General features: G+C 51.1%; 1 protein-coding gene across 2 annotated transcripts; it reads left to right on the top strand.

Moving 5' to 3' along the window:
- Window positions 1–39535: 39535 nt before the first annotated feature.
- On the top strand, window positions 39536–70657 carry SLC6A17 (solute carrier family 6 member 17; the record flags this gene model as incomplete). Of its 2 annotated transcripts, none has more annotated exons than XM_082662179.1 (11): window positions 39536–39809; window positions 43191–43348; window positions 44992–45118; window positions 45863–46044; window positions 47745–47855; window positions 64059–64300; window positions 64603–64795; window positions 67070–67253; window positions 67809–67968; window positions 69638–69800; window positions 70289–70657. In XM_082662179.1, the coding sequence occupies 11 exons, from the start codon at window positions 39536–39538 to the stop codon at window positions 70655–70657; spliced, it is 2163 nt and encodes a 720-aa protein (XP_082518305.1). The 2 variants fall into 2 exon arrangements, with proteins under 2 accessions (XP_082518305.1, XP_082518304.1); XM_082662178.1 differs by having other exon boundaries at window positions 67061–67253.
- Window positions 70658–70981: the final 324 nt, after the last annotated feature.

Below are 70981 nucleotides of genomic sequence, written 5' to 3'. Positions count from 1 at the left end.
AATGACCCATTTTTTTCAACAGGAAGAAAAAAATAAAAGAGAGAGAGAAAGAGGAAGGGAAATGTATAGATTAAAGGAAACTTAGATGTGTCAACTAATTGCAGTGTATAGAGTTATTTGGATCCTGATTTGAACAAACTGTTAAAAAACAAAAGGCAAGACGATGGGGAAGTATGAGACATTGACTGAATATTTGACGATATTAAGGAATTAGTGTTAACTTCTAAAATGTGAGATAATATTATCGTAGTTATGTTTTTAAAAGTCACCTTTTAGAGAAGTGCTGAAGTACTTCTGGGTGAAATGTTCTATTAGATTTGCTTCAGAACAATCCAGTGAATTGGGACAGAGGAAGTTCCTGAAGTGACAATGATAGGGGGATGACTGTAGAAACTGGGTGCATGAGGGTTGATCATGCAACTCTATTTTTGTGTTGGTTTGAAATTTTTCACAATGAAAGTTTATTTTAGAGGTTTATCTCAGCAGCTGCCACGTTGCTGAAGCCTTGCCTTCCACAGACACCTTATTGTGGAGACCTCAGAGTGATAGCAGTAGCTGTTTCACCAGGAAACCGTCCACCGCTAAAATCCTGTCTTCTGATGCTAACCAGCTCTCTGTTGTCTGGAAATGCAACTCGTTCAGAAACCAGTCCCAGATTCTCATATCCTCGAGGGTTTCTTGCTTGGAATCTCTTCCAATACCAGTCTGGGAGAACAGATTCCACTCTGGCTGATTTAAGCAGAAAGGAATTTATAAGAGGACATTAGGTAGTTTATAGAACCTTGGAGAGGGCCAAGGCATCACAGAGCCAGGAGAATTCCCCCGAGCATCCCACGGGGCTGCTCTGGTGGAGACACAGCTCTGCTGCCCTCTACCCAGGGAGCAGGCTCTGGAAACCTCCCACAGCTCACCCAGGAGGCTTCACCTTCCCTGGCCCAGCTGCTGTCTGCTGCTTCTTTCTACTTCCACGCCTCCCCTCCCCAACCCGTCCAAGTCTCATGTACGAATTTTCTTAGTGGAACTCGGTCACATGTGGGCCCTAGCTGCAAAGAAGTCTGGGAAATGTAGTTCTATGCTTTCCAGCATCTTTAGCACAGGAAAGCAAACTCTCTGTCTCTCTGCCTCAGTCTCAAAGGGAATTTCTTGCTTGGTCTCCTAGCTTCCAGCACAATGACCTAACCTTGGCACCGGGCTGTCCTTCGTTTGGGGCTGCCAAGGCTGAGGTTATTACACCCAGGCGCTGGCGAGGCACATGTTCTGCCCCATGCCCTTAACGTGGAACATCTACAGAATTCAGAGTTTACAAAGAGCTCTCACATACTTCTTCTCTTTTTGTCCTCTCATCAAGCTTGGACGGTTGGGATCACCATCCTCATTTTATAATGGAGATAATGGAGGAGATTGACACTCAAAGAGGATAAGTCAGGGAGCTGGTAGATAGTAGAACCAGCATCTGAATCCTTTACTCCCCTTCCCTACTCCCCACCCACCTGGGTGGGATAATTTATTGCAATTTTAGTTTGTGACTTGATTTTTTTTTTTAGGACTTAATTGTCCTTCCTCCATCCCAAGATCACAGGCAGGCTTTTGTGCCACCTTGCCTTATACCGATTTTAGGGAGAAATAGCACAGAGCAGTGTTAGAGCGCAGGCCCTGGAGTCAGAATGCTGGGAGGCGCTTGTGAGCTGGGCTGACCTTGGACATGTGACTTCAGCCCTCTGTCTGTTTTCCTTGTATGTAAAAGTGGTTAATAATGATAGCACCTTATTAACAGGATTAAATGAAGGAACAGAAGTGAAGTGATTAGTATACAATAAATGTTCAGTAAGTTTTGTCATTGTTACTGCTGTTTTGGGGTGGTAAGGCCAAAAACACCAGTTAGTTGTCAGGCACCTAGAAGACCACTCTTACCATCTCCTGGATTTTGTTTTGTAAAAATATAGGTTCATTGAGGAGATTACGCCGGATTGTCTTGTATGGGGAGATGGTGGGAGGGAAGTGTGGAAGATAACAGGCTAAAGGGCAAGGGATGGGGGCTCCAAGGATGTTGGGAGGGGCCACGGTTCATTGTCATGCTCCAGGGAGGTGGCAGGCGCTGAGGACAACGGCAGGAGGGTGGCCTGAGAAGGTTGACTCTCAGCAGAGACCAAATGAGGATTGGTCATGAGCGTAGCTGGTGGGTAGTGGGCACAGAGGCCAGTGGACCCTTTCCTGAAGCTGCTGTGATGTGGGAAACCCCAGAGCCTTTGCTGCCCTCTGATGGATAGTGGAGAGGAAGCTCCAATAACAGCACCTTGAATTCCCCTCTGGACAGGTAGGATAGAATCTTGGAACAGATTCAATTTAATTGGGGGAAAGCAATGGTACCTTTTTAGCACCATATGCAGGAGAGTAAAATCCCCTACTCGTGACACCTTATCTTGTTATCATCCAGAATGGACCCCAGCAAAACCAAAACGTAGGCAAAGGTTGTCTTGCAAACCTGGGTCTCTATTCCTTTGTCCTTCTCTAAAATGCATCCAGTAACCAAAGCTTTTCTCTCCTCCCTCCCCTTATCAGACTCACTCTCCGGTGAGGATGTGAATGAAACAGGTCAACAGAGGCTCAAGTCCCAACTCTGTCACTTAGCAGCTGTGTGTGAGGCTGGGTAAGTCACCAGTAAAATAAAATAATTCAGTTCCCTTCAGAGAGCTGTCAGGAGGATCATGTGAGACAATGGAATTGAAATGTGCTTTGTAAACCGTGACTGTATGTTGACGAGAAGTGTAACTACCGTGTCTTTATGCAGATTTAAGCCCATGGGGTATGTGATGGCTTCCTGGTAGCCTGGCCTGGCTAGAATTCCCATGTGCTAGTCTCTCATGGAGTTGGAGAACAGAAAGGAAGCAGCAGCTATTTTGTAGCATACACTCCCCATCTCCCAGTTATTCAATCAAACACTAACCCAGGTGCTGCTGCAAAGGGATTTTGCACAGGTGATTAAAGTCCCTAATCAGTTGACTTTAAATTATGGAGATTATCCCAGCGGGACCTGGCTCACTCTGTTGGAAGCCTTTTCAGAGAAGGCTTGGGTCTTCCCTGAGAGGGACTCAGGCCTGTGGCCAACAGCTTCAGCTGGTGCCTGTGGGTTTCAGCCCGCCCATGATCATCCCTTCCTGCCTGCTTGCCTGCCCCACAGACCTTGGACCTGCTTAGCCGGCCCCACACTCATGAAAGCCAATTCCATGTAATAAACTCATATACATCTCCTACTGGGTCTGATTCATTGGTTGGTACAGGGTGCTCCTGCCGGCACACAGCATGGCAGGAGGCATCAGTGAACGCGTCGGGAGGAGTGTTTGGTGGAAGAGGCCCCCGTGGAAGCTCTGCAGTGGTACCAGGGTGTCATGAAGGTGTGGTAGTGGCAGTTCTGCCTCTGCCTGCACTGCAGCATTTTTGGTGCTCCTGCCAGCCCCCGACCCAGTGGTACACACAGGGTCACATCACGACCTTTAAACAGTGGGTGAGACAAACATTGTTATTCTCACCTTTCAGATAAAGAGTCATAATTGGAGACTCAGAGAACTCAAGTGACTTAACCAATAAGGGGCAGAAGTGAGATCTGGCTGGTCCCCAGGGGCCCTCCCAGCCCCCTCCCAGGAGCACTACCCATTGTCTTGCTAGCTGCCTTTGCAACTGTTCAGCATCTATGTGTCAAGTGCCTCTTCCGGGCCAGGCCCCAGGGCTGGAGATGGAGACCTAATAGTGAACCATCAGGTTCTTCCCCTGCCCTCAGGGAGCTCCTAGTCCAGGCATCTCTCTGGGGCCTACGGCTGGTTGAGGGCTGATGCTGGGCCTTCAGAAAGCTGTGGTTTGGACTTGGCTTTCCTGCCTGGACCTGGTTGTCCTGAGCAGTACCCAGGCTCATAGCCTGCAGGAGAAGCCATTGCAGAGGTAGGTGCTCTGGGCCTGCAGACAGAGTGGAGAGCTCTCAGGGCACGAGCAGAAACCCTGGTGGCAGTCTCCCAGGGTCCCCTGGGCCTTGTTGGAGGCACTGATAAGGGCACTGGAAAACGCCATCCAGAGGGAGATGCGGAAGGAGGTGCGCAGGAGCGTGAGGGACTGCCTTTCATCTCCCTCCCACACACCGCCTCCCAGGGCCTAAGCCCTGCTATCCATCCAGCCTGAAAGAGCCCTCCACTGATGTGGGGAAACTGAGGCAGGTAGGTCCGCACCATCAGCCAGAGTGACAGCTCTCTGACTATGTGTCCTAGCACCTTGGGAAATGAAAGCTGACAAGAGAATATCCCCCGATCTGGGTGTTTTAGTCACGTAGTTATCTTGTGAGTATAACTTTTTAGTCGGTTTATCTATTCTGGTTGTCTACACAAATCAGAGACGGGCTCCCTTCTACTTCCTATGGTATGTGTAGACCAGCCTCTTCCTCATGGATTCAGTAAATATCATTTGAGGGTCTGCTATGTGCCCCAACATTCTCCACCCCGACCCTGCAAGGACTATGGCTGACTGAGGTACTTGCTGAGGGCGAAGGGAACAAGGACCATCCAGTGGAGGAAGGGAATTATCAATACTCTGCCAGTTGTAGAAACTAGGACAGGATTTCCTTATCAGTATGTTTATATGTATATTTCTATTGAGCAAATATTTTACTGTTTTTTCCTCTCTCATTCTCACCATCTAACATAACATAACATAAAACAGTAGGTAACTTTATGTCTCAGAATTTAAGTTACAGAATATTAAAGGGAGGAGTGTGAATCAACTAGGAGAAGAATGAGAATCAAACAGATAAAAGTTCCTGCTCTGATCGAGTCTCCATTCTAGTGGGGGAGAGAAATAATAAACAAACAAATAAAATATATAGATATCAGTTGATGATAAATGATAAGAAGAAAGCAGGGAACAGGTAGAGGGAACATGACTGTGTGTATGTGTGCGTGTGTGTGGTTTCAGATAGGCTGATCAGGGAAGGCCTCCCTAGAGGTGACACTTGAGCCATGGGACAGAGCAGGTGCAAACGTCCTGAGGTGGGTGTTGGAGGAGACCTGCTGTGGCTGGAACAGGAAGAAGGAGGCAGAGCACAGCATGAGACAGGGTAAGAGATAACAGTGACCCGATCACACAGGGCTTTTGGGTTTTGCTAAGGACTTTGGTTTTTACCCCAAGTGAGGTGAGGAACAAGGGCAGGACTTTGAGCTGAGGGATATGCTCTGACTTAGGTTTTCATGCAAATGTCTCTGCTTCCCACCCAGTCCCACCCAGGATTGTCAGAGCCCTGAGGTCCAGGGGTTTGTGGACCGGCAACCAGAGAAGGGGAGTCTGACGACACCTCCAACTCCCAGCCTAGGGCTCCAGCCCTTGGTTGTCTTTTTAGGGTCTTTGTGAGGATAACATACAAATGAACCCTGTTTGATTAGATTCTGTGAACGTGAGCCAAGCCCTCCTGGCTGGATTGAGCCGAACCCTGAAGGTTGCAGAGAGGACCAAGGCACCTCTTTGCCCTGGAGGAGCCCTGCAGGAGGAGACAGACATATGTGTGACACACTAAGACGCAGCGCGAGGAGGCCCATCTGTGGAGAAGCTCAGAGGAGAGCGCGGTTTGTCCTGGAGGGTCGGGCTGCTGGGGGCAGGGAATGAGGTGGGGGCATTCAGAGAGTAGGCACCACCAGAGCTGGGTGCTAAAAAGAGAGGTCGAAGGGGCAGACCAGAAGAGGGAACAAGACACAGGGATAGGAAAGTATGTAGAAGCTAAGAATCTGAATCTCCAACTCAGGGGTGAGATGAATCCAATTTTCTTTATTTTCTTACAACAACTCAAATTCTCTTTTGACTCTGTTGCCACGACGTGGTGAAAATGTAACCTCGGTTGCTTTGGTGGGGAACCCCTGTCACTTTCCCTGGGACTACTTTAATTCTTGGGGACTTATGGAGAGCCAAGATGGGTAGGGGCAGGGATGTCTGCCTTTGGCATCGCTGGCCCTGAGGGCCCGTTGCTAGTTGTCCCAGAAAGCCCCAATCCCATGACCAGCCCTCAAGGCCTGGGGCACCTCTGCTCCTTTCACACCAGTCTGAGGGGGATGCCTGGGCATCTGAGGGCAGCGGGACGTCTGGTCTCTGAGAGCCTCATACTGCAGAGGATTCTGGGCCCTCCCTGACATGAACTGCCTGTGGGGTGGACACCAGGCCACCCAACACAGCTCTGGACCTCAGTTTCTCCTATTCAAAGGGGCAACTCTTATGTACTTGTGAGGGCGGGTGGGTGGAGAAAATGAGGTGGGAAGACAGGCTCCCTGGGCAGGCTGCATGTCACAGCTTAGTGCCATCATGGACCTTGACCTCCACACCAAGGCACTGGCCCTGGCTCTCTGGAGCCTCTGGGTGTGGTCTGGGAGGTTGTGTCACCCACCACACCGCAGCTTAGCCAGAGATGCCCGGGGCAGGGGTGGGTGTGGGGGAGGCGGCCAGGACCACCCCTAGATTCCCTTGGTGGCCCTCGGTTCTCAGGGCATTGGCTGCTCTCAGGAATGTGGGCAGTTGCAGGTGCCCTGGCCCCTGAATCAGACACTGGGAATCCCTGAGACCTCTCGACAGGCAGTCTAGAGGCTAGCAACCCCTGCTGTTTGGAGCCTCTAAAGAGCTGGGATTCATGTCCCTTCCCCACCACCCATGTCTCTGGCTGGGGAGAGTGGCTCATTTTTTCCCTGTGCTGCGTGACTTTCCAAACTATATTTTCAGCCTCGGTTTGACGTCAGTCTCTCGCTCGGTCCCTAGGGATCGGCTTTGTGCATTTCCAGGCTGTCCGGGCCGGAGCCTCTCCATCCTCCTGGGCCTCTCGTGCTGCCCCTGCAGTCCCTATTGCCATCTTTGGCCGCTCTCCCTGGGCAACAGGAGGTGGGGCTCCCTGGGCCCCGTGGGAGGCCCATGGATGTGGAAGCAGGGAGGGGAGTTGATGGTCAGCTGGAGAGGAGGCCAGTTGGACTGGTCTCCGATGTAGTGGGCTGTCCTGTGTGGCATGTGAGTGTGTGTGTCGGGGGTGGAGGGCCAGAGGCAGGAGGAGGGAGCTAGGCTGGTGGAGATGTGAGGCTGCACGTTTGTTTCTAGGCTGCTTATCTGCAGACACTCCCTGGAACAGGCTCTGCCCCAAGGCCTAAAAAGAGGGGAGAAAAGATGAGAAAATGGGAGGGCGGAGTGGGGGAGAGAGAGGAAGATGGAGGAGGAGGGAAAGGGTGAGGGAGTAGCGGCAGAGGCAGAAGAATGGAATAATAGCACAATCACAGATTACATTGCATGGCTCATGGCTTTCCCATTTATTTAACCTGATTTAATCTTCAAAACAACTTTGCTGTAGATATTTTTCTCTTTCTACAGATGGAGAAAACCATTGCAGAGACTGTTTTGGTTCACAGTGCCTAAAACTCAGCCCAGCTCTGCCCTCAGTTTTCGTTTCGGAGTTGAAGGGGCACAGTCTGCTCTGAGAGCTGAGCGCGTAGGCACTGCCTGAACCCGCATCAAACAGTGGCCCCCAAATACTGGTCACGACTTGTGATCTGGGGTGTCTCCATCCCCACCCCATCTCTGAACCTAGACCAGGGGTCTATCTGTGCTAGGCACCCCAGACACAGTCAAGAGACTTCTGTTCCAGTTTTTGCCCTGACACCTATCTTCTGTGTGACTCCAGCGTAGTTACTTAACCTCTCTGGGCCTCAATTGCCTCATGGTCTTGTACCTGATAAGTTGAGCATGTCCTGGACTAGGTGCCTCTTCTCTCCAGTCCCTCACACCTGGGGCCCAGATGCCCTTCAGCTCATTGTCCCCAGTGACCTGTGGTTAATGTGGCCCTCAGCTACCCCAAACCAGAACCATCGAGTCCTCCTTCACTCCATGTGCAGTTCACCACTGCGCCCCGCTGACTGTGCCTCCTAAACACCTCGAGGATTGCTGTGCTCCCTGCCTGGTGTTTGGTAGATGCTGAAGAGATGCTAGTTCTTTTTCTTCTGAGCTCCTCTTCCTGCTTTGAAAATACCAAGTGATCTGAAAATATGTCACTGTGGTACAGCCTCCCTTCTCACTTCTCTGCCAGTCACAGTGTTCCAACCCCTACCCGAGGGGCTGGGGCTTCAAGACAGCTTCTGACTGTCATCCAATTCCCACTACAGGGCCTGGGTTTGGGCTCTCATGGCCGCCAGGGGTGGCAGTATGTCACGGTGGTTAAGCACGTGGGCCTTGGACTCTAACCTCAAGTCTGCCACTAACTAGCTGTGTGACCTAGACAAGTGACCTAACCTCTCTGTGCTGCCGTCTCCTCACCTGTAAAATGGAAATGATACTAGATACCACACCTTGTTATGAGAATTAAATGAATTTATATACACAAAATACTTAGAACAGTGCCTGGCAAAAACAAGTATTCAACAAATATTAACTTTTGTAATTATTGCCTGGAATATAATCACCTCCTCAATGGTCTGTGCTTCCAATTTTATCCCCTACAATACATTCTGCACTCAGTGGCCAGAGAGCTTTCTCTGTCACTCCATGCAGGGTTGCCAGATAAAATACAAGATGCCCAGTTTAAATTTAAATAGATGTTTGGTATTTGCTAAATCTGGCAACTCTTCTCCCGTGCTTAAAATTTTCCCCTGGTTCTCCATTACCTTTAAAATAAAATCTAAGCTTTTTAGCATGACATTCAAGTGTGATTCAGACCTCTGCCCTCTCCATTTAATCTCTCACCTCCTTATTTCTTACCATCCCCAGCCCCCTCCTCTTATGCTCCAGCCATCTCCATCTGCCTTCTTGGAATCCCAGAGAATGACTCTTAGCATTTTGGAGCTAGGATGGACCATTTGTCACATGTTTAGATGAGGAAATTACGGTCCAGAGAGATTAAAGACCTGCCCAAAGCCACGCAGCGATTGAGTGAAACTCACATCCCCTATGTTCTTGATGGGACCTCAAACCTTGGTTCTGCACCACCGAAAGCCAGGCTCAGGCCAGAGAAAGATCCTCTTGGAACAACAAACATACTAGGTTTAAAATTCCTGGCCTCAGAGGACCAGCCGTGTGCTTCTCTTAGGGTCTGAGAGTGAGGGAAAGCTGGATCTGCTGGCCTGGAGCAGTTCCCAGGGGCCAGCCTCCGCAAACTGTGATGCGTGAGAGGTTCTGGGGAGTTCTGGGGGGCAGAGAGCTGACCTGGAGGTGTTCCAGGCTCAGGTAAGGAGCTCCTCAGGGTATAGGGAAGTGCTTCTGAGACTCAGGGCTAGGGAAGCAAGGCCCAGTTTGCAGCTCTGTACTTGGTGTTTCCCCAAGTCCAGGCAGCTGAGAGTGAGGCTGGGGATTATAAAATAGGCAGAATAATCCTGGCTGTGAATAATCCTGCCCAGAAGACTTGTGGTGGCCTCAGGGCAAACAGAGTGCAGGCCATTAAAATGGGAATGGGGGACCTTTCCCACCGGGCTCCTGGGGCAGGTCTCAGCACTCTACAGTCACCCCCAGCATCAAACTTGAAGTCGACCAGCTTCCCAACCAGGTCCCTGGGAGGCTCTGGCTCTGTTTTAGCCATTCAATGCAAACATCTCTGCTCAGTGCTGAGAACTTGGTCTCCGTAATTGACTTGTATGATGTCCAAAGACTGTGCATATAACAAGCTCAAAGTGAAGCATCATCTTTAGCCAAAAGATTTATCATGGAACCTGTGACAGCTTCCCATTTGTCTGGAGCAGAAGTAGGAGCGACTCTCCTTGCCAGGAATCATCCTTTGTCTTCAGAGCAGATTCCTCCCAGGTTGGAGTCGTCCTGGGCCCAGGCTGAGACCTGTGGCCGACTTCCTGGCCAAGGTCCCAGAGTCCTGGTGTCTCCATCTCAAGAATCTCAGCCACAGGCAGCAGGGATGAGGGAGAAAGTGGAGCCCTGGGTTTAGGAGCCCCGAGTTCTAGAACTGACTGTCTTAGCAGCTGGATGTGACCTTGGGCAAGTCACCTGATACCTCAGGCTTTTACTGTTCTATCTGTAACATGGAATCTGTGATTCCTGTTTAACTATCTTACAGCAGTAATGGAAGAAGAATCACCAATCACCTACTTCGCAGGGAAGCAGTGTGGCCGGTCCTCAGTGTGGGCAGAGTCTCCCCGAGGAACATCCTGTGGGTGACAGCAGGGAGGAGTGACACTTAGATGGGGCTTTGAAGGGCAGAAAGGCTTCTGATGAGGGGAACCAAGGGGGAGGGCCTTCTAGGCCGAAGAGATGATGCTGGAGGAAAGACTCGGGAGAATGCTGGGGCCCGTGAGCACGGAAGCTGGAACCCACGAGGAGATGCTTCCATTCATCCGCCCACTGTAGTAGAGGTGACTGCCTTTTAGAATCGCTTTCTATGTGCCGGACACTTTGTAATCACTCTAACTTTCACAACTTTCTTCAAAGTAGATAACATTATCCCTTTCACAGATAAGGAGCTGAGGCCCAGAGAGTCTAAGTAAGCTCCCCAAGGGAGTCACAAGTGAGTGACAGAGCCAGGACTCAGATTCAGGTCTGTCTCCCCAGGGTGCTGTGACACCCCGCCATGCTAGCTACCAACCAGCGCTGAATGAATGCGTGCCTCCCTTCCACACCCACTGCTGGGAGCCAGGGGCGGATTTTCTGGAAACAGGTTGGGCGCTGGTTCTGCACTCCAGCAGCTGGCGGCCTTGGTATAGGAAACACACACAGCCTGTGTGCTTGGCTGGCGGTGAAGCACAGAGGAAGTGTGGCCTGCGTGGCACGGCCTCCTGGCTCAGAGTACCTGCTCTCCACGCCCCCCGCCGTGAGCTCGGGCACGGGCTGGTATGGTCAGTCCACTGTTAGGCCGGCTAAGAGCCGGTGGGGCGGGGACGGGCGGGGCACTCTGTCCTCAGCTCCACGGAGACTGCACAGGTGATGAGAGTTAGGGAGACAGAGGCTCGCCCTGAGCCACTTTGGCTGCTCCTGGCCTCCAGCCCGGTGGATTTTAACCTCTGTGGAGCCTGCTGGACACCCGTCCAAGGCCAGGTGGTGACAGAGCCCATGGCTGATGCTGACAGAGGCAGCCCTGTGATGACGTTTGTTTTTCTCTTCTGCACGAGTTTCTTTGTCTTCTCTGAATCCACCTCCCCCTGGACCCTCCACTGCTGGCAGCTTGAGCCCACAGGATTGAACCACGTGAATCAGGTCTGCGGTCGGCAGTGCCCTATCCCAAGATGTGGCTAGTGTTTCCTCCTCAGCCCACCTCAGTCAGAGCTCTATCCCCCTCCCCAGGTCCTATCCCAGCACCCAGTATCCCCTGAGAATGCTCCTTCCCATCTGCCTGCCTGGCTGTGTTCTCCCTTCTCATCCTCCAGGAAGCCTTCCCTGACTTCTGTGGCCCAACCCTACTTCCAGACCCAAATGTCCCCAGAGCGCAGCTAATGGTTCACAAGATTCTCTTCTGTTCACTTATCCATATGTACGTAAAGCAGGGCAGCTCTGCAAGGGCAGGAAGAGTCCTTTCCTGCCTTTTCATCTCATCCTCAGCACCAATCAAAGGAGGGCAAAGGACCTGGTGATACTTAAGGGATTCAGCTGGATGGGGGCAGATCTAGGACATTCTGATCAAAAAAAAGATTTCCATAGATTACCATGGATGACATCTGGCTTTGCTTGACACTGCAGGACTTCTCATGATATATTAGCCACTCTCTCCACATGTATCAGGCAAGGGGCCAGGGCCGAGTCTCGGCACAGAATAATTAAGCTCTGTTCTCCTTCCTTGGAGGACCTTTGACTCCAGCCAGGTGGGATAACCTGGGAGCCAAGGTACCGAAATCCCCACTCACCAGAGTCACACTTATATCTCAGTGGCCCCTCGCAGTCCCCAGTTCAGAGTGGGGCCCCAGTGAGGCGGGGGGGGGGGAGTCTGCTAAGGACACGCATGCTGATTCTTGCCCTGGTTTTCAACTGACTCGCCGCGTGACCTTGGACAAGTCCCTCGACCTTTCCGGGCCTGGTTACCTTCATCTGACAACAAGGGGATTGTAACAGTCCTCGAGGGTTGTTAAGGTGCTTTATGGCTCTGAACTTTTGCTTCTCTGACTCAGAGGCAAAGATGTCGATTGCTTCTCAAATAAAAATATTCCTCTCCTGACAGCCAGCTTGGGAGATCAATAATTCTGTCAGAGCATCCTTGCAGTAAGGCTGGAACTCTGCAGTTTTCCCCAAGACTAGACACTTTATCTTTATTCATTGTTCATCCCTTTTCTCCCTCTCCTTAGCCCTCCCTCCAGCCCCCTTCATCACCCCACCCCCAACCCAGGATGCAGCAACCTGCCTTGAATGAAGAGTGGCTGGTCACATGGCCTGGTCACCATGGAGACGGATCCCCGCAGACGAGGTAGGCATCAAAGTCACATGAGAACCCCAGAAAACTGGCTGAGGTATTTATAGAAGCAGGCTGGTGCTTTTACGGAAATGGGTCTATATTTGACTCCGGTACTGAAAACTTCATGCTGGCTCTGGGGCGAGGCAGGTTTTGCACCAGATTTTCCCTCCCCAGGTCGGGTGAGGCAGATAGCCCCCTGCCTTCCTATTGTCTCCTGGAACGTTCCCCTCCCCACCTCACGCCCAGCTGATGCTGCTCCTACTAGAGCAGAGCCCCGCTCCCTCCTGTTTACATTGAACAAGGCTTCTTCCCAGGCTGGGAGTTTGGGGCTCCAGGATGCTGGGCATGTGGGCAGATTGGGACACCCTCTTTCACTACTCCCCCACCCCAAGTACAAACCAGAAGAACGTCCTTGCTGCTCTTCGTAAATGTTTGAAGATATTGCTCAAAGGCTTTGCCGCTTCTTTCTTCCTTCAAAGTTTGGAGACAGCTGCCAAAGGGAGCAGGGCTTCAGCCACCCAGCCCTTCGTGGGTGTTACAGCCGTGTTCCAGAAAAGCAAGTTCATGCTAGCGGGAACCGTTATTTATTGAGCCCTCACCTTATACTTGTTATCTCATATACGCCCGCCTCACACGCCCTAGAACATAGATACTGCCGTTATCCCCATTTCACAGAGGCGGACGAGGAAGCTCCAAGTCAGGATGAGAACCCCAACCTATCTGATTCCACAGTCCCCAACCTCTCCTCCGTGCCCTGCTGTGGAGAAGGCAGAGCAAGCCTGAGCGAAGGGATAGGAGGGGAGGAAGGGGCCAAGGAGAGCGCGGCAGACAGTTGCAGTCTAGGGGAGCAAGGAGAAATTCATTTTGCTATTTTAATGAGCAGGTAATACATGCCCACAGTCAAGAAAAATTTAAAAACTCAGTAAATTCAATGCCAAATTTCTGTTCCCAGGGCCCTCCAGCCCCCAGTTTCCTTCTGCAGAGGAAGTCACCATGGCCAGATTCAGATGTCCCTTTCTAGAGGTATCATATGCACTATAGAAGCAGATACGGATATACTGAAGCGACATGGTACGGACATAAGGTATAAAATTCAAAAGGTGAAAAATAAATCTTTCTCCCATGCCTGCCCACAGCCAGGCTCACCCTAGAGGCATGCACTGTTATCAGTATCTTATGTTTCATTCCAGAAATATTTTATCCTCTACAAGTATGTGCAGCATACACAAATGGTCACACCCTCTCCACGCTATCCTGCATCTTTTTATCATTTAACAACACATTTTGCAGATGTTTCCAAATCAGAACATGGAGCAGACTTGTTCATTTTAATGGCTGCAAAAAGTTTGATTGTGTGATGGTACCATAAATTATGTAAACAGTTTCTTGTTGATAGACAGCTAAATAGTTTCCATTTTTTAAATTACAAATACTGCTGAAGGAGAATCTTTAGATGAATGTCTTTAAACGAACACATATGCAAAATGAGTGTGTACTTCCATAATTTTGACAGATGTGGCCTAATGGGCAATGGGATGCACCCTTGTAATTTTGAAAAATATAGCCTAATTATCTTCCACAGAGATTGTACAATTTAACTCTTCTCCCACTAGCAACATGTGTGTTATCAACCTTCCTTTACTAAAAAAAAAATTTGCAAACATACTAGGTAAAATATGGTATCTCATTTTTCAGTGTGCATTTCTTCTACTATGAATGAAACTAAACATCTTTTTATATATGTAGGAGCCACTTGTATTTTATTTTCCATGAACTTTCTATTCACATCATTTTCTCTTTTTCTTACTGATTTTTAGGCACTCTTTATATATTAAAAAAATACCTCCTCCACTTTTTAAACAGCCACTCCACAGATATCCCTCAACACCCACTATATGGCAGGACCGTTCTAGGCTCTGTTCTAGGGACTACAGAGTTCATCTGTCTAGTTGGGAGCAGACAACAAGTAAATAAACATGAATGTGAATTGAGTGCCAGATGTGAGAAGTGATATGGAGAACAATAAAGCAGAAGGAGGCAAAGGGAGTACCAGTCATTATATCAGACTTAGAAAGGTCTTCCCCACTCCACATCGTGACAGTTTTTTTTCCCCATGTTTTCTTTTAGTACTTTTAGGTTTCATTAAAAAAAAATTAGACTTTTCAAAGGACAAACTTCTGACTTTGATGATCCTGTTGTATGTTTACTTTCCTAGTTCATCAGTTTCTACCTTGTCTCTATCATTTACTTTCTTCGGGTCTATTTTCATAAGTTCTTGAGATGATTGGTTGATTCACTGTTTTTCACTCTTTCTTCTTTTCTAATATACCTATTTAAGGCTGTAAATACCCCTCTAAGTACTGCTTTTGATGCCACCTATGGATTATTTTTTTCTTTCGTTTATTATCTCAATACATCTACAATGTATGTGGGTATAAGGAGTAAGGCAGGGATTCAAATTTACTTTTTTGCAGATGGCCAAACCAATACCGTCTATTAAAAATCCATCTTCCCCCTACTCATTTGAAATGTAATCTTTATTATATTTTAAATGACTGAATATGGGTTTATTTCTGGACTATGTTCTGCTTCATGTATTTCTTATAACTAGGACTACATTAATTTAAACACGTAGCTTTATACTGTTTTACCACCTGGTAAATTCCCACACCACACCCATTCTCTCCCTTAATTTCCCTGGATATTTTTGCTGGTTTCTGTTTTTCAAATGAAGCTTAGTATCAGCTTGCTTAGTTAAAAAGAAAAATAAAACTCCTTTGTTATTTTCATGGAGGTCATTTTAAAACATAGATTAATTTAGAGAGAATTAACATGTTCATTATGTTTTGTCTTCCAATCTAAGAACATGTTTCTTTTCTTATGGTCAAATGTCCTTTTGGAGCTCTCAGTAGCATTCAGGAGCTTTCTACACACCGTTTAAAGTTTATTTCTAAGTAGTTTTCTTTTTTTTGTTGCTATTGCAAATGAAGCACTTCTTACATTTTCTTACTGGTTGTTGTAGATCTGAAGGCTATAGATATCTTACATGTTAATTTTGCAAACAATCACTTACTGAATTATATTGTTTAAGATTTTTAGTTCTGAGTTATTTTTTAAATGAAGTTTTCAGCTTTTAAGGAAAGAAAGCACATTATATTTTAAAACTTCCAGGGTAAATGGCTATTTAATCATTCAATGAGTTAATAGGTGTAAGATGCTTAGAGTAGCACTGGGCACATCTTAAGAGCTAATAGCAACAGTGGGAATATGCCTTGAGTTTACACAGGGTTTTATCTCATTTAATCCTTACAAAATCCCATGAGGTTAGAGAACACATTATTTCTATTTTCCAGATAAAGAATCTGAAGGTCAGGAGCTTCCCTGGTGGCGCAGTGGTTGAGAGTCCGCCTGCTGATGCGGGGGACGCGGGTTCGTGCCCCGGTCCGGGAAGATCCCACATGCCGTGGAGCGGCTGGGCCCGTGAGCCATGGCCGCTGGGCCTGTGCTTCCGGAGCCTGTGCTCCGCAACGGGAGAGGCCACGGCAGTGAGAGGCCCGCGTACCGCAAAAAAAAAAAAAAAAAAAAAATCTGAAGGTCAGAGATATTAAGCAATTTGTCAAACGTCACCTGGCAAGGCAGTGTTGGATTGGCACCTGAGTTTATCTGACGGTATGCATAACACTGTCTCAGAGAAAGAGAACAAGGCAAGTCCTTCTGTCACGTGAAGGGTCCTTTAGAATCGCTCATCCCACAGGTGCGTTTTGATTTGTGTTTTGGATGTTTACGAAGGGGTGTGTTTAGTTGGGGCACCCACCGTGCTTGATAAGGGCCCTATGGAGTCAGAGGCCCCGGGGCCAGCATTCTAGGCCACTGAGTCCCCACAAGCAGGAGGTCGGGCTGCCTTTGGAGCTGGGCAGTGGGACCTGGTCTGCCTTTGCGTGGTACCTCTTGTTCCTGTGAAGAGCTGTCCATTCCTCTCCTCCAGCACTGCACATGACCACCTTGCGATGCTGATGCCGGGGGTGGGGGTGGGGGACGTGAGGAACAAGTGGCTCACAGGCTCAGCTGAGTCACACGTGGGGAAAATGAGGTGGAGGTGCAGGAAGAATCTGGAGGTCCCCTCGGTCCTCCTGGGCCTCTGACCTCTCACTGCCTCTCTCTCTCCCCTCATATTTCCCCAACCCTGCTCACCTCTGGGGTTCTCTCAGGCCCGGAAGTGAGGCTTCCACTTTACAGCCTGGGGAGTTAAGGTCAAGAATGAAGAGACTCTCAGAGCTGCTGTGACGTGGGACCTGGGAATAGAAATTGCAATCTCCTTTCAGGGAGCAGTGATGCTTATGAAGGGCTCTGGGGTTGCCACCTCCCATTTAAGTCTAGACAGGAAGTCATCCCCATAATGTCACTATCATGCTCTAAAACTTTCAGTGGCTCCCTATTACCTTCTGAAATAAGTAGAGGCTTTTTTATCCTGGCATGTCAGGCCTCCACATTAGCAAATCCGACTTGCCTTCTGGCTTTATTTCTCACTTGTCCCCTAAGCCCACAGCTTCTAAATGGCCTGGCTGGATCCAGACCTAGGTCTGTGAGGCTGGAGACATGGTAAATTCCTTCACAAACTGAGGAGGAATGGTTGCTCTCTATTCCTTTAGAGTGGTCCTCTAGCTCCAGAGAGGAAGCTAGATAGACTGGTTATACCCATCCTTTCATCTGAAAATGATGATTCCATTAGTGCAGCTCAAACTTAACATCAGCTGCTCTAGCAGCATTTCACACGGCTGCTTCATTTTTATAGCTTAAAATAAAATAAAACTCCAGTTATTTTCATATAAACTCTGATGGAACTGAGAAGGATGGATTTTGAGAAGAAACATGAAACAGAAATGTAAAAGGGAATGAAATCATCTGTGCTGTTTCTACAAAGATTCTTACATGAATCATATATATATATTGCACATGCCCAAGCAGAGACAGAGAGGGTTGGGGGGGAGAAGAGATAGAGTCCTGTTCCCTTTTCCAAACAACATAATACTCAGAGCAAAAACTGAACTCAACACAAACCCCTAGGTGCTAACAAAGTCCCTTTTTCACTGCTTCAGGAAACATTTGCTTCCTCTTACGGACATAAGATAAATTTCATAGTTGTCTTCTCCCATCTGGGGCTGCTTCGGGGCTTTTGTTAGGCTCTGGCCTAGGCAGAGGAAAGTTGTTTAGCTCCTAACACCTTCCAAGTTGTCCTTGACTGGCTGTATAAAACCTGCCTCTGAATTCAGCCACGAGCTACTGAGTTTAGTACAGTGCCCGACACGGACTAGCTCTCCCCACATACGATGTTGGATTTGAAGACCAGATCACTGCCTGTAGACAGGAGCAGGTGTGCTCAGAGCTATATGAAGGGCTGACGTCCTCCAAGGTTGGCACCAGGTGAGGCAGGAGAGGAGGGACAGCTGCCTGCATGTCCTGACTTTGCCCAGGGAAATCCCTTCCCCGTTGAGGTTCTCGCTGCTCCCTCAACACATGACTCGTTTGGACAGGTGACCTCCTGGATGGCCTGGTTTGCAAGGCAGAGCTCCAGGTGCTATTGCATCTGCATGGGACCCCAGGACAAAGAGATCTGGCCTGAAGCCCCCCTTCCAAGCCCCTGGCCCAGCTCCTCACTGTGTATCTTCACACCATCATCACCATCATCATCATCAACACAGCAGCAGGTACATGTACTGAGTCCTCCTATGGTCCAGGCTGCTCTTAGAAACGTGTTACTTGGGGAAAAAAATCTCATTTAACACTCAATATCCCATGAAGGGGTACTATTATTCTCCCTATTTCACAGATGAGGAGGCTCGGCCCTGAGAGTTCCCAAGCTAGTCATAATGGGGTGAACTATGAATGCTGACACCTCAACTGCAGGGACCAAGTTTTCAGGCTCAAATGTCTTTCTTCTGTGATAGACGTTGTCATCTCACCTCTTGACTCCTCCTCTCTGTCTTCTTTCTTGACCCTTCTTGCTTCTCCTGCCCCTCAGAAGTGAGCACTGCCCTGCATCCCCCAAATTCTATCTTCTTGACCGTCTTCTATGTACTTCCTCTGCCACCTTTTCCTCCGCTTAACGACCCTTTTTATGCTTATGACTCCCCAGTCTGCATCTCTACCCTCTTTCCTGGACTTTATGCCCATATTTCTAACCACACTTTATTTTTTCAGCAAATTTTTATGGAGTGTCTGCTCTGTGTTGAAGACGGTCTCTGCCCCATGAAGCTTACACCCCAGCCAAGGAGACCGTCACTCAGCCCCCAGTCACACCACTAAGTCCTCAGTTACAATCATGATGAGGGCCACAAAGGAGAAGCCATGTCTACCTGGGAAGTGGACTGAATTCTTCTCCAGGTCGGGGGAGTGGATGGGGAAGGGGGAAGAGGAGTGGGACGTAGCAGCTTGGGGCAGAGAGGGCACAGGGACTGAAGGCTGAGTCAGGAAGGAGTGGGTGAGTAAGCATGAGAGCTGAGAAGGTCGTGGAGGTAGTGGGCTGCAGGGAAGGCTGAGGGGAGAGGGGTGTGAAATGAGGCTGGAGATGATAAGGGGCCTTGAAGGACATGTTAAAGATGTGGGCAAAAGTCTGCAAGCTGGAGGAGGGTGTGAGCATATCTGTGCTTCTAAAAGATCACGCTCGCTGCTGCATGGAGAAAAGGTGACGGGACTCCTGTCTGAGTCAGGGGGCGATTGTGAGAGTTCACGCGGGTGGTGACTTTGCCTGGACTAGGGTTGTGGCAGCAGAATTAAACAGAACTGGCCAGATTCTAGAGGTACTTAGGAGATAAAATCTCCAGGATTTAGTGATAGATTTTGTGAGGGAGTAAGAAAGGGTTAGGGTTAGAAAGAGCAGGGTGGGTGTTAGAGGACCGTGGAGAGGGTTGGAGTGACCTTCATCAGAGTAGGGAAGTAAGTCGACCAGGGAGTCATAGGAAGGTGATCAGGCAGCAGGAGCAGCCCACCTGAGGTTGGAAACCATGAAGTCAGAGGGGGACCCATGTACCCCCATAGTGTGTTTTCTCTAGAGAACTTAGTCTAGAGAAACCAAGTATTGAGTTCACTCAAGGTTGGGGTTTTACTGGGTAGACGTGATACAAAGGCAGAGAGGCAAGGACACCTGCTTATGTCTTGATATCCCCGGATGCTTCATTCTCAATATGCCTCAAATCCATTATCTCATTACTTTCTTCCCCAATGCTCCCCAAATCTGCTCCTCTTTCTAGATTCCTTACCTTGGTTAACAACAATACAATTACCCAATAATATCAGTAATAACAGTAATTTATTAAGCAGGTGATATCAGATGTGATACCAGATGTTTTAAAAGAATCATCTCCTCTGATCACCATAATAACTTTACGGAGTATGTGTTACCCATTTTACAGATGTGGAAACTGAGGCTCAGAGAGGTTACATAACTTCCTCAAGGTTTCTAGTAAATGGCAGTCAGGATGAAAAGTTAGGTCTGTATGAGTCCAAAGTCCTTCCCCTTTCTCCTCACTGCACCACCTTCAAGTTCCCCCCTTATAACCACCTATCTTGGATTCTTTCCTTTTCCTCCCTCCTACACAGGGTCAGTCATCACGTTCCGTTTAGTTTACGTCTGTCAAGCCTCCTGTATCACTTGCTACTGCCTGCCATGCCCCTCCACCCCGGCTCTGCATCGCTGGCTGGATCCACCAGAGTGGAAGCTCCACAAGGGCAGGGATCATTATCTGTCTTGTTTTCTGCCGTATCCTCAGGGCCTAAAACAGTGTAGGCAAACACTAGGCTAACACTAAGTAGTGGTTGAGTCAAGAGATAAATGTCTATCAGAAGATAATTCTCCATGAGTGACTCAAGTTTCTGCAAGTCTCATGGGTAGAGGCATTGATGGCTTTTCGTTCCAGACTATCTTTTTGAGGAGGTTTGCATGGCAAACAGCCTTGAAAGACAGAGATAGTGTCTCCCCCATGGGAGGCCAGGTATATTTGCCGTCCAGTATAATAAAGATAATGTCTCCCTCAGGATCAAAGTTTGGCAGGTTTGCTTGCATTATAAAAAGACTGGGGTTTCCTAAGCTTGGAGCTCCTCAGCATGTGCAGTATCACCTGGGCCCAGCCGCACATCCCTCCCATGGGACTTGGGGGTTAGAGAAACTGATTTGAATGCTAAGCTCATGCTACCTGCTGTGCTATGAGAACGAAAGTCCTTTGTCTCTGGCCCAGGAGTCCTTTGTCTCTGGACCCGGAGTGAGATGCAAGGGTAAAATCTCAGAGCCTTCAGAATTCATGACAATGGTCCTACTGCCTTTCAGTAGAGCAACTGATAAGGCCTCCACCTCCCATCCCTCCCAGACACCTGCCTCTAATGCCAAGGTCCCCTTAGTGTCCTCTAGAGCCGAGATAATTCATCCAGACTCCCCACACAGCCCTCCCAGGCCCTGAGGGATGGCTCCTACCTCCCTAACTGCACCTCCGCTCAGCCCACCCCTGCTCCAGCTCAGGCAGTCATCCCAACTGCACACCTTCTCCACGCTCTTGCACCTTTGCCCTTATCATGCTGTTCCCTCCACAAGGGTCATCCTTCACCCTTTCCACTGAAATCCTGTCCACCCTTTGCGGTCAGGATCCTGTCTCACCTCCTCCATAAGGCCTGCCCAGAGCTCAGTCACTCTCCAAGCTTCACTCACTTTACTCATCTTGTAGGGTCCTCCCATCCTTCTGTCTTGAATTGTGGCCTCCTGGGTAAACCCCACTCTGCCTCTCCCCGAGGTTCCATGCCTTCATCTCCCAGAGCGGTGATCTTCACAACTCCTGCAGCCCCTGGCATACAGTAGGAGCTCAATAGATGAGCGATGTATGGAGGAGTTGAACGGCACAGGAAAGGGTCTTGCAGAATGGTAGGAGGGAAGGACAGTGGAGTGGAAAAGTGTGGAGAAGAGAGTGAACAAATGCATTGAGGTGGAAGTGGCTAGGGCAGGGGAATAACCACTTTGTCGGGCGTTGAGTTCATACCAGGAGGCCGAAAGAGATGCGCCTGGAAAGATGAAGGAAGTGAGGCCCAGGGCTCAGAGGGCTTCGGCCATGGGGCTCCCATTCCTCTTTGAGGTTAGAACCTGGTAATGCTCCAGAATCTGGGTCCCTTGGTCAGGGGCCTCCAGAGGCTGCTCCCGGGGCAGCCCCCTGCCTCTCCTGCCCACCCCCTCTGTCTGGGTCGTCCATCAGAGCCTTGCTCACGGCCCCAGAGCCTCACATTGACGCGGGCCCGTGCGTGAGTCAAGCCTGCGTCACGGCGCCCCGCCGCCAGGGTGGCCTTTCGCAAAACGAGGGAACAGTGCGCGCTGCGCTCCGCCCCGCTCCGTTCCGCTCCGCAGAGCCGGCGCGGCCAGGGCGCAGGGAGGGTGGCCCTCGGCGCCGGTGCCTGCAGCCTCACGCGCTATCTCCGCCGCGGGACCTGGGTTCCCGGACCGCTCCCCCGAGGGCCGAGCGCGCCGCGGGCGGGAGACGGGCAGGGACAAGCGGCGAGGAGAGGGAGAGAGGAGCGAGCAGAGTCTCGTGCGCCGGCGCGCGGCCCCGGGTCCCCCCCCAGCCCTGGCCGGGGCCCGTCGCCGCCACAGTCGGACTGCCCGTCGTGGGAGGGGCCGTGCGCCCGCCACCCGTCGGGAACCGCAGCTGCTCGGTCGGAGTGCAGCGGCCGAGACCGCGCGACGGCCACGCGGGACAGGTGAGTCGCCGGCCGCGCCCCGTCTGGCTTTATGGGACCAGCCACCGCAACTTCAGCTATTCCGGCCCCGCCCCAGCCAGGGAGGCCTAAGGACCGAGGTGAGAGGCGGCGTTGCCGGGGTATCGACCCAGCTTTGCGAGGGCCCCGGGCTCCTCCCGCCACTCCAGCCGCCGTTGCCTGGCGACGGAGCCCCGGGGCCAGCGCTTCTCGGGCGCTCCGGGGGTGCCCTGCGCTGCGCTCACGGTTGGACACCGGACTCCAGCTTCCGGGGCTAAGAGGGCCCAAGAACTCCGGAGGTAATCGGGCAGAGTTGCAGAGGCAAGCGCCCGCGGAGGACCGGGGAGGAGGCCCGGCCAGAATCGCCGCCTGGAGCTGCGCGCCCAGGGCGCAGTTCCCTCGGGGAAGCTCCTGCGCTGCAGGAGACCCCAGCCCCATCCGCTCGGCTTCAGGCCCGTGACCTTGACAGTAACATTGGCGAGAGAAGCAGAGCGCTCACGCGCGAGATGAATATTTAATTCTCAGTCTTGGAACTGGTCCTCGCTGAATTCGGAGCTAGCGGGGAGCCCATCCTCCCTCGAGGAAAGCGCATCTGGGAACCGAATGGCGGATATGGGGGGCGTGCGCGGGGTGCAGGTCTGGAGGGGGCACCGCCTCGGGAGAGAGGCCTCTGCCACGTTTATACCTGTGCGCACCGTGCTCTCTAGCGATGCTAGTGTGTCTAGTGCACAGTGCTCTGGGGAGGGCCGCTCCTGCAGGGGCGCGGTCTCCTGCTCTATCCTTTTAAAGCTCAAACAGCCCTGTCAGGGCTGCAAGTGTTCAGAAATCCCGAGGCCACTCACCTTACAGGACCCAGTCGCTGTGACGCGGAGTTAAAAAAAAAATTGTTCCCACTCCTCTTTCATTCATTGAGAAAAAATTTAAGGGACCCTTTGGATTAGGAAATTTCTAACCAGAGCTGCCTTTGGGGCAATTCCGCTGTGAGTATGAGGCAGGTGGGGTGGGGTTGGGGAGAGAAGTCAGGGGTGTAGAGAAGGAAGATTCTTTTGAGGGCACTGCCCCTGCCTGTTAACAGGAACTTTCAGGAACTAAGAAAATCCTGTAATGGCTCGCCCCAAAATTCAACCAAAACTTTAGTTATGCTGTGCTGGACCTGCCGACTGATGTCTGAAGAACAAGGCCAGAGTGTGTGGAGGTTAACAGAGGGCTTCTTCCGTCTCATGCTCTGCTTGCATTATCCCATGGTCTGGTGAGGTGGACCCATCACCTGGGCAGGAAGAGCTTTGAGGTCACACCTGCTTGTCCTTGGCCATGGCCCATCCATGGGACCATGAGAAGCTCAGCTCCTCTGCTGGCTTTTTGTCTAATAGAGCAGCTGTGGCTAAGTAGGTGGTGAATTTCAGGAAATCTCTGCATCTCAGCCTGGAGGGTGACTCAGTGTAGAAGGCAAATTGTGCCCACCAGCTCTGATTGGAGTGAGTGTGTTTGGCCTGAGTCACACACAGTCATGTGTCAGCTGTTTGTGAGTTGAATGGAGTTTACCAGGACTTGTGAGTGGCAATGACCCAAGCTCTCAGTGTTTTGGAGTCACTGACCAAAGGTGAGCAAGTCTCCAGAATGAGCTAAGCAGAGCTCAGGCTGCCTGGCTGCTGGGCGAGGGTCCTGGAGCTCTGACCCATGGGGAAAGTGAGCAGGGCCGGGTTGGGGGGATGTTGGAGGAGAGGCTTGGCGGGGGGGGCCCTGTGATTTCAGTGAGAACTTGGCCCAGTGCTCTGCCATGTGCCAGCGTGGGGTGACCTTGGGCAAGTCCCTTTACTTCCTGAGCCTTGGTTTCCTCAACTGTGAAGCAGGGATGCCAGTGGTACCTTCTCTTTTTTTTCTTTTTTTTGCGGTACGTGGGCCTCTCACTGTTGTGGCCTCTCCCGTTGTGGAGCACAGGCCCCGTACGCGCAGGCTCAGCGGCCATGGCTCACGGGCCCAGCCGCTCCGCGGCACGTGGGATCTTCCCGGACCGGGGCACGAACCCGTGTCCCCTGCATCGGCAGGCGGACTCTCAACCACTGCGCCACCAGGGAAGCCCCGCAGTGGTACCTTTTCTGCAGGCTTATTTTTGAGACCAGTGCTAGACATGTAGCAGATGCTCGTTAAATGTTAGTTCCCCACCCCTTTCCTTATGGGCCTTAATCAGAAGTGATTCTTTCTCTTCCTGTCCTTGTTTCTTGGTGTGAGAGGGGGCGTGGAGACAAATGAAAGTGGCAGGGCTTTCCATGGGGTTAAGAAGGACGCATAACTCAGCTTCAAACTGACCTATTCGAACCCTCAGGTCTCCCCTGGGAGACCCTGAATGGGGAAGCCTGAGTAAGAGCAGTGCTGTGGTGGGTGGAGTGGAAGGTGGGGGGTGAGGGGCTGTGCTGGGTCTGCTGGGTGCCGTTGGTTGCCTGCAGTTGCTTGAGGGTGAGACTCTAGCACAGGCTTTGACTCCTGAGATTGTTCATGGCTGTGGCCTACACCCAAGTTGCAGCACTCGCTAAACTTCACGGGTCCCTGCTCTTTGATCAGGTCTTGCCATCCCCCTCCGCACCTGTCCTGTCCATAATGGAGTTGGGAGCTGCAGAAGAACAGTCCAGGGGAGGCTAGGCTGGCCTTCCTGGAGAGGAAAGGAGTATATCTCCTGCCTTTCCTGAAAGATCCTGGGCCACTGGCTCCCTCCTGTAATATGTCTAGACCTGGTGTTGAGCTAAGGTGTGTGCACCTTAAGAGCAAAGGAAATATGGGGATCCCCAGGGCAGCAAGAAAGAAGCCATGCTGACCCAGGGGACTCCAGTCTGCTTCTGGAAATGTGCGTGTGTTTGTGTGTGTGTGGGTGATACGGGAACCCTGGAATCACTGCCCTCCCGATTGGATCTGGGAGCAAATTCCAAGAATGATAAATACAGAGATGGGAGGATTCCTAAGAAGCAAGTTCCTTCTGCCTGTGCAGCATCCCTTCCCTGTGCTCCTTCCTGTCCAGGTTTGCTGCAGCAGGACAATTCATCATAAATCCCTTCAAAACTGCTAAGATATGCAGCAGAACAGTTTAAAAGGAAGATGGATTTCGTGTTTTTCTTTTTCTGAAAACCAGGTCTGAGTTATTGCTTGCTCTCAGGCTGGGCTGCAAGAAGTCCTCACAACAAAATATCCGGGGCACCAGAATGGAAAAACTCTGTTAGCCCGTACAAAGTCCTTTTATAGCAGCGCTCTCCTGACTGCTGTCCCAGGCTTCCAGAGGTCAGAAGCACAGAACTGCAGGTAGATCTGTGTTAGTGCTCTGCCCCGAACGCAGGTGGGATGGTGATCTGTGGGGAAATGCCTACTTGGCCTGCTTTTAGGAGGGCCAGGTGCTGGGTTCCAGCAGCTCACTCGGTGCTTGGCACACAGTCATAACATCCAGGTTTTTATTGAGGCGTGTGCTAAGTGCTTTATTCATACACTGTCTCGTTTAACCTTCGCTACAGTCCCAGGAGGCATATTACTGCTCTCAGCAGTTTACAGATGTGGGACTTGAGGTTCAGAGAGGTTAACTAATTTGCTCAAGGTCACACAGTAGTGAATGGCAACCTGAGAATTTGAACTCAGGTCTGTCAGATTCCAGACTTCATGCTCTTGATGTCTATGTGATGTGTCTCTGTAATAAATTCTTAATAAATGTTGCTGACAACCTAGGCATTTACCCAGATGAGCTTGTCTAAACCTGTGAGTTTGGTTCTTTAAGCTGGTGCCCTGAGAAGGGGGTATGAGCCTCTACTAATGGGAAATTGGTAGAGAATGAACATATCTCGGTTTCTGAGTTTGGGGGAATACAGTATGTGCTTCCAGGTAGATTGGAATCCAGAGAACATCCCAGACTCCATCTTGTCCTGTCCTGTGCATCTTTCTCTTTCTGACCTCTGCCACCCCTGACCTCATTCCCTTAAAGTTTGTCCAAGTCTGGGGTTGGTTCTGGGAGCAGTGAGGGTAGAGTCAGAGCAGATTGGAGGTTGCCCTGAGGATTTCTGTGTCTGCAGAATCAAGGACAGCCAGTCGCTGGTGGGAGCTCTGATGTGTCAGGTTTCTCTGCTGGACAGGGTGTGCTAGGGACCTGCAGCAGTTTCTGGTGAGGTCCCAGACCCCAGAGCAAAACTGCTAACACTCCAAGGTTATTTACAGTAGCTGCGGCATGGGCTGCCCAGAGGGATGTTGCTTGCTACCTGGTCCTGTCCTGTGGAGCCCACTCTCTTTATCCTTGGGGCTCCACCACTTGCATCCGTGGCTGTTCTGGGGAACTTGGCATCCTCCTGGCTCTCCATCTCTTCTCTCTCTCTGAGAAATCACCTGGAGGAATAGGCCCATACTGTCCTAGCCTGCCTGGCACCTTCAAACCACCTTTGATCACCGTGGGGAAGTTTCTGAAAGTGAGGGTGGATAGTTAGAATGTAAGCATCTCCTCCGCCCCCAGCAGACAAAGAGGTCTTCCCAGGAACCCTTGCTCCACAGGCAGCCATTTTGAGGAGATACAGCCTTGGGGTAATTCTCTCCCCCCATCTCCCATCCCCCATGAATAATTTTAAAAATTAAAACATGGTTCATCTCTGGATAAATCCAGTTATTTAAGAAAAATATAATTAGATATTCACTGTGTACAGAAAACTCACATGTGAGAACATAAACTCAGATACAGGATGGATTACTGTACCAAATTATTCTCACATTTAAAGCCAGGTATATATTGTTAGAGAATAATTTTGGGTCAGGTGAGGCCTGGGCAGCCTGAGTCCCCAACTTGGGAGTTGAGACCGAAAGGGCTTTTGTTCCGAGGCCTCCTGTGGAGTGAGGGTGGGGCGAGCAGGGCCAGAGGAAGTAACACTCCAGCTCCCAGGCCCGGGGGTCATCGCATCAGCTGCATTTGACCCACTGAGCTGCCACTCTGTCTTCCAGGACCTGATCACAGTTCATTTGAAGATAACAAGTTGCCTCGCGAGGTGTTCCATCATTTCTAATTTAATTACTGGTTTAATTAGAACTTCCATTGGATTCTTTGCACCACTGCTTTGCCACCTATTATTTCACTTGCAGATAGAATCTGTTGGTCCCCACCCCAAATTCCTGCTGGTTGCATTTTCTTTTTAATTATAAGACTTCTGGGCTCTGTGGTTTTAAATCCAGCTCCAGGTCAGGAGTGCTGTTTGAGAAAGCTACCATTCAGGAGATGTGAGCAGTCACCTGGTGGAATGGCTCCAGCAGGTGCTGCCAGGTGAGTATTCAGGGAGGACGTGGACCTCCTCTCCCTGGGGGTCTACAGGGCGGAGAGCAAGCGTGCTCCTCTGCTGGGCAACCCGGCACTGGCTCCCAGAATGGCCTGGTGGGTGCTGTCCACGGTCCTGGCACACCTCTGAGACAACCTGCCTGCTAGTAATTCAGGGACTCCTTTGGAACCGCTGGAAGGAATCTCCTTGACCAGTCCCCAAATTGTATTATGACTCTAGCTTTGGGAAAGGGCCCAGCCAAGTGAGGGCTCCTGACCTCAGGGAGGAATGATGGTAGATGGACTTGTTCCATTGTTGACTTGCTGAATGAGGTTCACGTATGTCACTTTGCAGTGTGGCATGGTGCATTGGAGAACTTCCTAACCAGGGCCCCAGAGGGGTGGCATGAGGCCCAGAAATAATGATGCCTTCATTCCTTGGAATAGCCTTGAGTGGCCTAGGGTGGTGAAGCCTCCTCCATTTACCCCAGTGTGCCACAGCTGTATTCTCTTCTCTGTGTGTCATCACATGTGGAAGGGTGTAAAACACCAGTGTATTGGAAAGAGTATGGGCTATCGAGTGAGGTAGACCACAGTTTGGATTCCCTCTCCTCCGCTGCATGGCTCAGTAATCTTGTACATGGTAGTTAGCTTCCCTTAGCTTACGCTTCTTCATCTGTAAAATGAGAATTCCATTTTATCCCAAGTTATTTTTTGGGGGGGGCGGTAAATAACATATGTAAGCACAGTAGGTCTTCAAACATGTGTGCTCCCTCCACTGTGATCTCAGGTGTCCTGCTGGGAGTGCTTTTCTGCCCACCCCTCCACAAAGCCGCACTGAAGCCTGGTGAGGAAAGAGACACAAACGTTTCTGGTTCTCAGGAAAGAGACATCATGTTGGGAGTGTAATTAAGGGTTTCTGATCACTATTCCTTCAAGTGCTCTTCACAGTCTGGTGGGTAACTCAGGTAATTGGACACTCTTGATTCCTTCTGTCTCTCTCTGAGACAAGAGAAAATAGTGACTTTAAGAAAATCCAGGTCAGTGGATTTGGGCAGTAGCTGTGAGGACCCATCTGTCACCACCGTGGGCCTCCCATGAATAAGAAAAGAAGGGAGTGAGACCTTCACTCGTTGCTCCTGGACTTTTCATTTTCACAACTGATTTAAAAAATTTTGTTTTTCCAAATCAGGACAGTCTCATGGATCTTCTGTTTGGGGCCTGTGTGCACTTCAGCACCCTGGGGGCCTCTGTTTCCCTCTCTCTTTAAAACCTAAACCTTATCCAACAGCCAGCCCAGGTCACCACCATCTCTAACCTACCGTCCCCCCTTTTTCTTTTTATTAAATTTATTTTATTGACGTATAGCTGATTTACAACATTGTGTTAATTTCTGCTGTACAGCAAAGTGCTTCGATTATACACACACACACACACACACACACATATATATATATATACATTCTTTTTCATATTCTTTTCTATTATGGTTTATCACAGAATATTGAATATAGTTCCCTGTGCTATACAGTAGAACCTTGTTGTTTATTCATTCTATATATAATAGTTTGCACCTGCTAATCTCAAAGTCCCAATCCATGTGCTTTTTAATTTGTACTATACTGATCTACTTAAAAAGTCAGGTGACATCAGTCCCCTGCTCGAAAACTGCCAACAGCTTCCTGTTATCCTTGAGAGGAAACCCAAACTCCTTTCTATGGCCCACGGGTCCTGCCTGCTCAGAATGCCAGTTATCCTCCTGTCTCAGCACCTCCCACTCTTCCCTGGCTCAGGATGCCCTAGACACAGGGCCCTTCCTTCTAGTCCTTGAACTCACCAAGTGCTGCTCCTGCCTCAGGGCCTTTGCACTTTCTGTTCCCTCTGCCCTGAATGCTTTCCCAGGATATGCACATGGCTTATTCTCTCACACTATCAGGTCTTTATCAGAGTTGCTTTCCTAACTCCCCTACATATTGTAGCATCCCTACCTCACTCCATCCCTGCTGTATTATATATTTACTTGTTATCACTATGGATACAGTCTATGCCTATATATACAATATTAATTACACATTTGTCTGGTTTTTATTTGTCCTCTGCACTGTAATATACATCCCCCAGGGCAGGGACATTATTTGCTCTGTTCTCTGCTGTACTAGGACAGGACGTGGTGCATAGTTACTGTTCAGTAAATATCTGTTGAAGGAAGTAAAGGACAGGAGGGAGAGAGAGAGGGAGGGAAAATATAGAGAGGAATTTTTGAAGTCCCATATTTCAGCAGTATCCCTAGTTCGTGGGAGTTTCTGGGCGTTTTTCCGTTCTCCTTCAGCCCAAGAGGGGAGTGGGGAATCAGTCGAGCTCCAAGCACCTGCATCCCCCACCAGCCCCACATGTCCTCAGGTACCTGCATGCTTGTTCCACACCAGTTCCTGGCCATTTCGGGACTGTGGGTGGTTGGGCCTCTGTTCCTGGTTGGACCCATTTCCCCCACGTTCTCACGAGGAGGGGCAGCTGGTGTGGGTTTATGGTGTGGCCCCTGCGTTTATCATTTTATCCTCATGACAACCCTGTGAAGTCAGAGCCTCATCCCCATATTTTCAGGTCCAGAAACTGCAACCAAAGGAGAAGGTGTACTTCCCCAAAGACTCCCAACTTGTAAGTGGCAGCAGAACTCAGACCCAGGTTTCCCTGGGTCCAAAACCCACGATCTTTCTGGGACAGTGTGGTGGTTGGGAGATTCTGGAGTCATCCTGTGTTGGTTGGGACTCCGGGCCTCCAGTGTTTGACTGTGTGCCGTATTTCATCAATTCCAAGGTGTGTAATCTTGCACAGTGTCACATCTTAAAATCAGGATGTGCAGTCAACAACGTCTCAGATTGGCTGTTGGTCAGGTGGAGTGGTGGCCTAGTTGGGTGAAAACCTTCCATAGACACTTTCTGGTAAGTTCAAGAAAGTACCAGCACCAGAGGATCTTAAGTTCAATGAGATATAGGTAATGAATCCCTCTGCGCCTCTACTTCTTCATGTGTAAAATGGGGATAAGAGAGGCACCAGCCTCATACAGTTATTGGTGGGGTTAACGGAGATGATGTCTGCTCTACACAGTGGCTGCTGTGGAGGTGACCCTCGAGAAGTATCACCTACGTGCTGCTGTTGTCATTGGCATTACCACCACCCCACTCTGCCCTCAGCAACCTATATTCTAGTGCAAGGCTCAGGCGTCTGTGGGGCAGCCGTGGTACTGCTCTTGGCTTGGACACCCACAGGGCGTGCATCTCCCCCTCACCTGATATGGTAGAACTGAACCAAAAGATTTTGTTGGCACTGGCCCCGCCCACATTTTCCAGTGCCAGTTCCTCCCCCTGTGGACCATCTGCCCCTTTTCCTGCTTTCTTTCCTCCTTGACTAAGAAAACAAAATACCAGCTGCAGAGAACACTCTCAGCAAATGCAACAGGAAGGTGAGACGGGCTGCAGAAGATTCCACTGGCCCCTTTGCCTGTTTGTTGTCTGGTATGGTCCACCAGCCTCAGAAACGCTCCATGCCAAGACTGTGCCCGTCCAGTGTTTATTTCTCTCTGGTGAGGGTGGATCCTGTCTGCAAAGTGGAGAAAAGGAGGCACAAATCATGGCTCCTTTATAAAAGGCAAAAAGTCAATGAGCGACGGTCAAGCTTCTTAGTTTACCTTAGCTTTAAACTGCCGCTTGGGGCATCAGATGCTCTTGGGATCAGGATGTCCTGTCAGAAAAGGGGAAAATTTGAAGCTGGAAAATTACATCAGACCCTAGAAAATTTGGGGAGTTCAAAATACTTGAATTCATTAATTCACGCACTCACTTCATTCATATCATATTTGTTGAGCACGTGTGGTAGTAAGTCACCAGGATTTGGCCTTGCAGAAGCAAAGATGCTGTCAATCTGGATAAGGACAGGAGACCACAGCACAAACCCAGCAAATCTGTGAAATGGAGTCAGAAGTAACCATCCTATTGATTTGACTTCTCAGTAAGCTTTTCTTGCTCTTTCTCCTTCTATCCATGTGGTAACCAGATGCAGTTGGTAGGTAAGCGCTGTTCCCTATTTTCCAGATGAATAAGGAACAGAAAGCCGTCTTCCAAGGCCTGGGGTCCCCCTGACATGTGCTGCAGGGCTGTGCCGGATTAGAGCCCCCGGCTGGGCAGGCGACTTCTGGGAGGTTTACCGCCTCTTCTCTAGTCAGAGCTATTAGCTCTTCGCCCCGGCCTCTTTGTTTCAAAGGCAAAGGCAGTGGTTCAGATTTCAACATAGGAAGCGGGTTGTTCTTGGAGGGTAGGCAGGCAGAGACCCTGGAGCATCTGTAAATACCACATTCTGTCTGGTGTGCCAGGCCCTGCTGGGCCCGGGGCAGGCAGGAAGGGCACAAAGCTGAATACACCTTGGGTCCTGCCCTCAGGGAGCCTTGTGGTTAGAAAAGGAATCGGGCCTGTAAACAGCTAGCTATGCTAGAAAGCCAAATGGTAAAAGTGTAAAATAGTCTTATAAAGAGCGTGCTGAGGAGAGAGAAAGGGATACTCATTCTTACTTAGAGGACTGCGGAAGGTGTCACAGGTGAGACGGTGGGCCTCGAGCTGGGCCGTCAAAGACTAGAAGGTCCAGGAGGCAGAGGATGGGGAGTGGTGGGTGGGCAGGGGAGGTGGAAGGGGGCCCAGAGGAGGAGCTGCACATGTCTTGGCCAGGGCAGTGCGTTGGCAGTGGGTGCAGAGGACGTGGTACCCAAGAAGCCGCCTCTGAAGGCCTGGAGGAGAAGTGAGCTGGGAGCCTGTCGCTGGCCTCTAGCGGAGAGAAGTTCTGAGCTAGAGCATGAGGGGCGGGAAAGGACAGATCTGAACCCACTGACAGGAATTTGCGACGTGGGCATGAAGGGTGAAGGAGGGAGAGGCCAGGAATGGTGCTGGGTCCCTGCCCGTGCGTCCTGGGCGAGAAAACTCAAGGCGGGTGGCCAGCAGGCCCATCAGGACCAATTTGCCCCACGTGACTGCCAGAGGTTCCAGTAAGACAATTAAAAATAATTTGGAGGATAATTTGGGTCTCTGATAACAGTCTGACCTGTTTCGGGCTCAGTGGAAGCCCAGAGGCTCTGAGGTAATTGGGACGACTGTGTGGGCCACCACCGCTTGTCACCTGGAAATCAGGAAGCTGTCAAGTTCCCTGAGAGAAAGGGGCCCGACCTTGCTTCCTTCTCACCACCGCCTAGTCCTGAGTTGGACCTTGGCAATACGGTGCGGGGAGCTGGGTGTTCTCCACGGCGTTCCTCTGCTGGGGGCTCTCACGGCTTCCCTGTGGTGGAGGTTTGCATTTACGAATGTGAAGCACTCTCTCCAGAGCCCCCCGACCCAAGAGCGGCAAAACTGGGCACGCCCCCCGGGGCTCAGTGAAGCCAGCACTCGAGACCTGTGGTCCCCTTGGCGCCTATATCCCCAAGATGGCAGCTTGTCCACTCAGCTGCCCCGGGGTCTCCCTTGGAAAATAAGTGGCTCCCTTGAGCTTGTCCCCTGAGGTATCTGATACAAACTTACGGACCCCAGGAGGCAGGTGCTCAGAGGGTCCCCCGCCCCCTCTCTGGCTGCTGTCGAGCGGAGGGGCCTCTGGCTTGGCTCTGGTTTCAGGGTGAACAGCCACCCCCTTGGGGTAATTGCTGAGCGCTGTGCTTGAAAAGTCGTGGAGCCGTCAGTCCTCTGGCAGGAGATATTTTTACCTGTCTGCCTCCTAGTGGCACTATTTTTTTCTCTTTTTAAGAAGATTCACAGTTCACTCCCTGGTCCTGCTTCTCTCACATGTGCTATTCTGAGCCGTAAGCTGCATCTGTTGCTAAGCGACGGATCTGGCACCAGGCGCTTTCTTGGCATTCGAGCCCCTCTGCATTCTGCTTTAAGTAACGGAGGCATTCCTTTCCGAGAGTACCATGGACGGATGCGCTGCTTGGGAAAGCAACTTTATAAACCCCCCCCAACTACTACAGGGCGATGATCTGAGTACGACTCGGTTGGCCGTCAAAGCATCCCCACAGTGCACCAGTGAGCTCTCAGCTGGCAGAGGGTGGCCTGACAGACCAGCCCAAGGACCTGCAGTGTCTAGTGCCTGGGGCTGGTCACCCCTTGCTCACACGCACGTGCAGGAGGGGCACTCCCTGGATAGATGCAGAGCTGAAAGAGCTTCAGAGATCATCCAGGCCAAGTCATTTCACACACAGGGAAACTGAGGTCCAGAGAGGTCAGGGTGATGGTGCCAATTTGCACGGTTGGCTGGTGGTTGGTCAAGACCAGCACCGAGCCAGCCTCCCACTGCTTGGATCTCGGCTGGCTCCACGGTCCGCAAAGGCAGGGGCAGAGAGGAATCTGCCCCCACCCCCGGGTTTTCTCTGATCCTGGTGCTTGTCCCCAGCAGTGCTTCGGGGTCCCTGGCTGGTACACATTGGATTCCTGGGCCCTGGTCTGAAAGCTCACCTTTCCCCACAGACGGCCTCCAGGCTTCAGGGAACTAGTGCGTGCAGGGAGGGAGGGTTGTTCTGAGTCACTGCTGCCACCTTCCCTTTAAAGGCACGGAGAGAGCACAGGAGTGAGGATGCCTGGGTGCTGACAGCTGTGTGATGTGAGCCATGCCCTGTCCCACCCTGGGGCATAGCTGTCCAGCTCACTTCCCGGGCCGGGCTGTGAATCCGAGACGATAAGAAGAGGTGACATTTGTGAGCACTTGGTGGGGGCCGGTCCCCTTCTGAGACCTGTACAACCTGTCCTCCTCATGACATTGCAGAGTGAGCACTGCTGTCCTCGCTGACGCTGAGGAAACGAGCTCAATACGGTGAAGAAGCTTCCCAGACTGGCAGTTGCTAAGGAGCGAAGCTGAGATTCGAACCCAGGCAGTTCGGCTTTGGAGCAGAATCACCCCGTACTGTGCCCGTAGAACGTGTAAAACATGTTTTTAAATGGTTTCAAACTATTGCAAATTTGAGCTATAGTTTGAGTAATAATACTGCTAGACTTTACTATGCGGCCATGTTTTTATCAGTAATAACCTTACTGATCTTTGGGCCCAGGATCTGGCGCCGCATGGCCTGTACCTGCTTCCCTTTGACCCTGGGGCAGGTGAGTGGGCCTGGGCTTCGCGGGGTGCTGCGCCACCAGCCTCAGGGTGCTGTCACTTCTCGCAAACAGAAAAAGACATCTCCGAGCTGGTGGTGTTGCAAAATGCTCTCCACCCTCCACCCCACTCCCCCCCCCCGCAAACTCATTTTGGCTTTTCCTGAGGAGAAACAGGGCACTTATGTAACAAAGTATAAATAGGGGGACTTACATATTTTTAAATGAATAAAGGCAAACAACACCAGGCTTCCAGGTAGCAGCCTCTGTCATTTGGGTCTTTCCTGGTGTCAGGCCCTGCACTAGGCACTTGGTATGCATCTGCTCATGGAATCCTCACGCAGCCCTGCCCGGGAGGCAGGAACTGTCATTAGATAGAACATTTTCACCCAAGAGGGAGCCCGATGCTCGCATAATTCAAGTGAGGTGGCTGCCCCCCCACTCGGCACCAGCTGATGTCTTTTTTTTTTTTTTGCCATGGTTTCCTTTTTTTTTTAACATCTTTATTGGAGTATAATTGCTTTACAATGGTGTGTTAGTTTCTGCTTTATAACAAAGTGAATCAGTTATACAAATACATGTGTTCCCATATCTCTTCCCTCTTGCGTCTCCCTCCCTCCCACCAACCCTATCCCACCCCTCTAGGTGGTCACAAAGCACCGAGCTGATCTCCCTGTGCTATGCGGCTGCTTCCCATTAGCTATCTATTTTACATGTGGTAGTGTATATAAGTCCATGCCACTCTCTTACTTCGTCCCAGCTTACCCTTCTCCCTCCCCGTGTCCTCAAGTCCATGCTCTAGTAGATCTGTGTCTTTATTCCCGTCTTACCCCTAGGTTCTTCATGACCTTTTTTTTTTAGATTCCATATATATGTGTTAGCATACGGTATTTTTCTCTTTCTGACTTACTTCACTCTGTATGACAGACTCTAGGTCCAGCCACCTCACTACAAATAACTCAATTTTGTTTCTTTTTATGGCTGAGTAATATTCCATTGTATATATGTGCCACATCTTCTTTATCCATTCATCTGTTGATGGACACTTAGGTTGCTTCCATGTCCTGCCTATTGTAAATAGAGCTGCAATGAACATTTTGGTACATGACTCTTTTTGAATTATGGTTTTCTCAGGGTATATGCCCAGTAGTGGGATTGCTGGGTCCTATGGTAGTTCTATTTGTAGTTTTTTAAGGAACCTCCATACTGTTCTCCATAGTGGCTGTATCAATTTACATTCCCACCAACAGTGCAAGAGTGTTCCCTTTTCTCCACACCCTCTCCAGCATTTATTGTTTCTAGATTTTTTGATGATGGCCATTCTGACCTGTGTGAGATGATATCTCATTGTGTTTTGATTTGCATTTCTCTAATGATTAGTGATGTTGAGCATCCTTTCATGTGTTTGTTGGCAGTCTGTATATCTTCTTGGGAGAAATGTCTATTTAGGTCTTCTGCCCATTTTTGGATTGGGTTGTTTGTTTTTTTGATATTGAGCTGCATGAGCTGCTTGTAAATTTTGGAGATTAATCCTTTGTCAGTTGCTTCATTTGCAAATATTTTCTCCCATTCTGAGGGTTGTCTTTTCATCTTGTTTATGGTTTCCTTTGCTGTGCAAAAGCTTTTAAGTTTCATTAGGTCCCATTTGTTTATTTTTGTTTTGATTTCCCTTTCTCTAGGAGGTGGGTCAAAAAGGATCTTGCTGTGATTTATGTCATAGAGTATTCTGCCTATGTTTTCCTCTAAGAGTTTGATAGTGTCTGGCCTTACATTTAGGTCTTTAATCCATTTTGAGTTTATTTTTGTGTATGGTGTTAGGGAGTGTTCTAATTTCATACTTTTACATGTAACTGTCCAGTTTTCCTAGCACCACTTATTGAAGAGACTGTCTTTACAGTTGCTGGGGTGGAGGCATCCAGGGTGGAGGGCAGGGGCTTTGAAGTCAGACAGACACTTCATTCATTCACTCACACACTTAACGTACATCTCCTGATGTATACGCCTCTGCTCCGATGTCCCCTCCTCAGAGACGCCTTTCCAGACCATAAAATCGCAGCCCTCCAGCTCGCAAGCCACCCCACTCTCTACCCCATGTTATTGTCGTTATAGCAAAAATCACCCCTGGCTATTTTACCTGTGTATTTCTTTCTCTAGTATCTGGCCTTTCCACTAGAAATATAACCTCTGCAAGAGGAAGCCCTTGGCTTATTTTGTTTGCTGCTGTATCCCTCACACCTGGAGCAGAGCCTGCTACAGAGAAGGCACTCAGTTAATGTATGTCAAGTCAATGAATGAGTGAGTGAATGAGTGAATGAAATGGGCTCTCAAACCTGGGCCTCTCTGACTTCAAAGCCCCTGTCCTTTACCATGAGAGACGACTGTCTTCTTCCAGTGTCCCACCCCCCTTGCTGCTGAGTTTGACCCAGTGGCTTTGGGCAATTCACCTCCTCTCTCTGGGCCTCAGTTTCCTCATATATAAAATGAGAATGTTGCTAGGATCCCTCAAACTTTAATATTCCAAATGTTGGACTCTGCTGTCACATGAGCATATTCACTGGGCACATACGGTTCTAGTCATGATTGAAACCCAGCCCAGTGTCTCAGCTTGCAAGTTTGTACCAGCACTTTGCTTCCTGCAAACCCAATGGCCTAGGAGGACCCCGGGCCCCCATCCTGCAGTGCAGGATGTTCGTGCACATCAGTGATGTCTTGGGAAGGAGGAAGAAGCTTATATTGAGCTGATGCCTATGGTTTCCGTGATGCTGCTGCGGGTATCCTTCTCTGGATTTACCAGAAGGTGTTCATTTTGTCCTTGAGCCCACTTAGTTTAAAATGATGCCTTCCTCCCCTCCCCCCTGCTTCTCATGCTGGTGACCAGAGCTGCCACTCACTAATCTATTTATGGGGAAATTAGAAAATTTATGTTCTCTGATTGGTCAGACTCAAGATAAATTCTGCAGACTTGCAGGAATCCCCCTCGGTTTTCTCCAGTCGTGGCAAGATGAACAGTACGTCATATCTCACGCACAGCAGATTGTTCTGATCAGATCCTGCTGCAGGCTGGTACCTGTAGAGAGGCTCTGGGCTAAGGTACCTGGTGATTGTGGTTGCAGGAGGGACCCACCCTCACCCTGCTCCCCATCTCTAGTTTTTAATAAAACTCTTGACGTAAGCTGAGGAGAGATGGGGTAGCTGGACAAGCAGCCACTGCATGTGCCTTAGGTTTTGTCCTCCATTTGAGAGCCTGGGGACAGGGCCCTACTGACTGGGGAGGGGGAGGGGCTTGTCCTGGCGGCCCAGGCAAGAGCACAGGCCTCCCCCTTGCACAACTCCTGGGGCCACCATCGGCTTCTGTAGCACAGGCACCGTAGCAGCCCGGGGGGAGGCTGAGGGCTGGAGGGGCCACAGACACAGAGTCCCACCTTGGAGCACCCTTCAGGACATGATGGAGTGTTCAGCTGACCCACTGTAAAGTTGAGTCCCAACAGAGAGCTACATTTCTTGTAGGGAATTCTGAGGTCTTTCAGGCAGGCTGGCTCTGTCCCAGTCACTCCAAAGCCCAAGACCCTGGCTGTGCCTGAGGTGGAAGGGGACAGTCCCTAAAGAATCACTGTCCCCCTTAGATGAGGAGAGCAGGGAAGTGTCACCTGCTTGTGTGGTCCGAGGCCTGGCCTGGGGAGGGCTGGCTAACCCCACAGACCAGGGTGGACAGTTGTCCCCATCTGCCAGACCTCCTAGCTTCATTACGTGTGTAACGGGATCTGGCCAGCCAGGTCTCCTTGAAGGTCCTTGTGGCTGGAGTCAGCCAGGAGGTCTGGGTCAAGCCCAGCAGGACGGGCATCCCTGCACGCTTCCGCTACAGAGGGACCTTGCCCAAGAATTCAGGTGGCACGTGCGAGGAGAACAGAGACAGCTCCTTCCCTTAGTAATGGCAGAGCCGGATAATTTACATCCCTAGAAAGATACAGGGCAACTGCCGGCCGGGGTGTATGTGGTTTAATTTTAAATCCTCCAACCTTCCCTTAATGAGGAGGTGCTTCAAAACAAGCAGAATGTTGGGATCCTTCAAAGGACTCATTTCCTTGGTGCTTTCTTTGTTTAAGGGAAAGCATGATACACGATGGGGAATTGCAGGAGTAGGGAGGGTTTTGCCTCCCCCGCCCACGTTGTGCAGACATTATCTGCTGTAAAACTGTCACTGAAGGATGGAGAACTGGCTCTTGGCTGTGGTGGCCTTCAGATAATGTCACTGCTGAGTGATGACCCAGGATTTGTTGGCACTGAGCAAACATCTCTAGGGCTCTGCTGCCAGAATCCTTAGCTGAGCCCGGCTGGTGCTCCTGCCTGGGATGCTGGTGTCCAGAGGCTCCATGGTAAGAGCTGTAGGCTTTTTTTCCCCCAAGCATTAATGTCCCTCTGAATCACCAAAGGTTTTGTAGAAATACAGAGAATGATTCAGTAGGTCTGGGGTGGGCCTGAGAGTCTGTGTTTCTGACAAGTTCCCATGATGCCACTGGCCCCAAAACTGCATTTTGAATGCAGGCGCTGGCGGTGGTTTGACTAAATAGAACACAAGAGGGCTAGGACTTGGCTATACCCTGTGCTGCCCTGGGCAGGGGAGGCAGTGGAGGCTTCCAGATGTTCTTGAACATTCTAGGATCTGTGGTTATGAAAGGGGTCAATGTTGTCGTGGACGACCCCTTATTTGGGTTTGGTGTATGATGTTGCTTCTTTCGTCCCATTAGGCTTGCCTTTCTGATGATGCTCAGGTAAGAAGGCCAGTGGGGAAACTGAGTGTGCAGACCTCGAGCTCCTCAGCGGGCACCTCAATGGGGAGGAAAGCGAGCTCGATGTCCAAGGCCACTGAGCAGCCTCTGAGTGAATGACGGGGAGTTGATGAATTGATTGGGTCGTGTCCACTTGGGCTCCCCACCTCTCTGGCGTGGTCAGCTAATCCTCTCCTGCTCATCTGGTTTCAGAGGTCCCTGGATGAGAAGGAGCTGACAGCGGCCGAGTCCCACCTTCTCTGCGTGCTGGGGAGCAGGGCTGCGTCGCCCAGGTGGCCCAATGCCGAAGAACAGCAAGGTGACCCAGCGCGAGCACAGTAGTGAGCATGTCACGGAGTCGGTGGCCGACCTGCTGGCCCTTGAGGAGCCTGTGGACTATAAACAGAGCATCCTGAATGTGGCCGGAGAAGCAGGCGGCAAGCAGAAGGTGGCGGACGTGGAGGACCGGCCGGCCTGGAACAGCAAGCTGCAGTACATCTTGGCCCAGATCGGCTTCTCTGTGGGCCTTGGCAACATCTGGAGGTTCCCCTACCTGTGCCAGAAAAATGGAGGAGGTAAGAGGCAGCCCTGCTTGCCCTGGGGGTGCCCTGCAAATGGGCCGGGCTGAGGGGAGAAAAGAAACACCCCTTTGTGAGGCAGAACCAGAGCCCTCGTAGGTTGGAGCTCAGAACTCGAGTGAGACCCCCCCAGGAAGAGCTAATGGCTAACGGCTCTCAAGAGGCTGCAGGCATGATGATAAGAATGTGGGCTCTGGCCCTAGACAGCCTGGGTTCAAATCCCAGTGCAGCCACTGGGACCCTGTGCAAGTTGCTTAATTTCTCTGTGCCTTGCTGTTCTGTGTTTGTAAAATGGGAATAATAGTAGTTCCTGCCTCACAGGATGGTTGGGAGAATTAAATGAGCTTTACATGTAGAACGCTTACCACTGTATCTGACACAGTAACGCTTGGCCATTGTTACTGAATGCGTATTACTGCTGGGCACTGTTGTGAGCACTTCCTGGATATTAGGCGGAAATACATGAAACTGCTGATATGTGAGTGTCTTGGAACAGCCAAAGCACCAATTTCATATGGTTCAACCATCATATCCTCCCAAAAAGCCTATGTGAGGAAGAACTATTCTCATCCTCACTTTAGAAACTGCAAAACAGGCACAGAGAGGTTAGATCACTTGCTCAAGTCACACAGCTAGTGATAAAGTCAGGATTCAAACCTGGACAGCTTGGCCCCAGAGCCTGAGCACTTAATCACTATACCCGCAGCCTCCCAGGTAGGAAGGGTCTTCACGCTGCCCCCTGAGTTTCAGTCCCCCCAGAGGATCCTGCCCGTGGTGTCAAACCCCTTCTACTCAATACTTCTAGCTCCCAGGGAGGGTAGAAGCCCACAGGCCTTATCCCCCAGCACCTGAATGCAGGCTAGAAAGTTCCAAAGGCAACTTGCTTTGAAACCGGGGGGAAACTAACCAAAAATAAGCAAGGCAAAACCCAATGGACTGAAAACAATGACGCTTCCAAGCTCAGACCTCCGGTCCTGGGAAAGTGATTTGAGTCAGAAGAGAGCTTTCATGCCCCTGAGTCCCTGTGCCCTGGGACTGCCACACTCCAGCCTGAAGGTGTGGCTGCCGCTTTGCAGGCATTTTAACCCTGCTGCCTCCCTCGCTGCCCCGTGGGACTCTCCTCCCAGTGATGGAGCCCTATTCAGGGACCCTCCCTCCTCTCTGGGACACCCTCCCTGGTCCAGAAAGCAGAGTCTGGCTGGAGGCTTCCCCTCCTTTGCGGTTTCTAGTGAAGGGCAGGGAGTGAGAATGCCCGCCTGACTTAGGCCAGAAACTTCCATCTCGCCACCAGGGCATAGTCTATTCCCCCTATGCTCTCTTTGCTTTGAAGGATCTTTTTTTTCTCCCCCAATCAATAATTGCCGATCAGAGCTTTCAGTCTGTATGGCATGGCCAGGCCCAGGTGGCTGAGTTGATATAAGACCAGCCCAAAGCAAAGATACAAATGGAAGTGTGTGGTTCCCTTAAGTGCTGTGAGATGGTAAGAGCTCAGAGTACCCGAAACAACTTTGTACTCCGGCTGGCAACCTGCAACCTTGTCCTTTGTGGCCGAGATAATCAGTCTGCCTGAGCACTGGTGCTGAATCACAGAGTCCTTCTCCCCACTGCACGTTCTGCCCGCGCCGCCGCTCCCCCGGGCAGCGTTCTCGCCAAAGTCTGTTAGTTTCCAGTGTTACCAGACAGTTGCCACGGCACCAGACATCACGAACAACCCCTGGAAGAAAAGCGTTGTCGGGTCTCAGGACTCTGAGCTCCCCATCCCATGTTCCTACCTTCATTTTCCCATCCTTTCTGACTCCTGGAATCCCTCTTTATCTCTACCTTTAACTCTCCAGTATTTTACCGTTTTTATAGTAAGTCATCTTAAATGTATTTTGGAAGGAGGCAAATTATCACAGGAAGGAGATGATTGGTCTGAGAGTCAAAACTCTGGCTTTGAGCCCTGGGTGATCCAGTCAAAATTACTTAATTTTGGATGGAAACTCTGGAACTCTGCCTAGCTCTGCCAGATGTTGACAGTTTATTCTGCATCCTCTCAGTTTGCTTTTTTTTTCTCTTTATTTTTATGAGAAGGAGGCAAATGGTCATCAGGTGCTTGCTATGGGTAAGTCACTCATTTACTCCTCACAACAGCCCTGTGCAGTAGGTATACAGTTGAAGCATATGAAATGGCCATTTTCATAAGTCAAAAATGATCAAATATCAGCAATTTCATATGGTTCTACTTAATATTTTCATCCTCTTTACATAGATGGCAGAACAGTGGCACAGAGAGATCAAGCAATTTGCCCAAAGTCACACAGCTAGTAAGTGGCAGAGCCAGGATTCAGACCCAGGAGGTCTGGCTCCGTGGTCTGGATCTTAACCCCTACTCAGTGTGCATCTCAACAGGTTGAGATCGAGATGGTCTTTCAAGGCCCAGGAATAACCTTGGGGTTTGCAAGAAGCGAGACATGTATAGACATGTCACACAGCCTCCCGGGTTTTGTATTTCACCCGCAAGTCCTCAGGTCGGGCAAGATGTGCAGGGAGATGTGTCCCTGGCCTTTCCTGCAGATCACTTCTCTCCTCTTCTGCATCCCTGAGCCAGAGACCAAGAGACAGAACTAGGTTAAAAGACAGAGCCAGGGGTCCTTCAGGCCCTCCTCCTTTTAGGATCGTGATACAGCAGGTTGTTAGTGACAAGTGGAATTTATGTGTGCACGTGACCCTGTGCACCTGTGTGTTTAATGTATTAGATGCTGTTATATGAGGTGTGGGAGGTTGCTCACCTGGAAGCCTCTCCTGATTAGCTCCATGGGACTCACACCCCTCCCTCAGGACACACGTGCTCAGTTGGCCGTGTGTGATGTGTGTGCATGCACTGACATTGCTCGTGTGAACCTGAAGGTCCCGCAGCTCTCTTGGGATAGCGGCTGTGCCTTCTGTTGCCCTGATGTCCCCACTGCACGCACCTGGTACAGAGTGGATAACAGCTGACTGTTGCCAAGTGCCGGGTCGTGCGCCCCGGAGATGCCCGACCCCCTGGACTCATTGGCAGTTTGGGCACATGCTGGGGGGACAGGTGTCCACGGCATATGTCAGGAGGTGGCTGTGTCTGTCTCTGAGTCTAGCCTCGTGAGTGGGAGGCATTGCCATACATCTGGATCCTCCTTTAGTGTTTCGGGTCAGGGGAGCCAAGGGCTAGAAGGAGGTCTGGGCGGCCAGCGTGTGGTAGGTCGCACGTGTGGGCCAGACTGTTCCTGGAGGAGCACAGGGACTGGTGACGGTTTGAGGATGATTGGAGATGTGGCCAATGCTATGGGACCTGGCTGCCACCCCTCCCTTACCCTGCTGCTGTGCTCCAGACACCCTCCGACGTCCCTCCCTCCTCCCCAGGTGCCTACCTGGTGCCCTACCTGGTGCTGCTGATCATCATTGGGATCCCGCTCTTCTTCCTGGAGCTGGCTGTGGGCCAGAGGATCCGCCGCGGCAGCATCGGCGTGTGGCACTATGTGTGCCCCCGCCTGGGCGGCATCGGCTTCTCCAGCTGCATAGTGAGTCGGGGGCTGGTGGCGGGCCCTAGCCAGGAGGCAGAGGGGCTGCTCTTGGGCACAGGGTTTACAGACCAGAGTCCTGGGCGGGGCTGAGGGCAGGGAGGGAGACTCTCATCATGAGAATTGCGTCCAGCTGGTGTCTCAGGGCCACATATTTCCTAAACCGAAAGTCGGCACCACTCTCTGATGGTCTAATATTTGGGATTATTATGAAGGAGGGAAGCCCTGGGACATCTCCACCAGAGTTCTCTGGGGACATGTGGACCACCTCAGATTCCCCTTTCTGCCTACCAGCCCATCAGCTCTCTGTGAGGAAGGCCCGTCCTTTTTCCTGGGTTAAAGAGTATTTTATTTGGGTAAGTGGGTGGCACGAGAAAAGGCAGCCCTGGGGTATGGCATCTCCTTGCCAGTTTGCTGTGTGCATGAGCAGACCGGAGAAGGACTCAGGAGCCTGGGGCTGACCCACGAGGGGTGAGGCTTTGGAACAGTGGGAGACAGGGAGACCCCACTGGCCTGGATGGGGAACTCCATGAGAGCTCCAGGCCGATCCACGGGGCAGCAGACGAGGCCCTGCTTAGCTCTCTAGGTGAGGAAACCGAGCCTCCCTTAAGGGCAAAGCCCGCAGGTGCCCATGCTCACACCTGGGATAAAAACTGGAATCTGCTTCTGGAAGGGACTGAGGATCTGTCAGCCCCGGCAGCAGGGCCAGTCCAAACCTGCCTCACTCAGCGCCTGGGAGAGATCACCTCTACACAGGTTGACATGGCTGGGGCTGGCCGGGGTGTATACGCATGAGTGTGAGTGGTCTGTCCCTTGGACTAAAGACATCCAAGTAAAGATAGCGGGTGTCTCTCCTGCTGTATTCCACATAAGGTGTGCCGTAGGAGTATCTGCTTGTGCATACCCGGGCTTAGGTGAAATTAATAAAGCAAGGGGCTCTCAGCTCTCACACTGCCCAGCAGTGTCACTGATGCATCATGTAGTTGGGCCCCTGGAGATAGAAGGGATCTCTTGACATCCAAAGTGGATACAGCAGATCTCTGCATGTAAAAGCATTGCTTTCAGAGAAACCCCTCGAACCCTCAGTCAGAATCCATGTGCTCCTGTTTTCAATACAGTTCTACCAAGGTTGGTTAGCACGTTTCCAAGAACGAGAAGTGATGTCTTTCTAGAGACAGACTGCTGACAGTACCAAAGAGAAAGTAGCATCCCGAGAGAAGGAAAGACATGGGAAGCCAATAAGAAGCATTTCCAAAACCTCAAAAAGCACAGCCGTCTGGGGCCGTTTACTGTAGCGGCAGTAGCTGTACATGCCTCCATCGCCCTGGAGGGCAGCTCTGGAATTGTAATCCTGAGTCATCAGGAAATGATGGGGAAGTGCTTCAAGCATCTTAGAAGAATTTCAAACTGGAGAGGATTAACATTTTAAGAGTTTACTGCTTACAGGAGAGAACTTTAATATCTGAAACATTCCTCTGTGGATTCCCCAAATAGCAGATGAGTGGAGGATTAGGAACAGGCCCTCAGCTGCCACTGTCCCAGCATCCCATCCCTTCTCCTCCTCCTCCAAGGCTGTGCGTGGGGAGGGGGTGGGGGTGGAGTTGCCTGTAGCCTCTGTGACCCCCATGGACCCCCGTCTGCAGGTCTGCCTCTTCGTTGGGCTGTACTATAATGTGATCATCGGGTGGAGCATCTTCTATTTCTTCAAGTCTTTCCAGTACCCGCTGCCCTGGAGTGAGTGCCCTGTCGCCAGGAATGGGACCACGGCAGGCAAGTATGGTTCTTCTGAGGAACCCACCTGGGGATTCCAGCCAGCGCTGTCCCAGGAAGGAGTTGAAGGAGCCTAAGAGGCTAAGGCACAGATTTGGGATTTCATTGACTTGCTGTGCCACCTTGGATAAGCCACCTACCCTCTCTGATGCTCATTTCCCCTTCTGATGATCTCCTGCCAGCCTATCCCACAGAGTTCTTACAGGGATTGAATGAAATAGTGAGTGTAGGTATAACTCCGGAGACTGTGACTTTCGTTTAGTTATTATTAACTACCCTATGTTACTCTAATACCATCCTATCTGGAAACAACCTTAATTTGCATGCCAGTCCCCTAAAGGGCTGGCTGACTTATCCCACCCACAGATGGGTAAACTGAGGCCCAGAAACAACTTTCCCATGGTCACACCACTGATTTAACCAGGGATCAAGGACGAGAATGCAGGTCTCCAGCTCCTCGCTCAGAACCGTTCCCAAGGAACTTGAGGCCAGTTCTGCCTAATCCTTCCTGCCCTCCATGGATGGATGTGGGCAGGGGGATGCCATGAGTGGGAATTCGGTCAGATCAGTATATCCTGAAGCCTCCCAGGCCCCTTGAGAGCCCAGGAGTCCTCAGGGTCTGCCAGATCCTGGCTAACCCAGAACGATATCATTCTTCCCTGCTTCCCTGGGTGGGGGTCAAGCGGAGGAGGTGGTCCCACAGGCCCCTCCGCCGAGGCCCTGTGGCCTTTGCTGCCGTTTCAGTGGTGGAGCCGGAGTGTGAGAAGAGCTCGGCCACTACCTACTTCTGGTACCGAGAGGCACTGGACATCTCCAACTCCATCTCAGAGAGCGGGGGCCTCAACTGGAAGATGACCCTGTGCCTCCTCGTGGCCTGGGGCATCGTGGGCATGGCCGTCGTCAAGGGCATCCAGTCCTCGGGGAAGGTGAGCGGTTGCGGGGGGCACCCACACTTACACGGGGGAGGGGGTCGCCGCAGGAAAGTGTGGAAGGCAGGGGTGGAGAGCTCTGGGTCGCCCCTGCAGGGTTCTTTGGGTGGGCCTGGCCTCTGGATGGCTCAGGATGAAGACACAGGCCTCTGAGGAGGTGATGGGAGCATCACAGCCACAGTATTGTTCCCTGTGGACAGCCCGCCAGGGATGGGCTTGTGGAAGATCACTGCCTTGACCCCAGCTGCCTCCGTGCTCACATAACTCCGGGTTGCTCCCACAGACTTTAAAGAGAAGGAAAACCAGGAGTACTGAGCTAGGACATTTGGCTAGACCCTAGCCCCTCAGCTTCCCTAGCAAGAGCCCTAGAAGAGCCTGCTCAGCGATTTTTGGTGAAAACCAACAGCTCAATGTATCTACAACTAATGAGCTCTGGGAACGGGTGGGTGCTGTGAGTGAAGGGGGCTTTGGGGGCCTCTGAGGGTGCAGACCAGCCAGGCCCCACACACACCTTCTCCCAGTAGGTCAGATTCCCTTCACATAAGGGCCCTTTCTTCTTTGTCATGTGTACCAGTATTCGTGGACTGCCAGGGCTGGAAAAGATATTAGAGATCCTATAGCCCAATCCACCCATTTTACAGATGAAGAAACTGAGGTTCCAGAGGTGGGGGGAAATATCTCACCTGAGATCAGGCAGCCAGTCAGCCCCAGGGCTGGAACTAGAATCCTGGCTGTCTGTCTGTCTGAGGCTCCAGGCTCTTTGGTGGATTTGACGAGCAGGGAAGCTAAGCCCTGGAAAGGTGGCGTGGTCTCAGCCACCACTTCTTCTGTCTCCAAAGGCCAAAATAGTAGCTGGCACATCGTGGCACTGATCAGGCACTGCCACCTGTGTGAGTGCCTTTGGGCCACAACAATCTTAGGAGTTAGGAGTTATTTTACCCACTTTATATATGAGGAAAGGGAGGCACCCCGAAGTTAAATAAATAGCTCAAGGTCATGTGGTTGGAAAATGGCAGTCAGGGTCAGAACTCAGGTGGTCTAGCTCTGGACTTGCGTGCTTTTAACCTTTACACCATCCTCCCTGAGCAACCTTCTTGGTTTGTTTCAGTGCAGCAAACTTTTTGTAAGCATCTCCTTTGTGGGAGGCTCTGTGCCAGGCCCATGGAGATATAGAAATGTTCAAGAAATGCATGTGCTAGGAAGTAGCATTTAATTTATAATCACAAGAGGCAGGACCTTCTTCTGATGCTTTTGCTTGGGAGCCATGCCTATAACCTCCTGGATGCCTTCTGTCAAAGGGGCTCTAAGGACAGGGGAGATCTTTAGGGGGTCCACTGGAGTCAGGGACAGAAAAGCAGGCATGAGATATGAACAAATGAAGAGAGGAGAGAAAAGGGTTCCTCACCCCCTTGGGGGCCCTTGGGGGCGCGGAGGCTGCGAGCCCAGCCCCACCAGCCCTTGAAAGGAGGAAACAAGCCTCAGGCACAGCCATGCTGACTCCAGCTCGTCTGTGTGGTTGCTTCTGCCTTGGCTCGATGCCAGACGTGCAGTGGGTTTGGCCCCGTGCCCAGGGGTCCCGGGGCTCTGCTTTCTGCTGCCATCAGAGGAGGCGCATGTACCCCAGCTGCGAGCAGGGAGGCGGATGCCAGCTGCAGGAGGGGCTCTGGCCCACAGTGGGTCCCTGTCCTCTCTTGCAGGTGATGTATTTCAGCTCCCTCTTTCCCTACGTGGTGCTGGCCTGCTTCCTGGTCCGGGGGCTGCTGCTGCGGGGGGCCGTCGACGGCATCCTACACATGTTCACTCCCAAGGTAAGGGCCTCGGGCTCCCCAGGAACACGGACAGCTCTTCTGGGCCTCGTCTGCTTCACGCAGTTTAACGCTGCCTGAGGACGTGCTGTGTGGCGGGCACTGTGGTGGGCGCTGGAGGGAGGCACCAGGGAGGCTGCCCGTGTGGTTCCAGGGAGAGGGACAGGGCAGGGACACCACATCAGTATGGGTGAAATCAGAAGAAGCTTCAGGGAGGAGATGATATCCGAAACGAGCCTCAGGGAGCAGATAGGATTTCAGTGGGCGGCAGTAGGACGTTGCAGTCAAAGGAACTGTATGAGCAACAGTGTGGAAAAGCACTGGGCGTGCTTGGGGCCATGGTGTGAAGTCAGTTTTGGCTCGGGTGTGGGGGGTAGAGCACGGTTTCATTGAGTAGATTTGTGACAGCAGGAACCACGGAGATGCCTAAGAGAAGAAGCTCCCTGGGAATCCCAACTTGTACCCCAATCGGGGGAATGAGGTTACGATCTTATTAAAGATAAAAGACCACGTGGATAGAGATTTTTACCCTTACCAAAGCTATCCACATCTCGCATTAGATCCTCCCGGTAGCCCAGTGAGGGATGAGCAGGACCATGGTGCACGGTGTCCTGAAGGTGGACACCTATACTCCTTAGGAAAATGGAAACAGCCAGTTTCCTAAGCATGGTCTCTGCCCACCAGGTAGCCCTGCCTCTCTGTTGCCCTCCAGACCACTGGGCACAACTGGCATGAGCCAGTCCACTGAGGAATAAGAGAATTTCAGATGCAGAAACGGCATGCCCTTCAATGTAACCCTAAGCAAAGTACATTAGTCGCCCCAGCAGGCAGGCTGGGAAGTCCACCTCCAAATGCCAGCAGATCAGTAAGCAGCATCGGGGGCCTGGTGAGGCTCCAGTCCACAGGCACAGGGTCAGAACCCTGCCAGGCCAGCTTAAGGCCCTCAACACTGTCCCTCAGTAGTGCCATCTCACTCATGTGTGCGCACACACACACACACCCATACACACATACACACACATACACACACGCATTAATGCTTACACAGAAGGTTCATACAAATGGCACAGGGAGAAGAATCCAGATCTCGTGGGGTTTGAAATCCCTGTTCCCTCCCAATGGCCCTGCTCTGCAGCTGCAAACAGCCCCTGATGTTTGGGGCTGGGGAAGGTGGGTAGCAACAGGCAGGGCATAGATCCCTCCATATCCACTGGACAGAGCATAAAGGGCCCTCAGCGTTCTTGGATGTAACATCCGAGGTTTCTACGTGAACAAGCGCGGAGGTCCGCTGTATGGAGCACTTAGTGAATCTTCTGAGGCATGAATGTGACTACCGAGCCACTTGGCTGGGGCAGGGTTGTTGTGAACATGTGATGTCTGACAAAGAAGAGAAAAATGCAAACCTGGTTTCTTTGGGGGAAAACAGCCGTGAGACGAAAGCCGATGGTTTTTATGAATGAATTCAACTGTATTTCTAGAACCGTGATCAGTCTAATGTGTTCACTTGAGTCTTTCCGTTATACTTTATTGAGCTTTATGAGAAAATTATATACTCTGGAGATGTTAATAAACATGGAGATTCACACAGGTCTCCAAACGGTCCCCTGGGTGGTGCTAAGAGAGCCTGGTACGTAACTCAGAAGCCAGTGGAACCGATTCATAAGATCAGTTGCCAGTCCCAGCACACACAATACCGCTCCCCTTCTGATTCAGACACTCTTTAAAACATTTTTTTAAGTGAAACATCTCAGACATATAAACACACATATAATAATATAATAAACATTCTTAAGAAATAAAATATTACAGGTGTCATAAAAGTGCCCGTGTAGCCAGCCCTCATCCCATTCTCTTCCCTTCCCTAAAATAACCACTCTCTTGAATTTGGGGTTTAACCTGCTAATACATTTTTAAAATTTTGTAATACATATATGTGTATACTTAAACAAGATATAGCATTATGTGCGTACTTTTAACTTTTTTGTATCATATGCAACCTTCTGCAACTTGCTTTTATTTTTGCTAATCACTCTTTTTTGAGATTTTAGCTATATTGATATATGGAGGTCTAGTGCATCCATTTTCATGGCTGTATTGTATTCCACTGTGGCACTAAACTAAAATTTACTTATTCATTCTCTAGTTGATGGTCATTTAAGTTGTGTCCAGTTCTCACCATTGCTAATAAACATTATGACACAGGTCTTCATGTGCACACATTTCTCTCGGGCGTATATGTTTTGGAGTGGAATTGCCATCTTAAAGGGTCTACGTGTCTTCAGTTTTACTGGGTGTTGGCCGAGTTGCTTTCCAAAGTGGCTGCGTCTATCGATATTAACACTCCCACCAGTTGTATATGAGAGTCCCAGTTGCTCCACATGTATTACATTGCAATTTTTGCCAGTCAGGTGGATGCAAAAAGGTTGATGTACACTTTGAATAACAGGGGCACTCCTTTCCCAAAGCTTTTCCTGGATGTTCAGGAAACAGTGTGGTTCCACTTTAGCATTTGCAGAGGCCCCGAGTCTTCATGAGGTGAAACTTAAATCAAATCCAGAAGGCCCTAGAGGAGCCAGGTCACCAAGAACCAGCAGGTGTGGTCCCTGGTCCGTCTAGCTCTTGTGACCTTCAGGTATGGATAGAGCCTATGGGGCCCATCTTGAGACCTTGTCCACGGAGCAGTGCCATGGGGCAGCTCCTGCCCTTGACCCTGGAGGGATGTATTGAGCAGGGAAGGGGAGGCTTGAGGGCTTCAGAGACCAAACCCCTCCATCAGGGATCTCCTTCACAGCCTGTGTCACCATTTGTTTTAGGCAGGTGAGGCCCAGTAGTGATGGCTGGGGTGGGTTCCTGTTTACAAATCCTTCCAAGTCATCTGCAAAAAGTGTGGTCCTACTCTCAGACACAAATGTCTGACTGTCCATACATGGCAGGCTACTGTTGCAGAGCTGGGACTGTTTCAGCATGGGCTTGGTGAGATATGAGGAACCCGGGAGCCTTTTCAAGTCCTGGCTCTAGTATACTGCTGTGGAGTGCCAGGGTCACTGCACACAGCTGCCCAGCCTGTGCACTGCTCCATTCATATTGACCGAAATGTAAATGACATCACCAGGGGTCATGCCATTTGGCAGCCATGGGACAGTCCAAGCAGATTTTTGTCCAGGGCATCTCAGAATCCACCTGAAAGAAGCACAGGCCCTCCGTGGGTATGCTGAATAACCAGGAAGATGTCCCCTGCTATAAAATCTTCCAACATCAGAAATAATCCAAGCTAGAGGACCTGGGCTCTCAGTCCATGCCTTCAAGCAGTTATTAAGTGTGATGAATGCAGTGTGGCCAGGATACCATGATGACCCACTAGCACTTTTTTTTTTTTTTGCGGTACGCGGGCCTCTCACTGTTGTGGCCTCTCCCGTTGCGGAGCACAGGCTCCGGACGCGCAGGCTCAGCGGCCATGGCTCACGGGCCCAGCCGCTCCGCGGCATGTGGGATCTTCCCGGACCGGGGCACGAACCCGTGTCCCGAAACCGTGTCCCCTGCATCGGCAGGCAGACTCTCAACCACTGCGCCACCAGGGAAGCCCCCACTAGCACTTTTGATGGGGACAGTAGCTCATGTTAATGGCTAACGAACTTCTTGAATTCCTTGGGCTACTTTCTGGATTCTTCTTTCCATCCAGTTAAAAACCCGAGTCACTATGGAGTCCCATACAACTAACCATGTGCTTTGCTCAGTATAAAATGGATTATGGTAGATTTTGTAACCGCCGAAACTTCCAGGGAATATTTATCAAAATTACAACTGTTCACGTCCCTTGGCCTAGCAATTCCACTTCTAGGTATTTGTCCTACAGATGTACTCACCCACAAACAAAATGATCTGTGCATAATATTGGTCATTGCAGCATTTGTTTTAGTAGCAAAAGAGTGAAAACAACCTGAAAGACCATCATTTATTTATTTCTTCATTCAATAAAGGCTCATTGAATTCCTGTTACGTTCTGGCACTGTTGTGGGTTCTGGGATCCAGCAGATAAACTTCCTGGCCGTGTTGGAGCTTATATTTTAGTAAAACGAGACAGATAATGTAAGACAAAGGAGTTGTTGGATGGTGTTACTAAGGAGAAAAATAAACCAGAGAAAGAAGGATTCGGAGCACTGGGGAGAGTGTTGCTTACTAGTGTGCTCAAGGAAGGCCTCCCTGAGAAAGTGATATTTGAGTGAAGACTCGATGGAGGTGAGGGGGCAGGCCATGTGGATAGTTGGATAGTATCCCATTCTAAACAGAGAGAACAATAAATGAAGAGCCCTTAAGTTTGTACGTGTCTGTCATTCTCAAAGAGGCTGTTGTGGCTGGAGTGGGAGGGGAGAAAGATAGGACCTGTGGCCACGGGGCCAATGGGGAGCCAGAGCAGGAGGGTCCTGTAGGCCAGGTAAGGACTCTGGTGTTTCCTTGGGGTGAAATGGGGGCCACTGGACAGTTCTGAGCAGAGGAGTGACATGATCTGACTCCCGTCTTCTGAGGATCACTCTGGTTGCCACTGAGAGTCTGAGGGAGCAAGGGTAGACTAGGGAGAAGCCTCCTTCCAGGTGCTAGAATTCATCCAGGTGGGAGGTGACTGGCTGGAGCCCAGGTGATGTCAATGGAAGTGATGAGAAGTGGTCAGATTGAGGCTATATTCAGAAAGCAGAGTCAACAGGATTTGCTGCTGGATTGGATGTGAGATGTGAGAGAGAGGGTGACAAGGGTGACTGCAAGGCCTTTTGCCTGAGCAACCAGGAGGATGTGGTTGGGGGGAACAGGTTTGGTGAGGAAGACCGAGAGTACTGATTTGAACGTGGCGGGTCTAAAACATCTAAGAGATATCCAAGTGGAGAAGCTGAGTAGGTGGTGGGATAGATGAGTCTGGAGGTCACGTGGAAGTATAAATTTGGGAGTCTGAGAATTTAAAGTCGTGGACTGGTTACAATCACATCGTGAACATAGAGAAGAGGACTAAACACTGAACACTGGGGTCCCAGTGTTTAGAGGTTGGGGGAGAGATCGCCAATGAGGGCGGAGGAGAAATGAGAGAGAGAGAGAGAGAGAGAGGTCCATCCCGGAGGCCAAGTGGAGAAAGTGCTGTAAGAAGGAGGGAATGGTCAGCCAAGTCCAAAGCTGCTGAGAGGTCAGTGATGAGGACTGAGAAATGGCCAATGTGCTTGGCAGCAGGGGGGTCACTGGCACCTCAGCAAGAGCTGTTTCGGTGGCATGCTGGGGACAAAGTCTAGTAACAGTGGGTTCAAGGGAAAATGGGAGGGGAGGAACTGGAGGCGAGCAATAAAGACCACTGATTTTCAGGAGTTTTGCTGTAAGGGGAGCAGAGGAACAGGAAATGGGGTGGTAACCAGAGAGGACCATGGGATCAAAGGTGTTATTTAAGAATTTTATATCATGATAAAAATAATCCATCATACGTTGCTGGTGGGAATGTAAAATGGTGCAGCCGCTTTGGAACAGTCTCGCAGTTCCTCAAAAGGTTACACAGAGTTAGTGTATGACCCGGCAACTCCACTCCTAGGCGCACATCCAAGAGAACTGAAAACATATGTTCAAAAATTTGTGCGCAAGCGTTCATAGCAGCATTGTTCATAAGAGCCAAAAGTAGACACAACTCAAATGTCCATCAACTGATGAATGGAAAAATAAAAGGTAGTGTGTTCATACGATGGAATATTAGCTGGCCATACAAAGGAATGAAGTACATGCTACAATATGGATGAATTCATCCTTGAAGACATTATGCTGAGAGAAAGAAACCAGTCACAAAAGACCACATATTGTGTGATTCTGTTTATATAAAGTGTCCAGAATAGGTGATTCTGTAAAGACAGAAAACAGATTAGTGGTCGCTTGTGGGGAGGTTGGGGGAGAAATGAGGAGTAACTGTTAACGGTATGGGCTTTCGTTTTGGGGTGATGAAGATGTTCCAAAATTGATTGTGGGAACGTTGTGCAACTCTGTGATATACTAAAAGCCATTGAACTGTACAGTTTTTTAAAAAATCCAAAAAAGAGAGGGAAATTGATGCTATAGGAGAGGAGGGAAGCAAAGTCCTTGAATAAGCAGGAGAGATGGGACCCAGTGCCCAGGTGGAGGAGTTGGGCTTAGCTTGGAGCACACACGGTCCCCGTAGGAGCAGGAGGGGATGGGCCAGCCTGTGGCACACATGCTGGCAGCTGAGAAGCAATGGCGAGGATATTCTCACTGTGGGAGCTCTCTTCTCATTGGGTCATTTTTCGCTGTAAAGTAGGCAGCAAGGTCATCAGCTGAGAGTAGGGATGGTGGGGGAGGGGTTGGAGGCCTAAGGAGGGGTGAGTGTGACGTAATTGTGACGAGATGGGGATGCATGCACACGGGGGTGGAGGGGACAGGAGCTGGAGGTCAGGGGTCGGGGGAGCAGGGAAGGCAGCCAGCGTGGTTCCAGTTCCACGGTGGACAGTATTTTATCATCTCTGAAGGCAGGCTGTTCTCACCATCAGTGAGACACTTAGAACAATCACATGTTTTCCAGCAGTCAGTGCTTACTATGTGAGGCACCTTACGTATATTAACTCATTTAAACTCATGACAGTTCTAGAAGTATTATTATTATCACCGTTTTCCACATGGGGAAACTGAAGCACAGAGAAGTTAAATAATTAGTTCAAGGTCCCATGTGTCCTGGGCCCAAGGTGTGCGCTGTGTCCGGCTACACTTGCTGCTTGGGGGCAGGCCCAGAGTAGATGGGGGGTTGGTCATCCCCAGGGTCAGGAGCTTATCAAGCGATGACAATGGAGAGATGGCAGGGGAGATGAGTGTAAGCAAGGAGTGACGAGAAGGATGGATGTTGACTAAGCCGGTGACGAAGGAAAGTTAGGATACAAACAGGGTGAGGGGCAGTGAAATGGAGGTAGGCCAAAGGATTGGAGGTCCCAGCAGGGCTGAAGAGTTTTTAGAGTTTAGATACTAGAGGTGAGCTGGAAAGATGGGGTGCTTTGGAGTATGGGACCCTTAAAAACTGAGGTTTAATTGGAGCACAGCAAGTGGTCATGACAAAGGCCATGGCATGACCATAGGAGTGGGGGAGGACAAAGAGTACTGGAAGTGTTGCAGGAAAATGGGGCCTGAGAGGATGGTCATGGCCCAGGTCTCGGGTGAGTCCCTGGGATGGGCTGCCAAGGGAGGGTCCTTGACTTCACGCAGGAAAGAATTCAAGAGCAAGCATCGTAAAGTGAAAGCAGGTTTACTGAGGTACACAGTGGGTCTCAGGAGGCCCCGAGGGGTGAGGTGGGTAGTTTTTATGGTCTGGGTAATTTCATAGGCTAAGGTGTGGGAGGATTATTCCAACTATTTTGGGAAAGGGGCGGGGATTTCCAGGAACTGGGCCATCACCCACCTTTTGGCCTTTTATGCTTGGCCCGGGAACTGTCCTGGCGCCTGTGGGTGTGTCATGTAGCTAATCTATGACATGAATGTATCATGAGGCTCAAAGTCCACTGGAAGTCGAATCTTCCGCCATCTTGGGCCTAATCCATTCTAACCAGTTTTCGTTGTATCCTCAACAGCTCTGTCATTCTTCTAAAGGTTGTGCCCTGCCCGCTTTGCTCCTGTCTCAGAAGGGAGGAAGAAAAGGGACCCAGAGGCAGATTGTTGGAGGGGACATTGATGGAGATATTGAAATCACTTAGATGACAGCAGCAGTAGTGTTGGGAAGAGCAACAGTGTGCAGTGGAATGTGGGGAGCGGCCGGGAGAGCGGAAAGCACTTTGTCCACTCAGGCCCAGTGCTCCTAAGTGTGCAAGAAAACAGCCTTCCCCCTGAGAGGCTGCAGGGCCCGCCTTGGCCGCAGGGCCCCTTGCTCAGCCCTTGCCTGCACATCAGGCTCCCCTGGGAGCTGTAACGACCAGGAAAAACTACCAGTGCTCAGGCCCACCCTCGACTAATGGGAATCCAGCAATCGGACTCGTTAATCAGGATCGCTGGGTGTGGTGTCCAGATGGCAGTAGAGCGTCAGAGGGCCCCAGGTGATTCTAATGTGTAGCCAGGATGGAGAGCTGCTGAGTCACAGCAGGAAGGTGAAGAGAACTGGATGCGCTGTAGTAATGGGCATTGTGCTGATAACAGGGCCCAGTGGTAGGGTGCAGGCAGTTGTGGGCAGTGGCGCAGAGACTTGAGCCAGAGCAGGGGACACACCTGGCCCTCCCGGGATGAAGGCCAGATGAAGGATGACCCTGGAGTCGTGGACATCTTGCAGCAGCGGAGCTAAACTGGACCCTGGGACCGAGGACCTGGCCTGGTGGTCCCTTAAGCCAACTGTGAGGACGAGGCTATGAGTGGGCAGGGACAGGGGGGCAGCTTACCAGGAGCCCCGGAACCCTGTGGGTTCCCAACTCAGCAGGATGAGGGAGTGTTAAGGCTGGGAGCGACATCTCTGGTGGACAGTAGGGAAGAAACAGGGAGGAATACACACACACGTAGATATGCATGTGTGTGACCTGAGTGTGTGTGCATGGGTATATGTGTGTGTGTGTGCATGCATATATCTATATTGCTGGTATACACATAAAATATCACTAGAAGGGTAGGGAGGAGACTGGTACTGTGGTTACATCTAGGGAAGAGGAACTGAGTATCTGGAATACAGGGGTGAGAAAAAGGAGACCTTTTATGCCTTTTGAGTTTTAAACCACGTAACCTATAATCAGTAAGATGGAAGCCGCACCAGTTTTTCAGGGCGGGGCCTGGCACAACCTGAGCCGCGTGGGAGCTGCGGGCATCTTCTTTGCGGCCTCTGGGGTCTAGACGAGTGAGTGGTCCTGCCCGGTGAGGACAGGCCGCAGGGTCAGGGGTGTGCGTTCACCCTCAGACAGGAGAAGTGGGGTCTCCGCAAAGGCCCAGGTGTAGTGGTTAGTGGAGGAACTCCGTGACCCCCGCAACTAGCGTAAGGCTTCTGAGCAGGGTGGTGAGGGCAGCCCAACCTTGTTCCCAGTGGTGGGCTCTGGAGCTGGACCGTCTGGCTCAGATCCCAGCTCATCACTCAGTCGTGGGAGGACAAGTTCCTTGGCCTCTTGTGGCCTCAGTTTCCTCAGCTGCAAGATGGGGTGAACCACGGCAGCTCCCTCACCGCACCGTCAGGAGAGCATATAGGACTGTCTCGGGGTGCAGGGAGTGCATGGTGAGCATTAGCTAGTTTTCTTCTCCGTCATGAAGGTGACACTGCTCTTGGGCAGTGGGAACCAGGTGCCCCAGTGCCATCTGGCGTCTGCGGGCCCGTCTGTGCTGAGAAGCAAGGGCGACGTGCACTCCTGTCATGCACCAGCCCGGGCTAGGGCGCAGCAGCTGCTTGTCGATTCAGCAAGCATCTTCATGCTGCTGAGTCAAATGCCGTGGAACACCTTGCTCCCCGCGTGAGGGAGTGACTCAGCCGTGTGCCAAGGGAAGGCAGGACGCCGTTGCTCTGTTTCAGGGTGGGCACCCCGAGGCAGGTTTGAGCCTTGTTTTCAGTGGGGAAAGCCCATTTCCCACCTCTTTTCTTGCGGTCACATCCTGATGTCCAGAAAGGACACTGGGTTTCCTGAGGTCTGGTCTTGGGTTCATCCTCCGTTGACACTATGATCAGGACCTTGTGGAGATCAGACACTATCATCCATGAAATCCTCAAAGAGCCCCTTTAAATTCAGGGAACACAGGCGTTCAGTCCTGAAGGTGCCTGACTCTCTTTACCCCCAGATGTGCACTGGGCTTCCGGTCCTCTCCACCGGCAAGAGTGCCCCTGCACACTGCAGGCTGGAAGGGGGGATGCCCAGGGACCATTCACACGAAGGCCAAGCCTTGGCCCTCTCAGCTGCTTTCCTGGGGGCTTCTTAATGTCAGATTTGGATCCATCAACTCACTTCAAAATAATCTAGAGGTGGATGGGGGGAAGGGTGGGGATATAGAGGAAGCAAGATTAGCCGTGTGTTGATAATTGTTGAAGCTGGTGATGGGTACATGGGGGTTCATAACACTATCCTCTCCACTTTTGTACATTTTGTAATCAATGTTCTACAATTCTTAAAAGTGGAAAAATAACAGCAATTAAATACCATCTTAACATACAACAAAAAACAGTTTTTGAAATAACAGCAATTAAATACCATCTTAACATACAACAAAAACCAGTTTTTGTTTCCGTCCAAAATCATTGCATGTAAGGCAATCCTACCCTGTCCTCTGAGAAATCCCGCATGCTGTAGGGTCAGCTCTCAGGCACAGTTTGGGATTATGGTGTCCTCCCTGAAGTGGCCGCCTCCATTTATGAAATGGGCCCTGATGGTGCCTGGGCCTAGGAATTTATCCACATCTTAGTTTTAGGCTTAGGAAGTGGTGAAAATCCTAATGATGACATGTGTTTGAGTCTCATAAACGGCCCAGGCCTTTTTGTAAAAACTTTGGTAATGACTGACATAGATCAAAAAGGAAATAATTACTTCAAAATGAGAGAGAGAGAGAGAGAGAGAGAGAGAGAGAAGAGAAGGAAAGGAGATGGAAAGGAAGCCAGCATTAAAATAGGCTTGTGTAGAAAGTAGAAGTTTAAAGTCCTAAGGATCTTCCTGTCCAAGAAGACTGCATCTTAGCACAAAAAGGCTTATACAACTTCATAGCCCCTGCTGTGGTCCTTCCTGATCAGCTCACCTCGAGGACACAGGTCAGCCTTTGTCTGTCTCTCTCTTGCCCCCCACTCTTTCCTTCTCTCCTATGTGCCAGGCACTGCTCACACAAAGATGAACAGGAGATGCGCTCCACCCCTAACAAGCACCAAGTGTGGAAAGGAAGACAGACACATAAACCTGAAATGTGGGTATGGACAAGAACTGTGAGAGTCCAGGCACCACGAGTAGCTCTGCCAGAGGCAGTCAGGAAAAGCTTCAAAGAGCAGGTGATATTTGTGCTGGGTTTTGAGAAATAAATAGGAGTTCACCAGAAAGTGAGTAGGTGGAAGGGAATTCCAGGCAGAGGGAACAGCCTGGGCAAAGGCCAGAAGTATAAGACCACGGTGCTTTTGAAGAGTGGTTAGGATGTTCAGAACACAGAATGGAAAAACATTTTCCAGCAGGCAGCGGGGGAACCATGAAAGATGTTTCAACATGCAAACGACGTTGCCAGCGCTATGCCCGTTTCAACCGGCCCTTTCTTACAAAATCTTATGCTTCCTCCTAGTTGGAACTCTGCAAAGTACCCAGAGCCCTCCCACTAGGTCCAGGTTTTTTAGCCTGAGGTTCCAGCGGATTGGTAGGACTGTCATGACTGACATCCGTAAACTTCAGTGAATACCAGCACGCCTTCCAGACATAAGTAATCTACCCATTTCTGGAAACTTCTGAGAGGATCATTTAAAAAAACACAAAAACCCACCCAGGAGAAGGGAGGTACAGAAGTCCTTTCCCAGTGGAACTATGATTATTTTGTTCTCCCTTTTAAAATAATCTCCAGATTTCTATTAGGAGCGTGTATAGGCGCCTATTTCTTTATGCACAGTGCCAAAATCCAAATAGCCCTGAAAAACAAGAAAGTTTTTTCTTTCTCCCAGAACTCATTTGGCGACAAAATGACCTGAACAGATGTGAGAGTATTTATAGTCTTTATCGATTCACTTGGTGTGAATATTCATATTCTGCTGCAGAAATACTAATGTGTCTGATTACAGGGTGCTGCCCCAGACCCCATGGGGGGTGTTATGTAATTATGTGGCACATGCACCATATTACCTTTCGACGGTAAAATTGGAAACAGAACTGTTTTCCAAAACCAGTCTGGTCCCAAGGCTTTTAGATGAAGAGATGCAGGTCTGTACCACTTTTGTAAAGAAGTTGACACTGCAAGCGGGCCCTCAACAGTGTGGAATGACCCTGCGCCATTTCTCTGGCCATCTTTCTCTCCTGTGTTCCATGGTGAACATTTTCAACCCCTTCCACTGTCTGAACCTTCTGACCTCTCCTCCCAGTGCACCTTACCCCCAACAGTTGATTTTGCCTCCTGCTTTATGGGGAAAACAGAAGCCACCAAGACGAAAACTCCCTTAGATGGCGGAGACAGAAACAGAATATGTATACAGCCCTGCCCACAGCTGCCCCATCCTGTCCTCCTTCTGTCGTCTCCCAGGTGAGCAGCTCAAGGGTCCCCTATGGCAGATAGCTCCTCTTCCCTCCTCTAGGTCTGCTGCCCTCCATCAGCTTTAGGTATCGTCAAGTCACTGCATTAAAAACAAAACGAGACAACAAATCAAAAAGCAACGCTCCAGATTTCTAGCCTTCCCCCGATACTGCCCTGCCTTTCATTCCAAGCCTAGCTTCTCCAGAGTGTCCGCCATTTCCTCCCCTCTGCTTCTCAACTCTCCTCATTCCTCTCTGTCTTCTGGCCCCATTGCTCCCCGTACAGCTCCGACTAAGCTCACCCATGACCTCGTGGCTGTAGCATCTTTCACTCCATAGCAGGGGTCCCCACTTCTCCCTGGCGGCCTTTCTTCCCATGGCCTCTGTGATCCAGCCCTCTCCTGCTTTTCCTCCGGCCTCCTCTCCCTCCCTGTAAGATCCTCTTCCCTGCTTTAAACTTGCAGATGTTGACTTGCCCCAGGCTCTTGCCTCTTCTCACTCTATCCACAGCCTCAGGGCAATCACTGCCTGTACACCTGCTACGCACACATTATACCTCCAGCTCAGCGCTGTCCTCGAAATTCCAAACTCATTTGTCTAACTACTGGCTTGACATCTCCTTGTAGATATCATTTTTTTTTACATCTTTATTGGAGTATAATTGCTTTACAATGGTGTGTTAGTTTCTGCTTTATAACAAAGTGAATCAGCTATACATATACATATATCCCCATATCCCCTCCCTCTTGCATCTCCCTCCCACCCTCCCTATCCCACCCCTCCAGGCGGTCACAAAGCATAGAGCTGATCTCCCTGTGCTATGCGGCTGCTTCCCACTAGCTATCTACCTTACGTGACACATTAAACTCAGCATTTCTAGAAGGGATGCTTTGATCTTCCCTGTTCTAACCCCTTCGACACTGACCCCTCTTCCGCTGTTTCCACATCCACCGGCTCAGGTCTGCAGGCCAGGGCTGTGGCCGTTACCCTGGCATCTCCCCTTCCAGCGCCCCCCAAGTCCAGTCCGTCACTAAGGTAGACTTGTGTTTTCCTGCTATACCCTCTCTGTCTTCACCACCCTGACCCTAGGCAACGCCACCATGACCTCCCACCTGAATCCCAGGATGTGCTTCCTCGCAGATCTGCTGCATCCACTGGTTTCTTTAAGAAATGCCCATCCGATTGTTTCCCTCGTCCTTCACACCCCTTCGTGCCTTCCCTGGTTAAGTGCCTTTTTAGGATCAAGACAAGGATCCTTACGGGCCTTTGCTGTGACTCCTCTGACTCTCCCAGCCTCGCCTGTGCCACTCCTGCCTTGTCCTCTCTGCTTCCCTACACACATAGCTCCCCGTGTGAGGAGGGTGTCCTCCTCCGTCCCCCCTCAGGGCCTCGGCACACACTGTTCCCTCTGCCTGAATGCTCTTCCCTCACTTTAGCAAGGGCAGCTCAAAGATCCCTTCCTCTGGAAGCCTTCCCTGACCTCCTAACTCACTCAAATCCCCCTATCACAGGATCTCCCAGCATTAGGTACCTGGCTTTCCCAGCCCTTGTCACTTTTGCAACTTAGCATCTATTTATGGGGTCATTTGACCAATGTCCATCTCTCCAACCAGAATGTCAGCTCCACGCGAGCTGGGACCTTGCCTCCTATTGCTCCTCGTGGCTCCCCACCACCCAGTACCAGGCCTGGCCCACAGTAGGTGCTCAGGGTTTGATGGACGAGTGGCTGCATGTCGTATCCACAGGTAGCCCACACACGTTACAGCTGTTGAATGTACAGCGAGGGGGAGGGGGTGGGAGGGTGTCACCTCCTCATGAATGACAAGGGGCTCTTGGCTCCTTAAGGTCTGGGCTCGGGGCTTTCTTGGTGGGCCAAAGATGGCTTTACCAATTTTGTGTGGACTGAGGGACTGTAATCTCCCCTGGAATGCATCTCCCTCCTCCTCCCCTAGCCCATCGCTCTGCCAGCCTCCAAGCTTGCCAACACCTTCTCAGCTGGGCAGTGACTCCTGGTGCTCAGACACGCCTGGGAAGCTGCTGAGATGGTGGGCCTCTGTCCTAGATGTTAGGACTGAAATATTAGAGCTGGATGGACCCTAAGCCCATCACTTTACTGTACACACAAGGAACAGACTCTCTTATAGGCATGCAGTCAGGGGCAACCGGGCCAGGACCACTTGGGGCTTGTGCCCACAGGGTGAGTAGGAGATTCTCTAGTTCGCTCCTTGCCTCCCTCCTCTGTTTGGAGTGAAGTCACTTGGGTCCACCTCAGCAGCAAAGGTCCAAAGGGAAAGTGGTCTGAGGAGTATAGCGGCAGACCAGCTGAGTCAGGAGATGGTGCCAGGAGGGCGCCATGGCCCGATGTCAGACGATCTGTGTTTTAGTAACTCCTCTGCCCCGGCTGGCTGGCTCCAGTACTTCGAGTGAGTTATTTCACCTTTGGGTCTTAGTTTACTCTTCTAAATGTAGAAAACAATTCCTTCCCCCACCAAAAAATACAAACAAAAAAAAACCCCCAAAGAACCCCAAACCCACCTCTGTCCTGAGCAGGTCAGAGGCATTTTGTCAGGATTAAATGCTCCTGCGAGCCAGGCGTTACTTGAGATTGTACATTTGGTCCTCAGAATCATTCTTGGAGGGAGACTTTGTTATTATTCCCATTTTTCAGGAGGCTCAGAAAACAGGCACTATCACCTGCCTAAGCCTTCTCAGCTCTTTAAAGAGGGAGTCAGACTTAGACCTGGGTCTTTCTGACTCTAAGACCCTATGCTGGGCCCAAGCCCTCGTCCCTGCATTGAGGAGCAAACAGTAAAAGGAAAACAGACATGAAACGCGTTCAGAAATTGCCCCAAGCCATCTAGATACTGTGGACGTCCTGGCGCCTGTTGGGTCTGAAGGCAGATGGACAGGTCAGGTCGGGGCTCCCCTCTCCAGGAAGTGTCTGGGTTCTGTGCTTCAAGCTGGGTGGGTTGGGGGTGATTCTTCTGTGATCTAGGGCCTGTAGATGTATATGAATGAACTTAAGGTTTTTTTCTTTTTTGGAAAAGGGAGTTTGGGTGGGCAGGAGGGAGAGGTTGGTATCTTTTTTCATGGTTTGAGGTGGAGGAGGGAGACGTTTGTGTTCTTAGTTGTCTTGTACAGTTGTGCAGGCTGTATACTGCACGACTCCAGGAGGCACCATTCACACTATAGTCTAAGTGAATGTCACTCCCTAGAGTTTGCCCTACACATCATTCCTGATGGCCTTGAAGATGTTCCTTGGTATGATAGCTCCATGGTAAGCAACGATAGCAGTTAAAATTAACCGAAAACTTACTATGTAAGCATGTAGCGTTTATTTTATCTTACCTGGCTCACAACGATCATCTGAAACTGATACTCTTTTTTTTAATTGAAATATAGTTGATGTACAATATTATATGTTACAGGTATACAATACAGTGATTCACAATGTTTAAAGGTTATACTCCATTTATAGTTATTATAAAATATTGGCTATATTCCCTGTGATGTGCAATATATCCCTGTAGCTTATTTGATAAACAATAGTTTGTACCTCGTAATCCCCTCCCCCTATTTGCCCCCCCTTCCTTCTCCCCACTGATTACCTCTAGTTTGTTCTCCATATACCTGTGAGTCTGTTTCTTTTTTGTTATATTCACTACTTTGTTGTATTTTTTAGATTCCTGATGCTCTTGCTATCTGTGTTTTACCCATAGGAGACCTGAGGCTCAGGGGGTGTTAGAGGAATTGCCCAGGCCGCACGTAGCTCTTTACCACTGTGCCACGCTGCCTCTGGACTCCGTGAGGCTGAGGAACTGGGGTGTGGTGGGAATTCCACTGCACGAGAATAAAGCCGTTATCTTTTTTTTTTTTTTTTTTTTTGGCTGCGCCGCCTGCTTGTAGGATCCTTAGTTCCCCGGCCAGGGTTTGCGCCTGGGCCACGGCAGTGAAAACACCGAGTCCTAACCACTGGACCGCCAGGGAACTCCCTAAGCCATGATCTCTGTGTCTCTTTTCTTCCCCTGCCATGGTCGCCCCTCCCCCACTACAGCTGGACAAGATGCTGGACCCCCAGGTGTGGCGGGAGGCAGCCACACAGGTCTTCTTCGCCCTGGGGCTAGGCTTTGGGGGTGTCATCGCCTTCTCCAGCTACAACAAACAGGACAACAACTGCCACTTCGACGCCGCCCTGGTGTCCTTCATCAACTTCTTCACCTCGGTGCTGGCCACCCTCGTGGTGTTCGCTGTGCTGGGCTTCAAGGCCAACATCATGAACGAGAAGTGTGTGGTCGAGTAGGTGGCCCCTTTCTCCTCCTGTCCTTTTCTCTCGCCGTCCACCTTCCCCTGGGAGAGTCCCCCTCCACCCGCGCTGGGCGATGGAGATCAGAGGAGCTCTCTGTCCCCAGCCCTGGACCACAGGGACAGCTTCAGAGATGTCTCCGTCGATGCCCATGGCATCCTGCCTGGGTGTCTAGGAGGTACCCCCAGGATGGTGCCCAGTCCTGCCTTTTTACCTGAACTTTTTTTTTTTTTTACCTTTTTTTCAATTTTTTTGTTTTAAACCTTTTGACTTTACCCTTCCCTTTGTGCTGCAGGAATGCCGAGAAGATCCTGGGGTACCTCAACACCGACATCCTGAGCCGGGCCCTCATCCCTCCTCACGTCAACTTCTCTCACCTGACCACTAAGGACTACACGGAGATGTACAAGGTCATCAAGACCGTGAAGGAGGACCATTTCTCAGCCCTGGGCCTCGACCCCTGCCTTCTGGAGGATGAGCTGGACAAGGTATGGGGCAGGCTGTCCTTCCAGGATGGGCAGAAAGGCAGGTGTGGGAGTGCAAGACCCAGAGACAGGCCATGGGTGGCTGGAGCTTGGGTGCAGAAAGCCTCCAGGGACTCATTTTTTTACTTGATAAGTGAGGACCTACTATGTGCCCAGAGAAGCACAGAGGGAAGGTGCTGGCCAAAACCCCTGCCCTGAGGTAGGCTGAGTCTCTCTGAGAAGACGAGGCAGGTGCACAAGTCCCAGAAATCAACGGGAACGGGGACGGCTTTCACGTGTCTTGAATGGGTTTCCTGCGCACCCGTCTCTGCCATGTGTAATGCGTTTGGAACAGTGCCTTGGACACAGCACGCAGAAAGTAAGTGTTTACATTAGCGTCTGCCCTTTGCTGTCTATCCCCTGGGCCCTCGTGACAGAGCCGTGAGCCGAGTATTAACGTTGTCTCCTGTTTTACAAGCGAGCAGCCTGTAAGCTGGGAGCCTGCTTGAGGTCTCACAGCTAAGAAGTAGGGGAGCCAGGGTTCAAATCTTGATGCTTCTGCCCCTCCCCCAGCTGCCCCACTCCCACTGCCACAGTGACCCTTAGCCCCTGGGGAGGGCAGGGCAATGCTGCCCCTCATTAACGTGCAGGCCCAAGTTTGGACACCTTGCTTCTATCCCCGTTTGCACAGCTGGAAACTTTCAAAGTGACTGTTCTGTTAGGAGGGGTAACAGGAGAGAGACATACCCACGGGGTCCTGGGATCCAGCTGGTGCCAGGGCTCACATGGGGCTGAGCCAGCTCCTCTCAGTCAGCCTCGATCAACCCTCCCCTTCTCCGTGGAGCCAGGGAAGATGACGCTTTCCCTGTGCTCGTGAAAAAGTCAGCTGCATTCTACTGGCGCCAGCCTAATGCTGAGGGACTGTGTCGCCTGTGAGCTCTTCCCATGTGATCAAGAGTGAAAGGGCCATGTCTGGGCACCCCTGCCCTGGTTTCTTCCCCAGGTAACTGGCAGCATAAAGGACGGCGCCCTTGCTTGAGACCCTGCCCCATTCTCACAGGCGTGGCCGGGTCCTCTGAATAGAAGTAGGATGGTAGGGCTTCCCTGGTGGCGCAGTGGTTGAGAGTCCGCCTGCCGTTGCAGGGGACACGGGTTCGTGTGCCGGTCTCGGAAGATTCCACATGCCGCGGAGCGGCTGGGCCTGTGGGCCATGGCCGCTGAGCCTGCGCGTCCGGAGCCTGTGCTCCGCAACGGGAGAGGCCACAACAGTGAGAGGCCCGCTCACCGCAAAAAAAAAAAAAAAAAAAAAGAAGTAGGATGGTAGCAGGCTTTTTAAAAAAACATTTATTTATTTGGCTGTGCAGGGTCTTAGTTGTGGCATGCGGGATCTTCATTGCCATGTGTGGGACCTTCGTTGCCATGTGTGGGATCTTTAGTTGCGACATGAGGGATCTTTAGTTGTGGCATGCGGGATCTTTAGTTGTGGCATGCGGGATCTGGTTCCCTGACCAGGGATAGAACCCGGGCCCCCTGCATTGGGAGCACAGTCTTAACCGCTGGACCAGGGAAGTCCCCATAGCAGTTTTTTTACATAATACAATCTTGATAACATCTAAATGACAAGAACTACACTCTCACAGTTTGGGGAGGTGTTCCCTCGCAGTCCGCAGACACTACAGGATAGCACAGAAGTGATGTCAGCGGACAGTGTGTGGTCAGTTCCCTGTGAGCAGGGACCTGGGCATTAAAGCAGTGGTTCTCTACCTTGGCTGCCCATCAGAGTCACCTGGGGGCTTTATAAAACCCTGATACCCAGCTTTACCCCCAGGCCAAACAAATCATTGTCCTCGTGGAGAGACCCAGGCATCAGTGTTTTTAAAAGGCTCCAACTTGAGTCCGTTGGGCAGCTGAGGCTGAGACCACTTCGGTAAAGTCTGGCGTTCAGAGCTGGGGGCGGCTGCATTGCTTAGAGGAGGAGAGTCTTGAGCTGGGTGTGTTTCTAAAAGTGAGCATCTTCATCTGAATCACCTGGGGTCCTTGGACAACTCGTAGATTCCAGGCCCCACAGGTGAAGTCCTGAATTAATGTTTTACTCCCTGGGGGGTATTCTGATGCCCACTCACATTTCAGACCCACTGGCTGAAAGCAAGAGGATTTAGGGGGGCGGGGATCTCTGTGAAGGAGGGAACAGCTATATTCCTAAAGCTCTGAGGGCAGAGATAAGGAAGCAGGGGGCCCCCAGGTGGGCGTGGACCCTCACTCAGCCCCGCCCTCCGCACCCACCCTCAGTCCGTGCAGGGCACAGGCCTGGCCTTCATCGCCTTCACCGAGGCCATGACGCACTTCCCCGCCTCCCCGTTCTGGTCCGTCATGTTCTTCCTGATGCTTATCAACCTGGGCCTGGGCAGTATGATCGGGACCATGGCGGGCATCACCACGCCCATCATCGACACCTTCAAGGTGCCCAAGGAGATGTTCACAGGTAACTCCTCCCGGCAGCCCCCACTGGGCTTGTGGGCTGTCCAGGGGAACAGTGAACAGGTTGTGACTCTGACTGTAGAAAGATTGGGTTCCCACTGGGTTATTCATGACTCCATACTTAGAAAGCTCCACCCCCCCACCCCCCAGCCAACCCGGCACACAGCTGGAGCCTGGCTACGCCACCCAGAGAAGAGCACTTCAGAGCCGGAAGGGAGAAGGCTGTTTGGGAATCTGTGCCAAACCTGGGCTGGGAGATAGGCCTCTTTCTTGGTTTGTTTGCCCTTCTCCCCAAGGGCCTGCTGAGGTGTCTTAGCAGGGGTGGCCTCCTCCGTGCAGGGCCTGCACCCTGTTCCATCCCTGTCACTCCCAGCCCCAGGGTGCTCCCTGCCTAGTAGAGTAGGAGCTCAGAACCTCAGCATCTGGACCCCCTTCCCACCTCCATGCAGGACTGCTGTGAGGAGGGGTGAGATGGGAGGGACCTGGGTGCCCCTAAGATCCCTGGGGCACCACCCACCCTGCACCTTTGGCCCCATACCGGCCTCCCGGCTCTCTGTAGTGGGCTGCTGTGTCTTTGCCTTCTTCGTGGGGCTGTTGTTCGTCCAGCGCTCCGGAAACTACTTTGTCACCATGTTTGATGACTACTCGGCCACCCTGCCACTCACCGTCATCGTCATCCTTGAGAACGTTGCTGTGGCCTGGATCTATGGAACCAAGAAGTAAGGGGGACATGGGGGAGAGCTGGGGACAGGAGGAGGGGTCTATCCCACCCATCATGACTCCCTGGCGAGTGCTGTGTTCCCACGGCTGCTCATGAGTGGCGCAGGAGATCACAGAGTCAGAATGTCAGCCAGAAAGTGCCCTTACAGATCACTTAGGGAAACTGAGTCTCAGAGAGAGGACACGACTGTCCAAGGCCACTGGGCTGGTGAGAGAGAGAGCCAGGCTGAGGACACGAGTCTTCTGGATTCAGGCGCTGGCATCATCCCGAATGGGCTTAAACTACCATAGCATCTTTCCTGGGTACCAACTCTTCAGAATTCTGTCAAGCTCGTTAAGCACTTGGTGGGTACACAAGAGGCCCCTGCCCTCAAAGAAACCATTGACTTCAGCAGCCTGACTCATAGTTCTAGAGTGAGCTACAAAGGAGTGTGAGACAATGTGTGGTTTGGGCCCTAAGTCTGGGGTTGGGTGGGGGTAAGAGAATTCAGCAATATGAAAGGATTGGGTCTCGTAGCCTGAGCCTCAGGGAAACCTATACACACTGTCAGCCCCTGGCCTCATTCCTCATTTCAGGACAAATCTGTGTCCCCAGGAAGTCCTTTCACTCACTCAGCAACGCCCGGGGCTCCTCTAACCCACTCAGCCTGACCCACCCCGATGTCTAGACCTGGTCTCAGAATCAGACTCTCACAGGCCCTGCTACAGCCATCTACTTCCTAGGAGAGTGCAGGAGGGAACGGGCTGATAAGACAGAGAGCGACCCTGTGAGACGGGGTTAGAACATGCTGCTGGAAAGGCTCTCCCTCTTCTGCAGTCTGGTGAAGCCCCGTACCCCTTCTCAGACTGTTATTTTTTAATGCACAAGATAAAATATATAAGATTATATAGGAAACTAGTTATATTGAAAATTAGCAAAATAATGTTTAAAATCTGTGATACAGTAATATACATGTACTTTATTTTTACTGCATTAAGTTACAAGATCTAGCTGTGGGTCTAATAACAATGGTAATTTCAAAGCAGTGATGAGCCTAAATGATGTTTGTCGGTATCTCAATTGTAACGTGATAGGGAAATATCTGTGATTTAATCAATTGCTTACAGCATCTTGGGTACTCTTAATACTACTGTTGTTGCTTGCACTTATAACAGAAAGAAATGCAAGATTTCAGCTAGGTGTTACTGAGGTAAAGATGATTTTTTTTAATGCTATTCATGTACACAGCCTGCCAGCCTCCCGGAATTTCACCCACATGCCCAGTGGTTAGGCATCCCTGAGTCAGGACGGCCTTCTGCCTTTGGACACTAGGAATGTGCACTTCTACCTCTCTTCCAGCAGGGGGAGTCTAGAGCCAGGCCAGCACCAGGTGGGCTGGGTGCCCAGCAAAGCCCTCTGGAGCCTGTCCACCTGCCCAGGGCGTGTCCTGTGGGCTGTATCATATCCCTGGGTGAGGTGTGACGTGACGTAGTCAGAGGAAGTTAGGGGAGGACAACAGAGCCTTTTCAGAGGCCAGTGGGGCCACAGAATAATGTATTGAATGCGAAGAGTATAACAGCCTGGGAGGGAGGGACTGGTCAGTGAAGGCTTCCTGGAGGAGGTGGCTGGGGGGCATGTGCCGGCATAGTGCGGGTGCCAATTTCTGGACCCTGCGCTGTGCTTGGCAGGTTCATGCAGGAGCTGACGGAGATGCTGGGCTTCCAGCCCTACCGCTTCTATTTCTACATGTGGAAGTTCGTGTCTCCACTGTGCATGGCTGTGCTCACCACGGCCAGCATCATCCAGCTGGGGGTCACGCCCCCGGGCTACAGCGCCTGGATCAAGGAGGAGGTGAGAGGCGGGGGCCTGAAACCCCAGGGACATTGGCATCTTCCCAGGCCTTTAATGCCACAGGTGGTAGAGATAACCCCTTATAGGGCAACTACTCGGTGCCAGACCCTGCCAGAGGCTTTGCACAGCTGATCTGTAACCTTCACAACAACCCAAAGAGAGAGGTGGTGTTATCGCTGTCACACAGATGGGGAAACTGAGGGTCAGAAAGGTGAACGCACTTGTCCAGTCTTTCTAACCCATGTTTTCTCTCCCTGTGGAGTCCATGGAGTGGAACCACCCCAACTTTTTACAAGTGCAGAAACTGAGACCCAGGGAGGCTCAGGCCCTTAGCCAAGGGGACCAGCTCACCCAAGGAGCAGCCCCTGATGAACCCCATATCTGCCAGTGCCTGGCCAGGATGAGTGCGGCAGGGAAGTTGTCCTGGAGTCTGAGAGGGTGAGGCTGCGGCAGGGCGGGCAGCAGCCCTCACCCGTGTCCACCCCTAGGCTGCCGAGCGCTACCTGTATTTCCCTAACTGGGCCATGGCTCTCCTGATCACGCTCATCGTCGTGGCTGTCCTGCCCATCCCTGTGGTGTTCGTTCTGCGGCACTTCCACCTGCTCTCCGACGGCTCCAACACCCTCTCCGTGTCCTACAAGAAGGGCCGCATGATGAAGGACATCTCCAACCTGGAGGAGAACGACGAGACCCGCTTCATCCTCAGCAAGGTGCCGAGCGAGGCGCCCTCCCCCATGCCCACTCACCGCTCCTACCTGGGGCCTGGCAGCACATCGCCCCTGGAGACCAGTGGCAACCCCAATGGACGCTATGGGAGTGGCTACCTCCTGGCCAGCACCCCTGAGTCGGAGCTGTGACCACCGCCCCGCCCTGCCCGCGTCGCCTCCCACACCCAGCCAGCCCACGTGTCCCAGCCTGGTTTTTCCTTCCAGGCCAGGCCCTCTGCCCAAGGGGAGGGGCTCTGCCCTGCCTCATCCTCCACCCCAGTCCCAGCCGACTTCTGCTTCCTAGATCTGAGTGGGGGCTGGGAGAAGCTCTGTCCCCCAGTCTAGGCCCCCAACCCAGCTAACCTTCAGAGATCCCCTTACCAAACTACAGCTGAGTTACTGGAACCGCCCAGACGTCCCGATTCCCAGCACAGGGGAGACTCCAAGTGGCCACTCCAGGGGTCACTCCACACT

Source organism: Grampus griseus, assembly GCF_964374135.1.
Source record: "Grampus griseus genome assembly, chromosome: 1".
Classification (NCBI taxonomy): Eukaryota; Metazoa; Chordata; class Mammalia; order Artiodactyla; family Delphinidae; genus Grampus; species Grampus griseus.
The sequence above is the reverse complement of the archived record's forward strand: the minus strand, read 5'-3'. Positions and strand labels throughout refer to the sequence as shown.